The sequence below is a fragment of the Gigantopelta aegis genome, unplaced genomic scaffold (genome assembly GCF_016097555.1).
Source record: "Gigantopelta aegis isolate Gae_Host unplaced genomic scaffold, Gae_host_genome ctg3088_pilon_pilon, whole genome shotgun sequence".
Lineage (NCBI taxonomy): Eukaryota > Metazoa > Mollusca > Gastropoda > Neomphalida > Peltospiridae > Gigantopelta > Gigantopelta aegis.
This window is the reverse complement of record NW_024533171.1, coordinates 1-72,089: the sequence shown is the minus strand read 5'-3', so window position 1 is coordinate 72,089 and position 72,089 is coordinate 1. Positions and strand designations below refer to the sequence as shown.

The following is a 72,089-nucleotide window of genomic DNA, read 5'->3' as shown; positions in this document are numbered from 1 at the left end:
TTATTGGTAAAGTCATCTTTATCATCTCTCTTAAAGTCATCAGGTACATAAGTAAGCTCTGGCTATGAGATATGCATCTGGTGTCCATTTATCTGACAATAACAAGTCTTGAAGATCAGCTATTAATTAATTTAAACTAGAGGACCAAACAAAAGAAAAAAACAAACTTGAATGATTCGTATTTATATGTACAGAAATAGATGAATGAAACTTTACAAATGGATTCATAGATAAATCAATAGATGAATAAATAGACATAATATCAATGGACATAATGATCGCAGGAACTCCTGGGAGAGGTGAAGGAAATTAATTTATGACGTCATAATCGTGGAAAATTTTATAAAATGTACAATTAGGTAGGCAAATACAAAACATTATCATGAAATACTTAAATATTATATTTAGGATATTATCTGAGAGAGCTCATCACGTGCTATCATTTAGTGCAAAATCTTAAGGATATAATCTAAGAAACGGAAGTACGTCACCATGTAGATTTTGGAAGTACATGCGTGGGTGCACTATAAACACTCACTATAGCTAATATATAATTACAAAATTTGACCACGCAAATGATGTCATAATTGCAATAACTTAATTTGTTATCAATAGAATTCTTATAAAATTACTAGTATACTACTAATGTTTAGGTAATAAGTTTTGAAGGATTTCTTCTAATATGACCATTAACTTAATTAACCACTGAACTACAAATGAATAATTATCAGACCATATATGTATTGTAGTTTACATACTACATAAATGTTTTGTTTGCTCATCAGTTTGATATTAATTCTCTATTGTTCATCTGATCTTTCACTGTCAAATCTGCAGTCATCATGAGCTGGTGTCATATCTATTCAGTTATACTGTATATCTACAGTGGATATGTTACTGCTTCTGAGTATTATGTCTCTGCAGCTCCTAATGGAGTACCTTGTCCTCGTACTCACCTACCTTGTCATAACCTCTCCTACTATACTGATGATTCTACATCTTACTTCACTGATGACACAATCTTTTACTTCCTAGAGGGAACTCATATTTTACAAGATATGTTGCAGATTAGTGGTGTAATTAATATAACTTTACAGGGACTGGGTCATATAGAACAAGGCTTCCATGAGACAGTTATTCAATCTACCTCAGTAATAAGGTGTAGTGGTTACACTGATATTTATATACTATTTACTAATAGCACAGATGTTGTATTGAATTCGTTAACAATAGCAAGCTATGGGTTTAATTTAAATCCAAATATTTTTGATAGCTTATACTTTCTTGACAGCAATAATGTCACATTGGAATGGGTATCAGTCCAGAATGGTTCTGGTAATGGACTCGTTCTTTACAATACTTTTGATGTGTTAATCACTAATTCCACATTTGCTAATAATAGAAAACCTAATTATTTATTATCCAATGCATTAATTTACTTTGATGAACAGGCAAAAAGAGTCTCCAGAATTAATATTGCGAAATCAAATTTTACACTGGGGCTTAGGAATGGGCATGACTTTGTGGTATGATAGTGATAATGAAGTTGTGGTAAACATTGAAGATAGTGAGTTTTCACATAATAATTGTCAGTTTGGAGGAGGAGTTTTCATTTATTTGCAAAATGGAAATGGTAGTATTGAGTTTAGCAATAGCACTGTATACAACAATACTGCTCAGTATGGAGGAGGAGTGTACAGTTATTTATATAATGGAAGTGGTAGTATTGAATTTAGTAACTGCAAAATTTATAACAATACTGCATACTATGGATCAGGAGTGTTCATTATTACTTTACTATCTGCTTCAAAGGTTAGGGTTTTTTTTTACAAATGTTTCATTTCATTTCAATAAAGCATCAAAGATGCTTAACAAATATCAATCTGCTATGTTGCTTATGAATATTGAAAATGTTCTTTTTGACCAAATTGATATTAGTAACCATAACACAACTGGTTTAGTAAGTATCGATAGCCCAATAATGTTTGATGGACATAGTACATTTGTAAACAATTCTGGCATTTATGGTGGAGGCATTGCTTTATATGGACTCTCCCAAATATGCTAAATCAGAACACAAACATATCATTTGTCAATAATCATGCTAGTGAGTCAGGTGGTGGAATCTTTGTATCAAAAGTTGTTAATAGCATTGACTTAGCATTTTGTACCTTTAATAATCTTTCTTATTATAATAATGGTTCTAAGGCAATGTTATATTTCGTCACAATACAGCTGATATATCTGGTGATGTATTGTATGGAGGTGAAATCTTTTTTAATTGTATGAACTTTGACTTTGATCACCAATTTCATTACCCTCAACAAACAGGTCTATCAGTAGTGTCATCAAATCCTATCCAAGTGTGTTTTTGTGAATCAAACATACAAAATTGCGCTATTACAATTTTCAATATAACAGCAATACTTGGAATTAATGTCAATATATCACTAGCTACTGTTGGTAATAAAGATGGCTTAACAAAAGGGTGTGATCAAATTGATAACATCAGATAATTCATCATCTACTATACAAACTGACAATACTAGACTAAATGCAACTTGTACCAATGTAACCTTCAAGTTATTAGCAAACCCTTCATTGAACACATCGTATATCATTGTAACACTTGAAAGTTCAATCAGTGAACTTTTACATGTTGACTATGCTAAAGTCATTGAAGTTAACATTGAGTCCTGTCCAATTGGGTTTCCATTACTAAATGATGCTTGCAGTTGTAGAGCTGAACTAAATACATCTTCAATAACTTGTGATATTAACACTCAAATCATAACTAGAGATGGTGATGTGTGGATTGGTTATAAAAATGATTCAGACTGTCTTATTGTTTATCCACACTGCCCCTTTGATTACTGCAATGATGGAAATATTTATTTTAAAATGACCTTTCCTGATCCACAATGTCTTTACAATCGATCTGGCATACTCTGTGGACAATGTAGTGATGGCCTTAGTCTCATGTTAGGTTCCAATCAATGTGGACAATGTACTAATAACTACATAGCTCTTATCATTCCATTTGCTTTAGCTGGTATAGCACTTGTAGCTTTTATCATTGCTTTAAACTTAACTGTGTCTGTGGGTACAATCAATGGACTTATATTCTATGCTAATGTTGTCAAAATATATGAACCCATCTTCTTTCCCAATGGTCCTGTGAATGTTCTTAGTCAATTTATTTCCTGGATCAATCTTGATCTGGGTATTGAGACTTGTTTCTTTGATGGTATGGATTCTTGCAGTAAGACATGGCTACAGTTTATCTTTCCAGGCTACATTTGGTTTCTACTAATATTTCTTGTAATATCATCGCAATATTCCAGCAAAATGGTCCGACTTGTGGGTCACATGCAGTTCCAGTACTAGCCACTATGATCCTTCTCTCTTATACCAAACTGATACGTACTGTCTTCCAAGCCCTTTATTTTGTCAATATTCAGTGTAATGGTAATAATAATGTGACATTATTGAGGTGGTACATTGATGCTAATGTCCAATATGTAGGAGGTTATTGTCATCTACCATTGTTCCTGTTCTCACTGGCTGTACTCATTTTACTTATTATTCCATACACCTTCTACCTTCTTACTATACCATTATTTGAAGGACCTTTATCAAAATACATGTGTTACTGCCAAAAGTATATGAAACCTTTCTTTGATGCATATGGAGGTCCATATAAGGACAAGTGTCGTTTTTGGACTGGATTTTTTACTACTTGTTCGAGTTGTCTTAGCACTGGTTGTGTCTCTAGATACTGAGGTTACTATAAGTTTGGATGTGTTAAACATCTCTTTTATTTGTTATTTTATCAATGTACTTCCTTTTGAGAGGACTATATCGACATTTACCTTTGGCTTGTGTAGAGATGTCCTTTTTCTGAATCTCAAGTTCATGGCTTATTTGAATGAACAAATCTACAAAACATCAAAGTAAAGGCAAGTGTTAAGTGTTGCTTTATATTAGTAATGATAGTATTTGTAGTATTCTGTTGTATTGTTCTCTATCATGTCTGGGATAGCTTGTCTAAATCTTTTTTTAAAAGCGACCATTTGCAAAAATTATGAGAATATTCAAGAAAGTATCCACCAATTATATTTTAAAATAATACAGTAATTACCAGTTTTCTTTCAAATAACTATTCTTAAAGAAAATAATGCACATTAGTTAGTATGGGAACAAATGTTAGATGAACTTTAATTCTTATGTCTCATGAACCACTCCCTTTTTTCTTTACAAAATAATGGAGTGTCTACAGTCTCATAATTTTAACATAATATTTGTATAATGGAATATGTATATCAGTTGTCACTATCGTTTCTAATATCTGCTAATCATGTCAGGTTACTTCAGTATTGTGTAGTTAGCTCTTCCCATAACTTCTGATGACACTTTTGACATTACTACTGGTAGTGGTACTAATGTACTTCTTAAAAAATATATAAGTAAATTATATGATATATAGTGACTGACTAACACCTATTATTGTAGACTTACAAGGATAAACCCATTCACTATATAGCTAATATTATAGTTACAAAATTAGACCACACAAATGATGTCATAATTGCAGTAACTTAATTTGTGGTTACTAGAATTCTTATGAAATTATCAAAGCCACTAGTAGACTACTAATGGTTTAGTTGATATGTTTTGAAGGTTTTCTTTTAACATAACCATTTACCATAGAGTTATGATAGCAACTATTTTCTGATAGATTCTATTTCATATGACTCTAATAATGGGTATTACTTATAAACTCTCATTCTCTTTATTGTTACTAATCTATTTAGAACACTGAGATTCTATATTTCAGAAAAAAAATATTAATAATAATAATATGCTACAATAATTCAAATGGTCTTTTGTCAATATAACTAATCTAGTTCTTTCTCGTGATGGAGGTTGTTTTTATGTTGTTCTGATACTGGAAGAGGTAGTTATGGTGTGAGAGCTGGGAGGTAGACACTCTTATAAAGACGATGATATGTCTTGTCTTTGTTCATGGGGAATAACAAAACAAATCATAAAAACATGAGTTACTTTATACTTCTAAAGTTATTTATAGTTTATTAAGTACTAGTTAAATTAAGAACTGGCTAAATTTACTATTTACGGATTTTAACCAATTCTGAATGAAAATTAAGCAATGATATAAATTTTATATTTAGTAGTTTTTTGACTTTGTTTATAACAAAATTGGAATGGCTAGGACTCTCATAGAATTTTAATCAAAAGTACTTAATGTATTTAGTTACACTTTATCACTGTGTTGTACTAGTTGTGGAAGTCTAGACTTAAGAGTTAAATCAATGACACACCACATATTGACAGTCTTTTCACATGTACCTTTCATTATTAGTAAAGTCATCTTTATCATCTCTCTTAAAGTCTAGTCTTATAATTTTAACATAATATTTGTATAATGGAATATGTATATCAGTTGTCACTATCGTTTCTAATATCTGCTAATCATGTCAGGTTACTTCAGTATTGTGTAGTTAGCTCTTCCCATAACTTCTGATGACACTTTTGACTTTAATCATTACTACTGGTAGTGGTACTAATGTACTTCTTAAAAATATACAAGTAAATGATTGATATATAGTGACTGACTAGCACCATTTATTGTGGATTTACAAGGACAAACCCATTCACTATATAGCTAATATTATAGTTACAAAATTAGACCACACAAATGATGTCATAATTGCAGTAACTTAATTTGTGGTTACTAGAATTCTTATGAAATTATCGAAGCCACTAGTAGACTACTGATGGTTTTAGTTGATATGTTTTGAAGGTTTTCTTTTAACATAACCATTAACCATAGAGTTATGATAGCAACTATTTCTGATAGATTCTACAGTAATATCATGTAAGTTACAAATTGGTTACCTAGAATAGTTCACTTACATCAGTTTTTACTATATAAACTATGGTATTCACAAGTAGTGATGTCATCATACAATATTTTCAGCTTATAAAGGCTGCAGTAATACAACTTAATTATCTTGTTTGGTTATCAGTTTGATATTAATTCTCTATTGTTCATCTAATCCTTCATTATTGAAGTTGCTGTCATCATGATCATGAGCTGGTGTCATATCTATTATATAACATCAGTTATACTGTATATCTACAGTACTTGTGTTACTGCTTCTGAGTATTATGTCTCTGCAGCTCCTAATGGAGTACCTCGTGTCGTACTCACCTACTTTGTCACAAACTCTCCTACTATACATGATCTTAAGAGCTTTCTCAGTGACCCTGGCTACTAGGGTGTATCTCTTTTCACAAGTAAGGTATGTATCATTACTATTTTGATTTTATTTCCAATGTACTTACTTTTTGTTGTGTGAAACCTTAAGATCACGAATATCGCCATCATGAGCTGGTGTCATATCTATTATATAACATCAGTTATACTGTATATCTACGTACGTGTGTTACTGCTTCTGAGTATTATGTCTCTGCAGGAGCGCCTTGTCCTTCTACTAATGCACCTTGTCACAATCTTTCCTACTATACTGCTAATTATAAATCTTACTTCACTGATGATACAATCTTCTACTTTCAAGAGGGAACTCACACTCTACATAGTACATTGAAGATCAGCAATGTAAGTAATATAACACTACAGGGATTGGGTCATATAGAGCAAAGTTTTCACGAGAAAGTTCTGCAATCTACTTCAGTTATAATGTGCAGTAACAAACAACAACACAGGTATAAAATTTAGTAGTAGCAGAGATGTTGTATTAAAATCATTAACAATAGCAAATTGTGGAGTGTTTGACAGTTTATTACAAATAAATATTAGCTTGCTCTTTGTGGACATCAATATTGTCAGATTACAATTGGGTATCAGTCCAGAATGGTTCGGGTTTTGGTCTCGTTCTTGCAAATGTTTTTGATGTGTTAATTGCCAATTCCTCATTTGCAAAAAATCAACCTCTTAAGACATGTACTGATTGTTTAGGTGGTAATGCATTTATACTGTATTATGACCAACCCACTAATAAAACACAGTACAATGTTTCTATTATACAATCAAATTTCACATTTGGATTAAATCGTAAAAGTTGTACCAGAGGAAAGGCTACTATATCATTCAATTTAGTGGAGGGCTGAGTATATATTTATTGTACACACAATCATACAAGATACAGTTTATAATTGAAAGTGTTGTGTTCTACAATAACATTGCTAATGTTGGGGCAAACTTCCTATTCTTTGCTAACAACACTGGTCTCTATTCTTTAGTAATGAACAATACTATTAGTACTTATGGCAAAGCATTGATATTTAGCACTGATAACTATGAATGTACTTTTGGAGCAGGTATGACTTTGCTACAGGTATACACACCCAGCAATGAATCTGAGATTATTGTTGAAAATTGTATTTTTGCACACAATTTTGCTCAAGATTTTGGAGGAGGTGTAGCAATTGGTTTGTTAGCCACTGCTGGTAATATTGAGTTTAAAAATTGTACTATATACAACAATACAGCATACTATGGATCAGGTATGGGTCTGTATGGATTTGCTTCTAAACTGCTAAGTTTTCATTTCACAGATATTTCATTTGATTCCAATAAAGTACCCAAAAAGGTTGATACATTTCAATCAGCTTTATTATTAGTATATATTGAAAATGTTATATTTGAACAAATTGATGTTAGTAATCATGACACTACTGGTTTATTGAGTTATAATAGTCAGTTAACATTTAATAAAAATGCCAACTTTGTAAACAATTCAGGGATTTTAGGTGGTGGTATGGCTTTATATGATTCATCTCATTTAATAATAAAAGAACAAACAAACATATCATTTGTCAATAATTATGCTAGTGAATCAGGTGGAGGAATCTTTGTATCAGAAACATTCATAGCTCGTGACTTTCCCACTTTTTGTTTTTTTAGACTTTGAACATGATCACAGCACTAATGCAAAATTATATTTTCTTAATAATAAAGCCAAAATATCAGGTGATGTCCTATATGGTGGTAATGTGGATTATTGTATAAATGGACACGAATTTCTCAACATTTTTAATTACTCCCAACAGACAGGACTATCAGTAGTGTCATCAGATCCCATTGAAGTATGCTTTTGTGAACAAAATATACCTAATTGCTCTGTTACTAACATCAATATAACTGCAATGCCTGGTATTAATGTCAATATATCACTAGCTACTGTTGGCTCAAGAAATGGTTTAACCAAAGGTGTGATAAAACTGACAGGCTTGGATAGTTCATTCAAAGTACAAACTGTCAACACTAGACTAAATTCAAATTGTACTGATGTTACATTTAGTGCAACAGCAAATAGTACAACGAATACAGTACAAGTCTATGTAACACTCGAGAAGTCTTTTTTACCTTTATATGATCCTTTAGGTAAATTGATTGAAGTTACTTTTCAGTCCTGTCCAATTGCTTTTCCATTAGATATTACGAATAATGCTTGTGCTTGTATATCTGAATTAGAGAAAACACCAACAATAACATGTGATGTCAACACTCAAACTATAACTAGACATGGTGAAATGTGGATTGGTTATAATAATGACAATGATTGTGTTATTGTTCATGCAAATTGCCCCTTTGATTATTGTAGTGACAATAATCGTTAGTTTTACATTTAACATGACAGAGGAACAATGTCTTAACAATCGATCTGGACTACTTTGTGGGCAATGTGATGAAGGACTTAGTCTCATGTTAGGTTCCAATCAATGTGGACAATGTACTAATAACTACATAGCTCTTATCATTCCATTTGCTTTAGTTGGTATAGCACTGGTAGCTGTCATCATTGCTTTAAACTTAACTGTGTCTGTGGGTACAATCAATGGACTTATATTTTATGCTAATGTTGTCAAAATATATGAACACATTTTTTTTCCTAATGGTCCTGTAAATTTTTTTAGTCTTTTTATTTCCTGGGTTAATCTAGATTTGGGTATTGAGACTTGTTTTATTAATGGTATGGGTTCATGTAGTAAAGTATGGTTGCAGTTTTTCTTTCCAGGCTATGTTTGGTTTCTACTAATATTTATCATAATATTATCACGATATTCCAGTAAAGTGGTTCGACTTGTGGGAAGACAAGCAATTCCAGTATTAGCAACTATGATACTACTATCATACACCAAACTGATACGCACTGTCTTCCAGGTCATTCACCACATTAATATTCAGTGTATTGATAAAAGATTTTTCAAATTCTACTTATTAAGGTGGTATATTGATGCTACTGTAGAATATCTGAAAGGTTGTCATCTACCATTGTTCCTGTTCTCACTGGCTGTACTCATTTTACTTATTATTCCATACACTTTCTACCTTCTTACTATACCATTATTTGAAGGACCTTTATCAAACCACATGTTCTGCTGCCAAAAGTTGTCAACATATATGAAGCCTTTCTCTGATGCATATGGAGGTCCATATAAGGACAAGTGTCGTTTTTGGACTGGATTTTTACTATTAGTTCGTGTTGTCTTAGCACTTATTGTATCCCTAGATATTGATATTGCTGTTAGCTTGGATATGTTAACATCTATTTTAGTTGTGATTATCTTTATGTATTTTCCTTTGAAGGGAATATATCAAAAGCTTCCCTTGGTCTGTCTGGAGGTTTTTCTTTATTCTTAACCTTATTTTATTGTCTTCTATAAATAAACAAACCTTTACTAATTCAAAAGTAGAACTATCAACCAAAATTTTGGTATCACTAGCTTTTGTAGTTTTCTGTTGTATTTTGTTCTATCACATGTGGGATCGATTTATAAAGTCATATATTTCCAAGAGCACATCAGAAAGATTTTTAAAACACGATCTAATATTCTACCCAATGATGATAACAAAATAGATCTCCAGCCGATATCATCATCAGCTGATATGACATATTCATTAGTGCCAGAGTTACGTGAACCTCTGCTTGATGATGAAAACAACATTTCTTTTATGAAATGAACACGAAAATGTATTTTAGTAGACATATTAATTGTCTTATTAATACATGTACATTATATAGTATTAAATAGAGTTTGATTTTAGATATGATTATGTTTATACATGTAGTTTGCTGAGTGTGTATTAACATTTAATGATTATTAGTTTTCATTCACTGATTGGTAATTGCTATTTATATTTTTGTAATTAAAAGATGTTTTATCAATAAGAGTTTTATAAAAATCAACAAATATATTGTCAATGATATTTTAAAAAACATAGTAGTTAAGAATAAATTATATTGTAATCAATTATTATATATCACAATAAAATTTCTATTGATTGATTTATCAATATATGGTTATACAAGTTGCCTGAGTCAAGCTTTCTTTGATGTAAAAATATCAACATTATACTGCTTTCATTGCTAATGTAGTATGACAATATTAAGGACTGTTTATGCAACCAACATTTAGAACTAATAATGATTTTTTTTATTCATATTATGTATAGACGAATAAAAGATAACATTCAGGAATAGATCAAATTGATTTAGCAGTCATGTAATCCAAGCTGCCATCATATTTTTTAAAAGTATAAAGGTCACTTCTTATTGTACTCACCTAGTGAAGGCTTATCACAACAAGTACAAGACACATTCAATATAATGATATGATTAATAAATAACCTTTCCATTTGATTTTGAAATATAATAAACTAATGTAGATACAGTAGTTCCTTTAATGAATCCTAATGGATCCCCTACTTTAATATGTGAAACTAGTTCAGTGACTGTAGTATCAGTAGTAATGAGACGAGAATCACTACTGGATGATGAAGATGACTAATGCTTGATTTCTTACCATATAATACAATTGTTTTAATTCTAGCTCATAAAACTAATTATGTTTGATTTATATAACCTTATATCTGATATGTAGTTAGCATAGCAATAGCAGTATGTAATGTAAATTATAATATCATAGAAGTGTGTTATTATGTACTACTAAATATACTGTTACTATTGTTATATTTGTTATTTACTATTAATTATAAAGGTATATTTTATATTATAACTAACTCTTATTGTTATAAGTACTAGTACTATCTAGTGACATATCAATTGACAGTACAGTTACAACTAGTGTACTGGTCACTTCATACTATTCACTACATAATGTGTAATATCATAAAAAAGTGTGACAACGTATTAATTAGCATTGCAGTATTACTTTTATTAATGAGTACTAACAGGAACCCACAGGCTCAAAAGGAGGAATGTACAACTTTTTATTCAAGACATCTTTTGTAAGAGGTTGTTTACTTTTCCGGAAGTATACGGAAACGTTATGAAATTTGTATGGAAATAATAATGAAGAAAAATATGTGTTCCGTATACTTACAAAGCAACGTGGAAGTTGAAGCAGTTAAGTATGGGATGACTGAAGAACCAGCTGCTAAGAAATTTAAACTTGATGAAGGAAATTCTGTACTAGAACAAGACAGTAATATAATTCATGTCATGACACAGAGTATGTAATAATATTATTTTTATTTTCTCCATATTTTCATATTCTGTGACTAAATCCTTTGAAAGACTGACTGTGAAATACAGTCTTTGTTTTTCAAAGTCTAAAGTGTAAGTTAATGTCATATATTTCTAGTTGATATTCATTTCCTTTTATTTCTATTGGATCGTTGGACATCAGGATCAAGGCTAAAGATATTGATCTATTTCAAAGAGTCTGGGGTGTAAGTTAACAGCATACATTATTAGTTTATATTAACTCATAATAAGTTTAAAGATAGTATATGACAGTTACTAATTGATACTTAAATTAGCCTTGACCATTATACCAATGGATATATTGACATGTAAAAAACCAAAGTCTTAAGTAAACAAGGTTATAATTGTTCTTAACAGGAATGTTGTCCCTTGAAGAGACTACATTTTCACTACTGGAAGGTTGGCAGAAAAAATGCACACATGTGTCAGTTGTGGGTGTTGCATGCTATAACCACACCCTCTAAGGATTAAAGCCACACCCACATATGCAGACTTTGATAATCACTGATGTATAATTATTGATGTTATTGTAATGGAGTTGGATCATAATACAGAAGTGGCTAAATTCAGCAATGTTTTCATAGGAAGGGATATATTATATATTCATGACAACTTTGATCAATGAATGGGTGGAGTTAAAATTCATCCAAAATAATTACTGTCTCTGTACTCAGCCATGCTATTCCCAATATCTTTATCAGGTCTGACTTTAACTACAGAATGAGAGTAGACACCCTCTATATTAGAATACTTGTGCTAGTCCCATACTAATATTTCAGTGTATTATACAACCTCTATATTGAGGACACATGTTCTAGTCCATACTAATACTTTAGTGTATTATACAACCTCTTAATAGAGGACACTTGTTCTAGTCCCATACTAATACTTTAGCATATTTGCAACCTATTTGATGACAACCTAGTCTATATAATACTTTAGCGTATTATACAACCTCTATATTGATTGATGACACTTGTTCTAGTCCCATGCTAATGCTTTAGTGTATTATAGAACCTCTACTTTAAGAACACCTCTATACTAAGGAGTGTCCAAGGTTCTCAGTGTCCCTACAGTGTGATATATACTTTACTGTGTGTGATATCTCATATATCACATTACTTTAATTGAACACCAACACCAGTGCCACATTATTTACTGGAATCCCACACAAAAGTCAATTCATGACCAGACCTACTTTCGCTTGCGAATAGGTCTGGGAACAGACTGATCTACAGAGATAGCAAGGGAAACAGTGATGAGTATAAAATAGTGTTTGTGGTCTATTTGATATGGATATGGTTTTTAGTTATTGGACTGAGAAAAGTTTGAAGTGGTATGTGGTGGTGTAGTAGTTGAGAGTAATTGATATACTGGAAGACAATAAGGCACCAGCAACAATCTTATTTTAGAGATATCACACAGACAGTAAAGGTATATCACACTGTAGGGGACACTTGAGAACCTTGGACACTCCTTAGTATAGAGGTGTTCTTAAAGTAGAGATTCTATAATACACTAAAGCATTAGCATGGGACTAGAACAAGTATCACAAATATAGAAGGTATCCCTTTAAGGAATCTTGGCTATTAAGGGCATCAGTAAATGTATTTCCTTCAACATAATCTGGGAATGTCCCTGAGCAACAAATAAAATTTGGCTTAGAAAAAGTTTACTTAGATTTTTGGTCAAAGTAAGATGATTGGTCCACCCACTAATCATGCCCAATCTAGGTTAGTACTTGTTGACTAGAGCCCACTTTCAAGTATTTTTAACCCTTTTATGACTCTCATATTACTTGAGCTCCATTTTTGAACAATGGATTATTACATGATGTATTTAAACTAGGAACTCCACCATTAGTAATCTAAAGCTAATAAAATTGAAAGAGTAAGTACAGCTAAACCCTTTCATATAAATTTTAATTAAGTTAGTGATTATCAACATCATTGTTATTATTTAATATTACTGACTTTTCTTTTATCAGAAATTATTTGATCCTATTTTTGCCAATTGGAAATCACAGTTTCAAGGGAAACAAAGAGACAAACGAGCTGTTTTATAATAATTATTTTATTATTATATTACTTTATAATTGTAATAATGTTATTGTTATAACGTTCATTATTATTATTGATTGTTTATTAATATTATTTATTACAAAGACATTGTATTTAATTGTATTTTAAAATAAAAATGATATGACCAGTAACGTAATTAGAATGTCACACATTAGTTACCATGACAACAAGTGTCAAATAAACTTTATTATTGGGTCTCATAAATCAGTCCTTCATACTTTAAATAACAAGTGAGTATCCTGTCTTATAATTCTATGTAACATGTATATGAGTTGTCACTATTGTGTCTATTGTGTTTATTGCAGTATTGTATAGGTAGCCCCTCCCATAACTTCTGATGACACTGTTGAATTTAATCTCTACTACTGGTAGTGCTACTAATGTATCTCTTATAACAGTAAATGATTGATATATAATGACTGACTGACACCATTTATTGTGGACTTACAAGGACAAACCCATTCACTATATAGCTAATATATATTTACAAAATTAGACCACACAAATGGTGTCATAATAACAGAAATTTAATTTGTGGTTATTAGAATTCTTATGAAAAGTATCATAATTATTGTAATAGTAGACTATACATTGATATGTTTTGAAGGTATTCTTCTAATATGACCACTAACCATAAAGTTATGATAATAACACCAATTTCTTATAGATGCTATAGTAACATCTTGTAAGTTAGAAATGGTGGTCTAGAATTAGAATAGTTCACTTACATCCGTTTTATACCAAACTATATGAATTACTATGGTATTCACAAGTACTGATATCAATTAATTAACATACATTATTCCTATCTTATAAAAGGCTTCGGTTATACAACTTATTTATCTTCTTTGTTCTTCAGTTTGACATTAATTCTCTATTGTTCTTCTGATCTTTCACTGTTGAATTTGCTGTCATCATGAGCTGGTGTCATATCTATTATATAACATCAGTTATACTGTATATCTACAGTGGATATGTTACTGCTTCTGAGTATTATGTCTCTGCAGCTCCTAATGGAGTACCTTGTCCTCGTACTCACCTACCTTGTCACAAACTCTCCCACTATACTGATGACTATACATCTTACTTCACTGATGACACAATTTTTTACTTCCTAGAGGGAACTCATATTCTACAAGATACATTGGAGATCAGTGGTGTAAGTAATATAACTCTACAGGGACTGGGTCATATAGAACAAGGCTTTCATGAGACAGTTATGCAATCTACCTCAATAATAAGGTTAAATGGTTACAACAGTAGTTATATACTATTTACTTATAGCACAGATATTGTATTGAAATTGTTAACAATAGCAAACTATGGATTTAATTTAAATCCAACTTTTATTGATAGCTTAATCTTTTATGAGATCAATAATGTCGCATTGGAATGGGTATCAGTCCAGAATGGTTCTGGTAAAGGACTCGTTATTTTCAATGCTTTTGATGTGTTGATCACTAATTGCAATTTTGCTAATAATGGATATCCTAATAGTGTTGTAGCCAATGCACATATTTCCTATGATGACCAGACTAAAAGAATGTCCAGAATTAATATTGTGAAATCGAATTTTACACTGGGCTTTGGAACTGGCTTGATTTTGTTATATCATATTAATAACGAAATTGAAGTTGAGGTAAATCATTGAAAATAGTGAGTTTTCACATAATAATGGTCAGTATGCAGGAGGAGTGTACATTACACTCAATTCTGGAAGTGGTAGTATTGCATTTAGTAATTGTACTATATACAACAATTCCTATTGGAATGAAGGAGGAGGAGGAGGAGTTTACATTTATTTGCAAAATGGAAATGGTAGTATTGAGTTTAGTAATAGCACTATATACAACAATACTGCTCATAATGGAGGAGGAGTGTACAGTTATTTATATAATGGAAGTGGTAGTATTGAGTTTAGTAACTGCAATATTTATAACAATACTGCATACTATGGATCAGGAGTGTTCATTATTACTTTACTCTCTGCTTCAAAGGTTAGGGTTTTTTTTACAAAATGTTTCATTTCATTTCAATAAAGTATCAAAGATGCTTAACAAATATCAATCTGCTATGTTACTTATGAATATTGAAAATGTTCTTTTGACCAAATTGATATTAGTAACCATAACACAAGTGGTTTAGTGAGTATCAATAGCCCAATAATGTTTGATGGACATAGTACATTTGTTAACAATTCTGGCATTTATGGTGGAGGCATTGCTTTATATGGACTCTCCCAAATATTGCTAAATCAGAACACAAACATATCATTTGTCAATAATCATGCTAGTGAGTCAGGTGGTGGAATCTTTGTATCAAAAGTTGTTAATACCATTGACTATACATTTTGTACCTTTAATATTTTTTTTTATTATAATGATGGTCTTAAGCCAATGTTATATTTTGTCAACAATACAGCTGATATATCTGGTGATATATTGTATGGAGGTGAAATATCTAATTGTGTGAACTTTGACTTTGATCACCAATTTCATTACCCTCAACAAACAGGTCTATCAGTAGTGTCATCAAATCCTATCCAAGTGTGTTTTTGTGAATCAAACATACAAAATTGCTCTATTACAAACTTCAATATAACTGCAATACCTGGAATTAATGTCAATATATCACTAGCTACTGTTGGTAATAAAGATGGCTTAACAAAGGGTGTAATAAAATTGACAACATCAGATAATTCATCATCTACTGTACAAACTGACAATACTAGACTAAATGCAACTTGTACCAATGTAACCTTCAAGATAACAGCAAAACCTTCATTGAACACATCAAAAGTCTATGTAACACTTGAAGGTTTACTCAGTGGACTTTCACCTGATGACTATGCTAAAGACATTGAAGTTAGCATTGAGTCCTGTCCAATTGGGTTTCCATTACTAAATGATGCTTGCAGTTGTAGAGCTGAATTAAATACATCTTCAATAACTTGTGATATTAACACTCAAATTATAACTAGAAATGGTGATATGTGGATTGGTTATAAAAATGACTCAGACTGTCTTATTGTTTATCCTCTTTGCCCCTTTGATTACTGCAACAATGGAAAAATTTATTTTAATATCACCTCTCCTGATCCACAGTGTCTTTACAATCGATCTGGCATACTCTGTGGACAATGTAGTGATGGTCTTAGTCTCATGTTAGGTTCGAATTATTGTGGACAATGTACTAATAACTACATAGCTCTTATCATTCCATTTGCTGTGGCTGGTATAGCACTGATAGCTTTTATCATTACTTTAAACCTAACTGTGTCTGTGGGTACAATCAATGGACTTATATTCTATGCTAATGTTGTCAAAATATATGAACCCATCTCTCTTTCCCAATGGTCCTGTGAAAATTCTTAGTCAATTTATTTCCTGGCTCAATCTTGATCTGGGTATTGAGACTTGTTTCTTTGATGGTATGGATTCTTGCAGTAAGATGTGGCTACAGTTTATCTTTCCAGGCTATGTTTGGTTTCTACTAATACTCATTATAATATCATCACAATATTCCAGCAAAGTGGTTCGACTTGTGGGTTCACATGCAGTTCCAGTACTAGCCACTATGATCCTTCTCTCTTATACCAAACTGATACGTACTGTCTTCCAAGCCCTTTATTTTGTCAATATTCAGTGTAATGGTAATAATAATGTGACATTATTGAGGTGGTATATTGATGCTAATGTCCAATATGTAGGAGGTTATTGTCATCTACCATTGTTCCTGTTCTCACTGGCTGTACTCATTTTACTTATTATTCCATACACCTTCTACCTTCTTACTATACCATTATTTGAAGGACCTTTATCAAAATACATGCGTTGCTGCCAAAAGTATATGAAGGCTTTCTTTGATGCATATGGAGGTCCATATAAGGACAAGTGTCGTTTTTGGACTGGATTTTTACTACTTGTTCGTGTTGTCTTAGCACTAGTTGTGTCTCTAGATACTGAGACTACTATAAGTTTGGATGTGTTAACATCTCTCTTATTTGTTATTATATCAATGTACTTCCTTTTGACAGGAATATATCAACATTTACCTTTGGCTTGTCTAGAGATGTCTTTTTTTCTTAATCTCATGATTATAGCTTATGTGAATGCACAAACCTACAAAACATCAAATTCAAGGCAAGTGTTAAGTGTTGCTTTAGTATCAGTATCATTTATAGTATTCTGTGGTATTATCTTCTATCATGTTTGGGATCATCTGTCTAAATCTTGTTTGAAACAACCATTTGCAAAAATCAAGAGGGCATTTAAAAAACCTCCACCAAATCCTATTACTGAAGAAGCAGAAGTTCCTTTAATGTGTCCTGGATCCCCTGCTTTAATATGTGAAACTAGTTCAGTGACTGTAGTATCAGTAGTAATGAGAAGAGAGTCACTACTGGATGATGATGACTAATGCTTGATTTCTCGAAATATAATACAATTTTTTGAATTCTATCTTATAAAACTGATTTATATAACCTTACTTTTGATATGTAGTTAACAGTATTAGCTTTATGCAATGTAAATTATGTACTACTAAACTTACTGTTCATTTTTGTTACTGCTGTTGTTTTTGTTATTGAGTATTAATTAAATGTACATTTTATATTATAACTAATTTATACTGTTATAAGTAAGTACTATCTAGTGACATATCAGTTGACAGTACAGTTACAACTAGTGTACTGGTCACCTCATACTCTACACAATATGTACTATCATAGAAAGTGTGACAATGTTTATTAGCTTTGGAGTATTATTTTTATTAACGAGTATTAACAGGAGCCCACAGGCTCACAAAGGAGGAAGGAGCGTATGACTATGTATTGTAGGATTGAGGAAAAACATCTTTTGTAAATGACCATATAAATAAATGTGTAATTACATTCATAGAGCATTTGTCAGTAACATTCCAATAAAATATTTCAATTAAAATACTCCAATAATTACAATCTTGTCTTTACCTGCTTAAAAGCAACTGGACCTTTCAAAAATGAGTTTGGTTTGTTGTGTTCTGTGTTAGAATGGCTGCAACCAGTCCAGGTATGACTGAATATTTTAATCAGTTATCCAATTGCTATTGTGTGTTAGGTTATTATGTACCTAAAAAGAGGTCCAGTCACTCCACACATATAGTAGGTGACTACCTCTACATGTGGGGTGGTGATATAGATGGTCTCCCTATAGCACATGATACTGAATACAAACAGAGGATGACCTCTGTTATTGAGGTATTTCACTTAACATCTGGTATGTGGGAACAACAACCTACCAATGGGAAACCTCCATTGGGTGTTTGGGGCTATGCATCTACAGTTATTGGAAAAAGGATCTACTACTTTGGAGGGTATTGCAGTCATGACAATTGTCGTCATAATAGTCTCAACTCATTAACAACTGACTCATTTACTTGGAGTGAGCTGTTTCCTACAAATTCAAATATGGGTCCGATGATGAAATCATCTAGTGAAATGATACCTCTTAAATTCAATGATGAGGATAATCTACTGGTTTTTGGTGGCATTGGTATACGTCCTGCCTTTCCACAACATGGTGCTCAATATAGTGATAAGGGAATAATAGGTAGATATGTTCGAACCAATGAACACCACTACTATCAGTTATCCAGTGGTAAGAAGATTAATATATCATCATATTAATATATTTATACATCAAGTACTATTTTATTACCATTTGTATTTCAGGTAATTGGATTGTACCAGATATAATTGGAAAAGGGCCACCTCCTTGTTATATCTTCACTCTCACAAAACTACCTAACAATAGAGCTATGTTATTTGGTGGTTTAACTCCTAATGGTCCTGATAACACAGTGTTTATAGCAAAATGTATGAAGACTGCAGTGGTGAGTACAATATGTAATAAGTTGAAATATTTAGTAATTGTATAATATTATGGACAAATTATGTTTGTTGTTTTGAAATTGTTGAACAACATGAAGTTATATTGGAATGTCATTACAAATAACAAATTTAGGAACTATTTACTAATGACTTAATAATCTCATTGTACATTACTTTAGTCAATTTAGAGTTTATGGAGATAAAAAAAATGTTTTATCGACAAAGTTTGTTTGGTATTAGTAGTATTAGTAACAGAGATAATCATCTTTACAATTGTAGTAATAGATGTAACAATTGTTAGTTTGTCTGATCAAATGTAGTATGACCATATATGGTGAAAGTATTTGTACATTCACTGAATGTGCTAACCACATATCATGTCATGACAATCACTCTATCTACATGTATGTAAAGTACTTCCTCATTATATCTGCTAAACATTAATGGTAGCAATCATTAATGAGTTATGTCACAGTCAAGAAATTATAAATGTAAACCATTTATCTCTGTTAATGCAACAAATATTTAATCATGTTTTTCTGTATATCAATGATAGTGCTTTTTTTTTATCATTTCTGTTTATAGTTCAAATAACAACATTAGTTTATATGATATGTTATTAAAATAAGAGTTCCATATGCTAATATACTAATCAGTCACAACCCAGTCTGTTACAATTATCAAACAAAACACTTGTAATTTGAGAAATTTTCATAAATAGTTGAGGTTACCATCATGCAGGTAATACTAAAACTTACAACTGGAACTTTGCTTGAAACTCTTGTAAAACCTTGAAATATTGTTTACTAGTTAATATACTTTGTTTTTTAGCTATAGCAGAAGACTCAGAATAATTTAGAAGCTTTAATTATTCATAATTGTATATTTAAATGATGCCATTGATTATAAGACACCCTCTAATAGTAAGTGTTTCTGTTATTGATTGATAGGATACAGATATTGCAGCTATTATTCAAAAAAACTAGTTTACTAAAAGCATACAAACTAATAAAATTATTACTACATTAAATGTGAATGATGTTAACTTGAGTATTACATACTCAGCATTGGCAGATGTTTCGTCAGCCACTTCAAAAGCCAATGAATTGGCCTCAGTGTACACAATGTCATGCTGCTGTTATGATCGATGACATACATATCATTGTGGTGGGTGGACGTGACAAATACTCTAGTAATATTGCTGATAGCTGGTTATTTAACAGTGATACGACAACATGGACAAAGGTTAGTTACTATAATATAGTCATCCTGTGATCTAACTCTAACACAAAGTGGACTTAGTGTCTATGATCTACCTACAGTATTCATAATACATACATTAGGTACTTATTGTACATTAATATTTTAAAGCCTTGTAATAGGACAAGTTTATCTAGTTCATACTGTGTCTAGAATACATCTACTACTGGTATTACGTATACAATGCTAGTTATTATAATGTCATATAATACACTATATTCCATCTCATATAGCTCACTCTATCACATTCAATGACTCGGCACTGCCTCTCAGTTTGGAATGTGTCACCTACCACTGTATGGATAGTTCAATTTGGTGGATATAGATACCCAAGTAAACTCAATGATACTACAATTATAGAGCTCAGTAAGTTCTGTCTATGAGCTGTTGTATAGTAATATATGCATTATCAGTTTTATCATAGTATGATATAGAAGTAAGACACACTAGCTGTTTGTATTAGAACTTAGTCTCATGAATCATTACCATTGAAACATACTGATCTCTCACTGTAGTATATAATAATAACCAATGGTCTGTAGGAGATGTAATAACTTCTACTGAAGAATATCAAATTAAGCTACTGCAGAAGAGACATGAGATATCTGTACAATATTCTAGGAGATATGATCAACCTCAAATAAGTGTACAGTCTGGTATAGATTTTCAGCATTCTTCTTTGATACATGAACAGTTGCAACAGAAAGACAGAGATATCCAATGTTTAAAAACTACAACTTGAAGTGACAAGCAAAGAGCTACACGATACAAAACAACAGCAGATAGATGTGACAAGGCCCCTTCAGGAAGATCTCCAGACCAAAAAAAGACAAGTACAACAACTACTTCAAGAACTTGAAGAGAAACAAGAAACTGAAGCTATGCTCAAAAGTGAAAATGAAAGTAAAGAAAGATTACTTGAACAACTGCTACAAGAGCAGGAAGGGAGGGAACAACAACAGCTACAGGATAGTCAAGAAAGAGACAGGATGCTTCACCAAGAGCTCCAGCAGTTGACTGTTGCTCTTCAACAAACACAGAAAGCTAATGCCACACTTCAACAACAAGTTCAACATTTACAAGATCAGTCTCATTGGGTAGTCAGGAGGGAGAGATTATGATGACTATGGAAGTCCTTGGTAAGGGAGGTTGGGGAGAAGTCAAGGTGGCTAAATTTCGTGGCTTTAGAGTAGCTGCCAAATGTCTTCATGAAATTTTCCTGTCACCATACAATATATCAGTTTTTTCACGAGAAATGGAGATTGCTTCTCAAGTACGTCATCCAAATCTCCTTCAGTTCATTGGAGCCACTCGAGTGGGTACTCCTATCATCCTATCAGAATTAATGCCAACTAGTCTTCGTAAAGAAATTGAGAAATATCCACTAACACATCCTCAAGTTATTAGGATTGCCCAAGACATATCTGCTGCTTTAAAACTATCTTCATCTCTGGCAACCAGACCCTATACTACATCGTGATGTTAGTAGTCCTAATGTCCTCCTTGAACCATTTGGTAATGGAATATGGAAGGCTAAACTGTCTGATTATGGTTCAGCTAACCCTGTTCAAAGTATCTCAGCTAACAGTGTAGCTCCAGGTAATCCTTTCTATTCTGCACCAGAAGCACAATTTCCAGACCAACATTCTCCAGCAATGGATGTCTTTAGTTTTGGTGTCCTACTTATGGAGATGGTCCTGTGTCAACCTCCTGGTTTTAAAACAGCAGAAAAATTGGCTCAATCAGAGACTATCCAGTGGCCAGTTATGAAACATCTTGTTCAAAGGTGTATCTCCCGTGAGAGTCAAGTTCGTCCATCTATTGCTCAAGTACTCATTGACCTAGAAGACATGTAGTTTAGACAATAATTATAATACTTGTTAGTAGTTCCTTCAGAATAATCTTCCTATAATATGCTATGATTATTACATTATTAATGAATATTATTATATTCTGTTGTGCTATTACTACTGTGTGCAACTATAATTAATTCTTAAGTATTAAGTGCATTTCCATATATGGATATTATGAATATTATAAGAATCTTTTTTTGACACTTTGCAATTTATTCACTTATTTACTTTATAATAATAATATAATATAAATAAGCTGCTCTTTAATGGTTTCATCTCCTTCATAATGAAGTTGAAAAAAATGAAGGGACACTATCCTTATGTACATTTCTCAATACTATTACATCCAATAGAGACTGTTGAGAAATCCTTACTAATCTAGAGAAGTTCAAATTCTATAACAAGCTATATTATTAGTAACTAGTTAATAAGTGTAAGTGTATCATATAGTGTGTAGTTCAATAATAACCTAACTATAACATCAAATTCTAGTGTTTGTGAGTATACTTGTATATAAAAGATTGTCATGTCTATTACACAAACACATACCAAGTCTCCATGTGCTAATGTCATGATAAACAGTTGTTTTCTATTTTTATTATAACATGTTAACATGTATATGTACATGTGCTATAACATGTTATATTGTGCATGTGTATATAAGAACTAATTGTATGGCCAGTGGTTTGATTAGGGGGCTAACCTTACATATACATTACTGATAGGATGATATATGATATGTACATGTACAACTGTTCTGAATTATCCTTGCATTGAATGATACATACTGATATACGACATACATACAATATATTTGCTTTGTTCCTTAATAGTCCGTCATAAAGGACAAGCTACTATTGGTAATACTTAATAAATAAATCATCAAAAATAATTGAAAATGTATCATTGTGACATTATGGACATGGATACACTAGACTTGAAAAGAACTGTTGTTGTTCATTATTGAAATAGATGCCTCAGATGTTATTCAAGAAAATATAATAGCTAAATAAAAATCCACATAAACTATAAAATAAACAAATTTTTTTCATATTTCCCCATACACAGTATTAATTATTATATAATATGTTTATTTGAGTATTTTCTACCCACCACTGAGAGAAGATAAATAAACCACTTCCCAAATCAGTGAATTGGCCTCAGAAAAGATGGCATCATGCTGCCACTCTAATCAGTGACCTAAATGTGATGGTGGTTGGTGGATCTGTTATACCTGACAGCTGGTTATTTAACATTGATACAAAGACATGGACAAAGGTTAGTTACTTATTATTCTGTGATCTAACTTTATCATAAAGTGAATAAATGTCTATGATCCTTAGTTTGAAGTCAGTTTCATACAAAGTAATAGTTTGAACTTTGAAAGTAACCCTCATATATTAAACACTGATTAATAATATTTATTGTTTTTTATGACTGATTTTATGCTGTAATCATAACAAAATATATTCTGATTAATTTTTTAAAAGATTTTTTTTGATGTATTTGATTATTTTATAGTCATAATTCAGGTTTTAAAGACTGTACATAAGCACTTATGTTCATGTTTAAGTCAGTTTTACAATTATAGTCTATATAGAGTTATACAATGTACAAGTATAGTTAGTTTTGTTGTAATATCATAACATCATTATTATAATATCATATGTTACCTGATTTGCAAAAGAGACCACTTCTGTCAAAACATTTGTGACCTGATTCGTGAAAAATAAATTGTTCAAACATCCCCAAAAAACAGTTTTGTATACATACAGTTATTATATATGCATAACTATTCTATATATATACAAAACTGTTTTTAGTATTTTTTATCACCAATCAGGTCACAAATGTTTTGACAGAAATGGTATACCTTTTTGCAAATCAGGTCACATACATATTAACAATATAAAATATAATGTTATTTATATACTATATGGTGGATATCTTAATGTACAGATATATTAGGATGATAGTGACCTGGTCCTGGAGTAGATTCTGTTGTTAAAGATAATGCTGACTTGATCTTTTGTTGTGAGATGGTAAATGTGATATAATGTAAGAAGGACAAGATGTCAGTGTAATATTAGTGACCTCTAGTGTGTTATAACTGTTAGGAGCTGGTTGAATAGTTGAGCCTATTAGAAGATACAAGATCATATTTAAATGGAACATCTCTATAATGAACACTATGGAAGTCTAGTGTGGCAGTCTGAACCTTAAGCCACATGCTTAATGTTTAAGGTTTAGGGATAGGATCAGTATTCAAATATGGTGGTCTCAGACTGTCACACTGTACTTTTTTAGGACAATGTCATTAGTAGAAGTGTGTCCTCAATATAAAGGTCACTAAAGTATTACTAGTATGGGCCTAGAACAAGAGTCCTAAACTTCAGACTTATAATTTATTCCAATTTTTATTACCAAGAGGTGGAGTTGTTTTAATTCTCATAGAATAAGATAGAGAAAGAGCTCTTCAAGAGTACCTTCAAACAAAAGAAAGACAACTACATCGAGAGCTTCAAGAGAAACACAAACACAATGTGAGAAATTAAACACAGTCCTCAATATAATATTACTATTATAAACACTAAATCAAATAGGTTACTAGTATGTTATAGGTTGTATGTATTGCTTCATTTTATAAGTGACAAGATCAAATGAATTCATAAAATATTAATTATTGCAGGAATCTTATTTTTTCTAAAGAGTACAACAACATGTTAGTTGATTTTAAATTTTATTTTATTTTATTTTAAAAATGCTTGTACTATGTAAGATGTTATAAGTTTCAGACAGTTAGTAGTTTATTCTTATAATTATGAAGTTATATTTAACTATTTGTCTTTTGATCATAATAACATCTTAACAAGTGATTTTTCTAGTCATTGGTAGTATTTGTTTAAAACTTTGCTGAAATATTAACATTTCTTTCATTACTTAGAATTGTATTATGTTTTTATATTATTCAGATTCAGAACATTCTAAAAATGAAAGCAAAGAACTAAAGAGAGCTCAGTAAATTTACACCTGGATTTGGGTATTGATGAAAGTGGTCTATAATAATGGTATATGATTGTTGAATTGGATTATATCTTGTAATGATTATTTACTATCATATGCAGCATGCAACCTCCCTCTAATATTAAATACTACAATATTTTAAACATTATAGCATTTATATATATGTGTGTGTTGTAAACTCTACAAATTATTATGGTATTTTTTCTATTATAGTGCCAAATAAATTTATTTTTCCCATTTTAATTTGTCATGTCCCTTGTAGCAATAAGTATGTAAATGGTAAGTTATCTATAAATCTAATACTATGATACATAATATATACTACATATTGTAAGTTATCAGGATCATTCATAATAATATATTATGTGCAAAATGTCTCTTTTAACTTTTAAATGAGTTATGCATTCACCTCTAAAAGTTAATGTTTTCTGTGATCTGTATGTTCCTAAAAAATAACCATATTATATCATCCATATATATTGTACCAGTAAGGATATTATCTTTTACATAAAACATGTATTACACTATAATTTTTTATCACACACACATTTCTTGATAGCATTGGCATTAATATAAGTGTGTTTGTTGAAGTCACATTTTTCTGTCTTCCAGGGACTATAAATAATAACAAAAGAAGTGAGTGTGAAAGAAGTTAAAAAAAGTTAGTTAAGCATTAATTATGTTAAACGTAAATTTATTAGATGTGATGATTTTGACATCATACATTTTGTGTTCACTGTATTGCTTAGTGAAAGTGTTTTTCAGTATAATTATTGTCCTATTATCTGATGTTGTGCAAAAATCAGACCCTTCTAGTGAAGTTGTGTAACATAATCCTTATCTAAATGAATACCATATAATTTATTAGGAAGTTTTTTTTGAAGGCCTATAACAATAGGCGCCAATTGTAATTTAAAATCAACATTCTTTTTACAATTTGTTTTCACACACTTCTATAAAGGAATAATATTTTCAATGGATAAAATAGACAATCCATCAGAGCACGCTTCTTGTCATCAAATAAAGAGCCATAATGAAGTTGTTCTGGTGCTTAAAGATAAGATATCAAGCCCAAAGATATTTGCATCATGTCTGAACATGTCTAAGGTTGAAGCTGATATTGCTCACAAAGACAACCATCGTGTAAATGAAGTTCTAATAGACATTCTAAAATCATGGTATGAAAGTCATGTTTGAAGATCCTTGTTGGGAATACATAGTTAAAGCATTAAAATGTGTAGGTGAAAATCATTTGGCTAATGATGTTTATAAAATATGTTGTCTAGACTAGTTTTTTACTTCTTATTTTGTTTGTGATTTATTTTGTTATAGGACACATGATAATAATTTTTGTTTTTTTTGTTATTATAGTTATTATAATATTGTTGGATTCATACTATTTTGTATGACATAATGTGTAATGGTATCATTTGTATAAAAGACAATTTTTTGAAATGCACCAATCTGATTTCATTACACAAATTGTAGACTGTAATTTAAACACTTACATGTGCTTGAAAAATTGCAGACAAAAATAATGTTAATACAAAAATTAACATTAGAAGTAATTGTTTTGTTATGTATGTCATAATAAAATGTAGATATTAGTTTACTAAATATAATATATTCTTTCTTAGTGAATTAGGTCGTATAAAAACATTAGATACTGAACAATTATAGATTTTGATATTGAAGGGAGTTCAACATCCTAATATTGTGATGTAAGTGAGAGGGAGTGTGTGAGTATTGTGAGTGAACGGAATGTGGTTTAATTACACTAATAAAATGTCTAGAAATATCATATCAACTCTCTCTCTCTTCTCTCTCTCTCTCTCTCTCTCCTCTCTCTCTCTCTCTCTCTCTCTTTCTCTCTCTCTCTCATACAGACTTGAGGAGATAATTCATCAAGATTCCCAGTCCTATCTTGTTTTTTGAATTCATGAGTATGGATTTAAAGAAATATCTTGATACTATTCCATCTGGACAGTATATTGATCCAGTATTATTAAAGGTAACGATCACAGTAATAATGGATACATGGTTTGATAAATGGATACATAGATTGACAAAAATGGATACATGGATCAATAGATAAATAGATTAATGGACAAACATATGAATGATTATATGGATGTATAGATAGGGACCAATCTACAATGACCATACATTATAGTAGTTTATATTTATTGTTCTATTGTTAATATTATTATTAACTTCATTATTTCTTATATTAATAGAGTTATACTTACCAAATTCTCAAAGGTACAGTTTTCTGTAATTGTCGACGTATTATTCATCATGACTTCTGTTAATTAATGCTAAGGAGCTATTAAACTGACCGATTTTGGACTTGGATGAGCCTTTGTATACCAGTTTGTGTGCATATACCCATGAGGTATCACTCTCTCTTTCTCTCTGCCTTTCTCTCTTTCTGTCTGTCTGTGTGTTTCTTCTCTCTCTCTCTCTCTCTTTCTTTCACATACTGACCCATTTTTAAATTCCACAGGTAGTAACACTGTGGTACAAGGCCCCTGAAGTCTTACTTGGTTCAGCACGATATTCTTGTCCCATTGATGTATGGAGTATAGCTTGTGTATTTGCTGAAATGTCTAATAAAAAACCTCTGTTTCAAGGAGACTCTGAAATTGATCAACTCTTCCGAATTTTCAGGTTTATTAAACAGGTTTTATAAACTGGTTTAACTAGTTCCACTGTAGGGTTTTGGGTACACCTAATGATACAACATAGCCTAATGTAACTGAACTACCAAATTTTAAACCAAATTTCCCTAAATGGATTGGAAAGACAATTAAACAAGTTTCTCCTCGCTTGATGCAGCAGGTTGTGACCTGTTAATGGTAAGTTATTGTTCAATGATCCTTTTAATTCTAGTGTCTTTAATATCAGCAAATGTTTGGTTTATAATCCTGGGAGAGAATGGCAGCAAAGACCTCCTATACAACATCCTTATTTCAGTGATTTAGACAAGTCAGGTCTACCTGATACAGTACAGTCTTAAGAACATATTATAACATTAATATTTTATGTATCATTAACTGTATACTGTATTAACACACACTAATACATCTGAATGGAATAACTTATAATAAATAAAATAACTTGTATAGTCTAAGATTACTTGTTTTATGATGAAACTTTGTAAGTATTCAATTTAAATAACTATTATTAAGGGCGGGTCTATTTGAAGGAAAAGCTGGCTACATCTAGATCAGGTTTGACTACATTATTATAATAATTATCTATTGTTATGTGTGTGTTTGTCATGTTCTACAGATTATTATGTACTTACAAAAGAGGTCTCATCACTCCATACATATGGTGGGTGACTACCTCTACATGTGGGGTGGTAGTATAGATGGTCTCCCTAAGGTACATGATAATGAAGTCAAACAGAGGATGACCTCTGTTATTGAGGTATTTCACTTACCAACTGGTAGATGGGAACAACGACCTACTAATGGAAAACCTCCACTTGGTCTCTATAATTATGCCTCAACTGTTATCACTAACAGGATCTACTATTTTGGAGGCTATTGTTGTCATGATGACTGTTGTCACAATAGTGTCAACTCATTAATAACAGATTCACTTAGATGGAATGAACTGTTCCCAACTAATCCAAGTATGGGTCCAATGATGAAGTCATACTGTGGGATGATATCACTCACATTCAATAAAGTGGATTATCTACTTGTAGTTGTGGATATGGTCTACATCCTACCTCTCTACAACCTGGTGCTCAGTATAGTGATAAGGGAACATTTCGTGGTAATGTTCGTACTAATGAACACCACTATTATCAGTTATCCAGTGGTAAGAAGATCAATATATCATGTTATCAATACATTATATATCAAGTACAATTTTATAAATGTTTGTATTTCAGTCAGTGGATAATACCAGAAATTACTGGAGAACACCCACCTCCTTGTAATAGCTTCACTCTTACATCACTACCTAATAACAGAGCTCTGTTATTTGGTGGTGATACTCCTAATGGTTATGGTAACACTGTGTATATTGCTCAGTGTACAAAGACTGCAGTGGTGAGTACAATATGTATTAAGTTAAAGTATTTAGTTACTGTATAATATTTGTGGAGTAATCAAGTTTAAAGTTTGATATTATTAAATGAACTAAATTTATAGTATATAATGTCTTTATATTATTATTAAGAACTGTTTTGTTAACAAGTGATTCATTGTTTTGTTAATATTTCTTTAATCAACTTAGAGGTTATATTGATAACTGAAACATTCCTTTAGTCAACTATATAGTGATACCATATTTCATTGACTAAATGTCACTCTTGAATAGTAGCCTCCCTTTTTGCATATCAGTGAAATTGATGATGAACAAAATTGTCTATTGATAATTTATAATTGATTATTAATATTAATATTATATATATAATAATAATATGTATAATATTATATTAATTAATATTAAGTTGTTTTCTGTTAAGTGAAAAACACACAAAAAAGATAATTTTTATTTTTAAAAAAATGTTTATTCAGTCAGGAAATAACAGTAGTTTGATAAGTCCTTAAACAAATGACTTCACAATGAGGTAATATTTGTTTAAAATTTCTGTCAATGTCATTTACTAACTGATAGACAAAGTTTAAAGCTATTGTTTATCAGGAATGTTCAGAATCACTTCTAACTCTAGAAACTTTAATAATTCACAATTATATTTTAAATAATGTCCTCAAATAGTAAATTTCCTATTGTTGTTCAATATTAAAATAGATGTCCCAGGTCTTATTAAAGGAAATATTGTAACTAAATTAAAATCCACATAAACCATAAAATGAACAATATTCTTAAACATTTCCCAGTATACAGTATTAATTACTGCTATGTTAATTGTATAATATGTTAACTTGAATATTATCTACCCAGCACTGGGAGAAGATAAGTGAAACCACTTCATAAATCAGTGAATTGGCCTCAGAGTAGATTGGGTCATGCTACCATTATTATTACAGTGACCTACATGTGATGATGGTGGGTGGATATCCTACTAGTATTGGTGACAGCTGGTTATTTAACATTGATACAAAGACACTGGACAAAAGGTTAGTTATTAGTTATCATGTGACCTAACACTAACACGAAGTGAGTTAATGTCTATGATCTACAATATGAGGAGATATAATAAAGTGTGACTATTTGAACTTTGAGCTCTGAAAATAACCCTCATCTATAGAAAATTTATAATTAATAATAGTATTGTTTTTATGACCTGGTTTTATACCTGTAGTCCTGACACTATAGTATATTAACATTTATGATAGTATAGTCTATTGATATATCTGATTTGTTTATAGTTATAATTCAGTTATTGAAGACTGTACATAAGTACTTATGTTCATGTTTTAAAGTATTGTAACATGTCAACTCTACCAGTTCATACAAAGTTATAGTCTGTTACTAGAGTACATGTATCCACTGATGTTACATGTATAATGACTAGTTTTGTAATAATATCATAACATCATTATTATAATGTCATATAATACACTATATTCCATATTATAGCTCAATATACCAGAGTCAGTGACTAAGAGATGGACCCACTCCCTCTCATTATGTATTGTGTCACCTGCCACTGTATGGGTAATACAATTTGGAGGATATTGTAGTTGTAAACTCAATGATACTACAGTGATAGAACTTAGTAAGTACTGTCTATTAATGATATAGACACACTAACTGTTTTTATTACAAACTAGTCTCATAACTCAATACTATTGTAACATATTATATCTCTCACTGTAGTATATAATGGTGACCAGTGGACTGTAGGAGATGTAATAACTAACCTGACATCTACTGAAGAATATATAACTTAAGCTACAACAGAAGAGACATGGACAACCTCAACTTACTGTCCAATCTTCTACACGTCTTCAACCTTCATCTTCATCACGTCAAGAATTACAAGAGAAAGATAGAGAAATTCAACGTTTAACACGACAACTTGAAGTTACCAACGAAGAGCTACAAGATACCAAACAACAGCAGATAGATATGACAAGAGCTCTTCAAGAGGACCTTGAACAAAAGAAAGACAACTACATCAACTACATCAAGAACTTCAAGAGAAACAACAAACTCAAGCTACACTTCAACATGAACAAAGATTACTTCAACAACAGCTACAAGATAGTCAAGAGAGAGAAAGACAACAGTTACAGGATAGTGAAGAGAGAGAAAGAGTACTACGTCAAGAGTGTGATGACCTTCACCAAGAACATGATGATTATCGTCAACAACATGATAATATGAACAGGTCTTCGTCAACAACTCCAAGAGTCAACTACTGCTCTTCAACAAACACGTCAAGCTAATGCCACTCTACAACAACAAGTTCAACAGTTACAACAACAGTCTCACTGGGTAGTGAGGAAGGAGGAGATTGGATGACTGATGAAGTTCTTGGGAAAGGAGGTTGGGGAGAAGTCAAGGTGGCCAAATTTCGTGGCCTTAGAGTAGCTGCCAAATGTCTTTATGAAGTTATCTTGTCACCATATAACATATCAGTTTTTACAAGAGAAATGGTGATTGCTGCTCGAGTACGTCATCCTAATCTCCTTCAGTTCATAGGAGCCACTAAAGTGGGTAGTCCTATCATCCTATCAGACTAATGCCAACTAGTCTTCGCAAAGAGCTAGAAGCTGGTCCTCTACCCTATCATGCTGTTTTAGCTATCAGTCAAGATATAGCCTGTGGTCTCAACTATCTCCACCTCTTTAAACCCAGACCCAATACTACATAGAGATGTCAGCACTGCTAATGTCCTTCTTCAGCCAATTAGTGTGGGTGGAGAGCCAAGGTATCAGACTATGGTTCGGCTAATCTTCAACCAATGATTGGTCGTACAGTCAATCCAGGTAATCCAGTTTATTCTGCTCCAGAAGCTGGTGTACCAAAAGACCATTCTCCTGCAATGGATGTTTACAGTTATGGTGTTGTCTTAATTGAAATGATGATCTGTCGTATTCCTGAGGTAGCTCAGAGACAACTTCATATTAACAGTATTAGACGACCAACGTTTAAAGCTCTTATTGAGCGATGTTTGAAGGAGAATCGTAGAGAACGTCCGACAATGTCAGAGATCATAACAGACTTCAATGAAACCATTTTAATTGTATACAATAATATAGTGTGTGTTATAATTTTTAGTAGTAAGGTTATTATAATAGTTATTGTACTATGTGTGATTATTATATAATATTACCATATATGGACATTTTGCAGAGAAGTGAATGTATGAATTATAACTGGCATTTCTGCCCTTTCACTTAGAGAAGGCAATGCTAGACTATATATATAGAGAGAGTGTTCATAGAGAAAGTTTTATCTCAAATATTGACTGACATACAGTTATATTAACAATATAAGATATAATGTTATTTATATAGTATATACTGGACTTGCGAATTGTTGTTATTTAAAGATTGCTAGCAGACAAATAGTCGAATCTGATTGGTCGAGGGCTTGAAGTATATAAAGAACTGCGCTGGAATTTTTATCATTTCTTGTCCAAGTTAGTTTGTAATAAAGATGTTGTCCTTGTTGCTGTGAAACTAACTATGGTCTACACTACAATGACTACCTCATCTCTACAGAAACTTTCTTGCTCACTTACTGAGTCAGTTTTAAGACAATCCTTTGAGGTCTCTTAGCTGGTCGTCCCATTAGGAGTCAGTGAACACAATCTATCTTTAAAGAACTGACGCTCTTCCATTTCAGCCCCACCTAACTAAGACCACACCCTAGATATTTTTAACCTGTTTGTGTACTGTGTTGTGTGGTAGCCTACTCCTGGCTATTGTGAACTGGTAAGTACATTGTTTATACAATAATATAATTGGTAATGTATTTAATAAAATATTAATAAATTGTGTCTAATAATGAACTGTATACAAATCTATTCTATAAAATTTAAATATTCTTTTCTAGTTAATAAAAGTTCCAGTTGTAGTCATTACTCATGGACAAGACCACCTCACCTCTGTCTGTGACATATCTCTCACCTCCAGTAGGTCCTGTTACTAGAGGTGTTGTCCCAATACAGTCTAGTCCACGAATTACTAGTTCATTTGTGAGTGATGATGTCATTGTCATGTGACCTTTATTCTCTCCTGTATAGCTCTACCTACCTCTAACATAGTACAGGATAAGATGACAATTTGAGAGAAGAGAACACAAAAGTTAGTATCACAAGGACAGCGTCTTGTCTCTGAACTAGAAAGCACTTCACATCAACTAGAATTAGCTAATGCTAATGTATTTAATTAACTCTTAATCATAGGGGTTAGTGTTATTATCCTTGTCGTTAGATACACAGTTTTAGAGGTTGACTTAAGAAGTATTACATCAGTGAGCAGAAATTCAAAGAAGAAGCGCCAGTACTTACCTGAGCAGGGCCAAGTCTTAGAGAAGAAACTATTTTAAAAAGAGCAGTCATTATATAGATGATTATACAAAGATTGAAAAGATTGAAGAATGGACTTATGGCGTTGTTTACAAGGTAAGTCTTCTTTCACGCTATATTTCTTACTTGTTTTAAAGGCTAGACATAAAGCTAGCGGTAAGTTTGTGACCTTGAAGAAAATACGTCTTGAGAGCAAGGAAGAAGGTGTACCCAGTACAGCTATTAGAGAGATTTCGATATTGAAGGAAGTTCAAAATCCTAATGTTGTGACGTAAGGGAGAGTGTGTGAGTATTGTGAAGTGAACAAAATATGATTATATTCACTAATAAAATGGCTCGAAATAATATCAACTCTCTGTCTCTGTCTCTGTCCCTCTCTGTCTGTCTCTCTCTCTCTCTCTGTCTCTCTCTCGGTCTCTCTCTCTGTCTCTCTCTCTCTCTCTCTCTCTCCACACACACACACACACACACACACACTGACCCATTTTTAATTTACACAGGTAGTGACACTGTGGTACAGGGCCCCTGAACTCTTACTTGGTTCAGCACGATATTCTTGTCCCATTGATGTATGGAGTATGGCTTGTATATTTGCTGAAATGTCTAATAAAAAACCTTTGTTTTATGATGAAACCATTTTTAATTTACACAGGTAGTGACACTGTGGTACAGGGCCCCTGAACTCTTACTTGGTTCAGCACGATTTATTGTTCAATGATCCTTTAATTCTAGTGTCTTTAATATCAGCAAATGTTGGTTTATAATCCTGGGAAGAGAATGGCAGCAAAGACTCCTATACAACATCCTTATTTCAGTGATTTAGACAAGTCAGGTCTACCTGATACAGTACAGTCTTAAGAACATATTATAACATTAATATTTTATGTATCATTAACTGTATACTGTATTAACACACACTAATACATCTGAATGGAATAACTTATAATAAATAAAATAACTTGTATAGTCTAAGATTACTTGTTTTATGATGAAACTTGTAAGTTAATGCATATGGAGGTCCATATAAGGACAAGTGTCGTTTTTGGACTGGATTTTTACTACTTGTTTGTGTTGTCTTAGCACTAGTTGTGTCTCTAGATACTGAGGCTACTATAAGTTTGGATGTGTTAACATCTCTCTTATTTGTTATTATATCAATGTACTTCCTTTTGACAGGAATATATCGACATTTACTTTTGGCTTGTCTAGAGATGTCTTTTTTTCTTAATCTCATGATTATAGCTTATGTGAATGCACAAACCTACAAAACATCAAATTCAAGGCAAGTGTTAAGTGTTGTTTTAGTATCAGTATCATTTATAGTATTCTGTGGTATTATTCTCTATCATGTTTGGGATCATCTGTCTAAATCTTGTTTGAAACAACCATTTACAAAAATCATGAGGGTATTTAAGAAGCCTCCACCAGATCCTATTACTGAAGAAGCAGAAGTTCCTTTAATGTGTCCTGGATCCCCTGCTTTAATATGTGAAACTAGTTCAGTGACTGTGGTATCAGTAGTAATTAGACAAGAATCACTACTGGATGATGAAGATGACTAATGCTTGATTTCTTGATATATAATACAATTGTTTGAATTCTACTCATAAAACTGATTTTGTTTGATTATGTAACCTTATTTTTGATATGTAGCTAACAGTATTAGCAGTTTGTAATGTAACTTATAACATCATGGAAGTGTGTTATTACATACTACTAAACATAATATTGCTATTGTTATTATTGTTATTTAGTATTAATTATAAAGGTATATTTTAAATTGTAACTAACTCTTATACTGTTATAAGTGCTAATACTGCTCTCAAATGTTGCAATTACATTACATTTTTAAAATGCTCTAATAATGCCCTTTGTTTTATTGGTACATGTACATGTAAATTAATGAGGCTTTTTAATTTTTTGCACCCTTTAACAACATTGCTGAGCACAATCAATTACTCAAGGACCTATATAGTTGACTCCAAAAAAATTCAAGCAATATTGTTAATGATTTAGAGCTTTTTTTTTTAATTTGGACCTTGGACTATGTATAGTCTGCAGTCTTAAGTTAAAAAAAAGAAAATTGTTTTTCATAGTCTAAAATGTAAGTTAACAACATATATTAGTAGTTTACATTAATTCATAATACACCATTACTCTTAATTTCCTTTTATTTCTATTTCACTAATTATCAGCATCATTGTTATTATTTTAATATTATCGCCATTATTCCTTTTATTAGAATTTTTTAACACTGCATTTGCTCACAGTCTTGAGGAAAACAAAAGAAACAAATGAGCTGTTTTATAACAATTATTATTATATTATTTTATAATTGTAATAATTTATTGTTATAAAGTTCATTATATTATTATTGATTGTTTATTAATAGTATTTATTACAAAATTTATTAGTTACACTTTATCACTGTGTCGTACTAGTTGTGGAAGTCTAGACTTAAGAGTTAAATAAATGACACACACCCACATATTGACAGTCTTCTCACATGTACCTTTCATTATTGGTAAAGTCATCTTTATCATCTCTCTTAAAGTCATCAGGTACATAAGTAAGCTCTGGCTATGAGATATGCATCTGGTGTCCATTTATCTGACAATAACAAGTCTTGAAGATCAGCTATTAATTCATTTTAACTAGAAATAAAAGAAAAAACAAACTTGAATGAGTCATATTTACATGTACAGAAATAGATGAATGAAACTTTACAAATGGATTCATGGATAAATCAATGGATGAATAAATAGACATAATATCAATGGACATAAGAATGTCCAAAACATTTTTTCCCTACTATACCTCATGAGTCTAGCACTATTTTTAACCCTTAAATCTTGTATAATTGTTTCATACTCGTCTAAAATGAGACTGTCCTCTTTGTCATCTTAAGAAAAACGTCACTCTCCATATCTGAGTGATCATAATTTAACAAGAAAAAGTAAGTTATTCTACAAAAAGTATTATCATACATGATGAATAATTGTAGTACTTGAAGATGCTGTATTATCAAATAATTTACTGCAATATTTAACATGTGAAGTTGTTAGTGATCTATATCACTAGTACCTTTGTTACATTCTTGTTCAATGACTTTCATCAGTTGACTATTTCAACTTCTTCATTTTGTAATACATTCTGTAACTCTTTCATTTCCTTCTCCAAGATGAATGGTCTTAGTTTATCCTCTTTTTCTGAGCTCTTGGTTTTCTATAATCTCTCTATTCTTTGTAACTATAGAAAAGACTCAGTCTGAAAAGTCTATAATAGTTATAGGACTCAGTCTGAAGTATGTATATGCAAATGTGGGTAGTCACAGTCTACATTGACCCAGTTACATGTAAAATACATTCACTAACTAGTAATCTCATTTGATAGTGTTTGACCACATCTGCACATGACTAGTTTAAAATTTAACTCTAAACAAAGACATCAGTATCACATACATAATGAAATACAGTGACATTACCTCTGTTCTCTATTTTAAGTCTCTCAATTTCACAGTGTAGCTGCTTGATAACATCACTATGTTGAGTTTCTATGATCATGAAACAAGAACAGAGTAAAAATCAATGTTATATTTATAATGACATATAATTATGGCAGTGTCTAGAGTGCTGGTAATAGAACATCATACTTTAATGTGAAATTAATATTACACTCCAGACCCTAAACCTTAAACATTGGAACTAAAAATGTATTAATTTCACATTAAAGTATGGTATTCCATTACTGGCACTTTTAAACACACCATGTAACTATTAGTACTGTATAGGACCTATACTATAGCCAGTAATAATTATTATATATAAACAATTCACTCATTAATGGCTACAGTTGGTTACATGTAATGATATACATGTACATGTACATACAGTAGTCTTCTATTAACAGCTTCATTCTCTGTTACTGGAGCAGATATTGTAGATGTAAAGGACTATGGTACAGCTCCTATTGAATAATGAGCCTAGACATAGTGTTACTATAGCAACAGTTGTCATAGTAAAAAGGTGGTTAATTAATAATAACTTACAACATTCTGTACAAGTGAATCATTTGAATAAAAGAGAGGGAAATGGAATTTAAAATATGAACATATTCTAGCCACTTTCAGACCTGTTCATCTTTGTATTAAAGTTATAAATTGTCCTTTAACGCTGCTCGTACTGACACTAGGACAATTAAAAAGGGTTAAAAAGTAAAGACCTGCCTACTTTAATGAACATGACCAAACCCACAGGGTATTACTGGATTTATGTCAGCTCACTGCAATGCCAGAGGACCAACATTAGGCAAATGGTTGATCTTCAAACATATCTCCTATATTGATCAGGTCTGGGAGACAATAAGTCAGACTGTGGGTATCTGGTGAACTGGGAGTTACTCCCGCTAAAGTGCCGACAAAGAAAGTCAACCCAAATTCTTCAGGTGCAAACATTAAAGTGATATGTGTGTATACTACAACAGAAGATAGTGATAAGGTCGGAATGAAGTTAATTCCTTATGTATGTGAGACAATACGATATAAAACAGATGCAGAGACTCGTGCTTAGAGGTATGCTTGTCATGGTGATCATAGAGTAACATTGAGGACACTGAAATGGAATAAAGGTAATCCAAAAATTAAGGAGTAATTATATTATCATCTGAAGACCAAAGCTTTGTGTATTTTCAATATTTCATGTAGACTGGTCCCATCGATTTTGTTTTTAAAAAAATTATTAATGTAGAGATGACTATTGGATGAAACTAATAGTGACATTATAAACACATGTTATGACTACAAAGTCAATAAAATTGTTGTGACAAAATGTACTATCAGGACTCTCCATTGATCCAGTATCTATTCATTGTCCCAAATTATATAACTATTAATAATACTCATAAATAGTAGGTGGAGTTCTAGTTAATTATTATGCTATACGCCACATGTGGTCGATGGTCCTTACTGAATATGTCATCTAACAGAAAACTCTTGTTATCTTGTAAGTGGCTGTAATAAGACATGTATTAAACTCAACTATATTAACTGATCATCTCAACAGTTGTCCCTAAAACAAGATATTTTCCAGTGTCCACTATGTCATCATGTGACTATAGAACTGATTGTAACATTATGACTTGTTGTATTTATTCTCATCACATTGGTGATAAAATTCTACCACTGTTCAGACAGTACTAGTACATTTTGTCTAGAAGACATGTTGTGTGTAGCATCAAGTCGAGACATTTGTCTTATCACCAATATCAACCAGTCGAGTACAACATCATTTGGCCACACCCAATTCCATTGACCATAAACTGCACTCTTGTACCACAAATGCCCAAGACTGTCTGTACTTTAAAATGTAATACATTTGTCTTATCACCAATATCAACCAGTCGAGTACAACATCATTTGGCCACACCCAATTCCATTGACCTTATATAAACTGCACTCTTGTACCACAAATGCCCAAGACTGTCTGTACTTTAAAATGTAATACATTTGTCTTATCACCAATATCAACCAGTCGAGTACAACATCATTTGGCCACACCCAATTCCATTGACCATAAACTGCACTCTTGTACCACAAATGCCCAAGACTGTCTGTACTTTAAAATGTAATACATTTGTCTTATCACCAATATCAACCAGTCGAGTACAACATCATTTGGCCACACCCCAATTCCATTGACCTTATATAAACTGCACTCTTGTACCACAAATGCCCAAGACTGTCTGTACTTTAAAATGTATCATTTAATATAATTCCAATTAAAACTGTTTTATTGCCAAACTTTACATTTTTATATTTACCATAAATAAATTGTATATTTGTTATTTAGAGATGTTACTGCATTACATGTTAATCTATTGCTACTAGTATATATCATCAAGTAGTAACACTTAATATACAGAGAGGAAGATCTTAGAGTTGGAAGGTGACAGTGATTATGCAGTCTCTCTGATCTATATGGATCTCATCCAGTTTATTGATATCTTGTGAGAGTACTGAGATTTGTAAACATACAATAAACAATTAAATAGCAAATAAACATTTATTTTAATGAATAAAAGCAAGAATTAAAAAATTGCCTGAAAAAACTTAATTAAAAATAACACTGAAACAGAAATAAAAATTTCAATTTGTGAAAAGTTCAATCAAAGGTCTCCAGAGAATCTATCATCAGCACACGACCATCAAGGAACAGCAAACGCGTGACCTATCCTTCGGGCGGGAAAAGATGACATTATGGCGGGAAAACATAACAGCAGCTCACGCATTCAGCAAAAAGCTTACAAGAACACCAAAATACTTTTAATAGGTTTTTAATTTAATTCTTAAAATAATTAATTAAATAATTTAGCTTTTGATTTAAAAATATTAATGATAATATCATCTAAAGAATTAGTAATATAATGATACAACAGTTGTAAAAAATTCATAAGAATTCATTCAGTATGATTGTAGTTGTTTAGTTAATATAAAAATTAAATTCTAAACTGATTCAGTTTTCAAAGTTATATTAAATTTCTAAGTTGGTGATTAGAGAATCAAGTTAAAATATAACTAAAATTAAGATAATTGCTTTTTGGCAAATTTTAGTGAGAAATATTTTTTTGAGAAGTTCAATATAATAAATTAAAAACAATATAATAACAAAACTATAAAAAAACATGAAAAAAACTACAATAAAAAAGAAAATAAAAAAATTAAAATAAGACAGTTTCAGTAGTTGAAAGTCCCCAAGAGTCCAGTCACTCCACAAGTAGAGAACATAGAGAAAGAAAGAGAGAGAGTTAGTTGTAACAACTGGATTGCTAAAGAATGAATGAAATGGATGGAGAGATAGCTCACCTTCTTCAACAGTGCTGCTCCTGCAAGGAAAGAAAAGAAGTAGTTATTAACTGAACTGGAGAAGATAGAATGGATAGAGAGAGAAGAGAGACAGAGGAAGTGAAAAGAAGCTACCAACACACACACATACAGCACACACACACACGCACCCTAGAAGATCAGAGCTCCTCCCCGCCACCTGGCGGCCTAGGATATTAAAAAAAAATTTTTTTTAGGCCGCCAGGCGGCAGGGAGGAGATAATTAATAGGGATTGTATGAGTGTGTGTATAGTGTATGGGCTGAATAGCCCAAAATAAAAATAAAAATAAAATAAAAAAGAAGAGGAAAGAAGGCTTGAAGGAAGACAGAAGAGACCAGGCAGGAGAGCGACTCATCTTTTACATCCAGAGAACGTCAGAGAGGAACAGTCAAGAGCATCAGAGAAGAACCGTCATGAGAACATCAGAGAAGAACAGTCAAGAACATCAGAAGATACAGCGAAGAACAGTCAAGAACATCATCAGAAGACATCAACAAAGAACAGTCAAGATCAACAGAGAACACCAGAGAAGAACAGTTGAGTCCTGTAGGAACGAAGAGAGAGGAAAAATTTATTTAAAAATTCAAAAAATCAATGACAAAAATTATAAAAAATTAACAAAAGAAAAACAGATAATAAAAAAAAAAAAAAAAGAAACAGATAAAGATGACATAACTAAAATAAAAAAGATGATCCAGCGACGAGAGGTTATCCAACGATGAGATGACTTGATCCAAACGAAGTACGAGATGATCCAACGATGAGGTGAATCGTAGAGAACATAGAGGAAGAAAGACAGAGTTATTTGTAACAACTGCTGAATAGATGTGAGATAGATGGATGGAGAGATAACTCACCTTATAATAAAGTATGGAAAATGGAGTACTTTTATAATATCAAGAAATCTCGTCATGCTTAAAATTGACAACTAGTCAACACAAGCTTGTGCCAAAATTGGCGGGAAACAACTGCACGCGTGATCAACATTAATTGATTTTTAATTGATTTGATTAACAAACTAATTGAAATCTTCAAAATATACAAGTATTTGTTAGTAGAAAGAAATATAGTTTTAATGCAATGTCTATATACAATAAAAGGTATAATATATTTCTATCAGAAACTTCCAAACTAAACAGTTTAGCAGTATCAGCTTTTTTCTATAACAATATGTGTGTGTATATTATGAATTAGTGAAAGTAGTATAAATATGAAGGAGACAGCTATTGATGTTCAGATAGCTGAAAAGATAAACTAGACACAATATTATCACACCAATTGTATTATTTGTACTTACCTACAACAATAAAATTGAAGTCGTTTGAATTCTGATTTTTCCACCCTTAGCAGAAGCTGCTGCCTTCATTCTGCCATATATTATGAACCATTCTGTACAAGTGAGGTTATCACAATGAAAGAGAGGGAAATGTAATTTAAAAACCAGAACATAATTAGCTACTTTTAAACCTGCTCATCTTTATATTAAAATTAGAATTTGTCTTTCTTTCTTTATAAGCAAATTACATGTACATGTACGTCTACCTAGGTACATGTATATATATGGTAATATTGATATACAAGGTACCTTCAATAAGTACATGTATATGTAATATGGTATGAAAACTACCCTCAATAGCTATTGAGGATAGCCCCATACCATTATTACCATATTAAATGTATATGTGCACCTACTGAGGCTAGTTTCCATACTGTATGGCATATACATGTACATGTATACCTATTGAGGATAGCTTGTATACTATCATTACAAGATTACATATATATGTATATCTATTGAGGATAGCCCCACCATTATTACCATATTACATGTACAAGTATATCTACTTACTGAGGGTAGCTTCCATGCCTTTATTACCATATTATATGTATATGTATATATACCTATTGAGGTTTGTTTCAAATGTAGATACTTTCTCTTGAAATTCTTTTTTATTTTTTAGAGAACTCTACAGCATTTTGATATAATTTTTGTATTTTAGTATAGTGATGTATGTGAGATAGAAAAATAACCTGAAAAGATTAGAATGATAGTTCTGAACCATGAGAATCAAATAATGAAATTTATAGAGCCAGAATGAAACATGGGAATGAATCTATTACTAGAAACACACTTACCATACCTTGTGTTGGTCATTTTTCATGGTAGCATATTTCACTAACTGGTTCTCTAATGCTGTGATATAATCTTTACATTCTACGAGTTCTTGGTGCCCAGGACTGAGTCTTTAGCTTCTAGAACAGAATATAATTTTTCCATTGTCTCTTTTAGTTCTGTTAGTCTCTTGTCATAGGCTGGGTCTGATGACAGCTAAATGGACAAGTGTAATGTTCAATGGATGTATAGTATGTTAATGGATGTATGGTATGTTAAATGGATGTAAAATATGATAAATGGATTCATAGTAGAACATAAAAAACTGATGAAATGGATTAAGATTTTAACCACACCCACCAAACTTACGACTTCTAATGTCTCTTTTTCACTTTCATATTGTTTTAATTTTCCTTCTAATAATTTGACGTGCCCCTCCCATTGTGCAGAGACTCATTATAAATTAGTTTGAAAACATTTGTACTCCCCTTACAAAGCAATAACATCAACTTTTGATGATCCCTACAGAAATGAACACAGCCGGATCATCTGACCAGATCTTGACAAACTATAACTACCCACTCACATAATGAGAGAAGTACAAGGCATTTATATTAACTACATGTATTGTGTACATGTACATATATAGTTGATAAGAATATTAAAATAGCGACAAAGACACCAATATAACTATACCTGTATATCAGTTTCTGAAAACCACCAGCATTACCAGTAGTTGCTACAGATGTATTCTGCTTTGCAGAACTAGTCTTGTGGGGTCATCCCCTTGAGAGACTAAGATAGAACTACATGTGATAGCAATAATTTCCTGCCACTCATGGTTACTATACCGTTTTATTTTTGAATGGACAAGATCTAGGTCAGTGAATAAATTAAATAAACTTGAACATATTCAATAAAGTTTTAACCTATTTATTAGAACAAGCTACATCAATAATTAGCTCCACCCACCAGACATTACTAATTAATTATTCATAATACTGTTAACAGGCAAGGACTCATTACTTGTTTACATCTGCCTATATCATTCTTTTTTTTAAAACTGTTTGAAAAGTGCATTTATGTATATTGATTAAGGTTTTTTCCTCTTTATTAGATATAACTGCTCGGCAATGGAGCACAGAAGTTTGAGGTTCTTATTATAACTTTGTTAACACATATATGATTGTATTTCCTAAAACAAAAATGATGATATACCAAATATAATAAAATTCCTTACTCAGCATGACTATAGTTATGTTTTTGTGTGTGACAATTCCTATCCCAATGACAATTTGATTTGTTAGTAACTTCATCTAAAAATTATAAGAGAGTAAAATGTCATACTTGTACATGCTACCAAGTTAATAAATAGTTAATAAATAGTTAATAAATAGTTAATACAATTATAGTTAATAAATAGTTAATATAATGTATATGTACATTCTACAATTACCCATTTACCAGGTAAGTCATCACTTGAAATGTCCTGTCTAAATTGGTAAGCTAACTCTTTAAAGTTTTTAAAAGCACACTCATAACAAGTACGAGTTGAGGAAGATATTCTAATAGTCCTTGTGTCTAGGAGAAAAGAACAATCATTATGAACTACATATACTATAATAATACTACTGTAAGCAAACTTCACACATATAATAAAAAATGTAATTTTTACTTACCAGGTGCTTGATATGTTCCATCATCTAATTTCTCCAAACAAGATTCTAACAAATCCTTCAATGATATACTCTTTAGTCTCATATAATCCTAACAATATGTCTAAATACAATACATAAAAAAAAAACATTATATGTACTTTTAAAACTCTTGATTCATAAACATTGTCGCAAATTAAATTACCTAATATAGTTTCATCAAAATCAATATCTAATGTAGACATTAATTAATAATTATAATGTATCCTCTTTAATTAAGCAATCAAACTATACCTTTAAATAAATTAAGACAATCTCTACATCCTAGTTTTCTACAACCTCAGTACATGTGACAATAAGCTTTATTATATACATCACTTACAAAGTGAAAAAGGAAGTGAAGAAGGAAGGTACTACAATATTCATTAAAATTGTAACAATGAAACAATGCCACTATTATATATGTACTTGTATATTTTAAAGTAAAAATTAAGACATCAAACTTCACATTAATTAAAGGGGTTAATTCCTCCAGTTACGTGTACTTATGAATACTAACTGTCTTCTAAAAGTTATAAGCTTATTATTTTTTTTAAAGAAGCTTCACATTTAAGGTACATGTATATAGACATTCCCAATATCTTCATCAGGTCTGACTTTAACTACAGAATGAGAGTAGACACCCTCTATATTAGAATACTTGTGCTAGTCCCATACTATTATTTAAGTGTATTATACAACCTCTATATTGAGGACACGTGTTCTAGTCCCATACTAATACTTTAGTGTATTATACAACCTCTATATTGAGGACACTTGTTCTAGTCCCATGCTAATACTTTAGCATATTATACAACCTCTATATTGATGACACTTGTTCTAACTACCTTTTACAAGTTATCAACAATAATAATTTCAACTGCTTAAGGTAGTTCTATATATGTTATGGTCATATATACATTTTTGAGGTGGTATAGTGACGTCACTATCAGATCGTCTATCAGGCATTGGTTGTAGACAACATAAACACAATATATGATTACTGGTAATAGTACAGGAATAAGGAGGTTGAGTTGGATGAGTGGAATGACTAGTAAAGACATCAACATAACTGGGACATTGACAACATCGTGGGGGTGGAGCAGGAATTGAACTAAAAAAAAGAAAAGATTGAAATAAAAATAACAAACTATTGTACTTAGTTTTATTGGATAATACACCTCAATAGAAACTATATAATATAAAATGAGAATATAATTATTGGAGTAATATAGTACTATATTGTAGTTAACCAAATCAAAGTGTTCAAATATATCAGAGTAGCCATTGTTACTGGATCGATAGTGTTAATTCTGTAAACATTTCTGACTTGTTGATGTGCATTACTTACAATGGGTGTGATGTAATATGGATTAGACCAGGATAAGATGGTGAAGATCTGGAAAAAAAAATATGAGAAGATGAAAGGAGAGTAGAAGAGGCACTTGTACTCAGATACTGAGAGAGAGAGAGAGAGAGTCATTTACCTTGAATCACTAGAACTAGTATCATGTGGTGATGGTAACCAAAAATCAGAACCTGTCATTGAGCAGTTACAACAAGTCTGTGTAAAGCAACAACTATCCTGCCAAAAATAACTAATAGTCTATCACTTTTTAACTATTATTAATAAACTGGCTGTACCATAGAATATGGCTGGAAAAAACAAGGGAGAAAAACCTGTTATGAGTGATTGCATTTATTGCAATCATTGCAAAAATCTCTTGTCTTCTAAGACATTTAAAGAGCATTACCACATATACTTTCATCAAGGAAGATGGCTTAAAGCAAAAGATTCTCATACCAGTTCCTCTAGTCCACTTGATGTGTCACCACAACCATTATCACTGGCTGTTTAACTGAATTCTACTGAAAGGAATATCATTAATGAAGAGATTGTTACTTTTTTGCCAGATGATGAAGTTCCAAAAAAGGTGCCCAAAAACTCAAAAACTCATTAAAAACACCTAACTTAATTACATAAACAATAATCAACACGTACAGATGTACTTATTACACAACTGCCAAATTACATATATAGAGAGTCATCTAAAAGTTAAAAATATAAATTATTACATTACAATAACATACATACTGGACTTTAAAACATTTGAGGAATATCGAGAGAGACTATTATTGCAAACAAGGTCACACTATTTCAGTGAAGCATTCTTCACATAATAGCAATTACTCACATCCACAGTCAAGTCTATACAGTCAATCTCAATCTCATCCATTACAGCTTTGACTTTGCTCAACTTGTTTTATAAAATACTTTGGTTTCAATACGTACTAACATTGAATGATTATTACTTTTCATTCAATTATTTTATCAATAAAAGTGTTTTATTATTAAGAGTTTGACTAAAATAGAAACAGATCTAGATATATTGCTTTTATCAATTCATTGTTACTTAGATTGCATACATATCTAGCTACTGTAGTATAAACAATTACTGCATACTATTATACTTACCGAATCAACAGCTCATACACTTCAATCAATGACCTCAGAAATAATAGTACTGCATACAGTGGAACACATTGACCACATTGAAAAGATGACTACCCTATAGTCTGTATCCTAAGAGATACTATATTTGAAGTGATAGTTATGACAATGACATCATTAATACTAGTTACTTCAACATGTATCATCATTGGCTAATATATATAGTTGTTCTTGCATAATGTGTTTGATATGTTCTATAGAGTTAAATATGGCAAAGTGCCTGTTAGTTAAGAAATCACTATCATGTAGTGAGACGATAACAGTCTTCATTGTTATTAAGAGGTAAACCTGTACATTTTGGATAATTCTATGAAACAACTACTGAGTTTTGTAAGTAGCTATATCCAATGAAAATTAGTTTGGAGTCATTAAGAGTTATTCTTAGCAGATGTTGACTAAAGTACTCATTTCCATTATAAATGGCTACTTCAGTATATTATTACGAGTTAATGACTTAGTCAGCGAGCTTTCATTTTTACTGACACATATTTTAAACATTTTAAACACGCAATTCATATTGCGCTAAGCGAGTGGGCGTTATGCATGAGGCTAACAAATAGAAATTACTTATCGTGGTACATAGATTATTATTATTATATAATGTACTATCATAACTATCACATGAACTTGTATGATTTACTGTTTGTGCGCTTGTATCTTAAGAGCTTCTCAGTGACCCTGGCTACTAGTGTCTATCTCTTATCACAAGTAAGGTATGTATCATTACTATTTTGATTTTATTTCCAAAGTACTTACTTTTCGTTGTATGCACCTTAAGATCACAAAAATATCGCCATCATGAACTGGTGTCATATCTATTATATAACATCAGTTATACTGTATATCTACAGTACGTGTGTTACTGCTTCTGAGTATTATGTCTCTGCAGGAGCGCCTTGTCCTTCTACTAATGCACCGTGTCACAATCTTTCCTACTATACTACTAATTATAAATCTTACTTCACTGATGATACAATCTTCTACTTTCAAGAGGGAACTCACACTCTACATGGTACATTGAAGATCAGCAATGTAAGTAATATAACACTACTGGGATTGGGTCATATAGAGCAAAGTTTTCACGAGAAAGTTCTGCAATCTACTTCAGTTATAATGTGCAGTAACAACAACAACACAGGTTAAAATTTAGTAGTAGCAGAGATGTTGTATTAAAATCATTAACAATAGCAAACTGTGGAGTGTTTGACAGTTTATTACAAATAAATATTAGCTTGCTCTTTGTGGACATCAATATTGTCAGACTAGAACAGGTATCAGTCCAGAATGGTTCGGGTTTTGGCCTTGTTCTTGCAAATGTTTTTTGATGTATTAATTGCCAATTCCTCATTTGCAAAAAATCAACCCTCTTAAGACATGTACTGATTGTTTAGGTGGTAATGCATTTATACTGTATTATAACCAACCCACTAATAAAACACAGTACAATGTTTCTATTATACAATCAAATTTCACATTTGGATTAAATCGTAAAAGTTGTACCAGGAGGAAAGGCTACTATATCATTCAATGTAGTGGAGGGCTGAGTATATATTTATTGTCTACACGATCGTACAAGATACAGTTTATAATTGAAAGTGTTGTGTTCTACAATAACATTGCTAACGTTGGGGCAAAACTTCTTATTCTTTGCTAACAACACTGGTCTCTATTCTTTAGTAATGAACAACACTATTAGTACTTATGGCAAAGCATTGATATTTAGCACAGATAACTATGAATGTACTTCTGGAGCAGGTATGACTTTGCTACAGGTATACACACCCAGCAATGAATCTGAGATTATTGTTGAAAATTGTATTTTTGCACACAATTTTGCTCAAGATTTTGGAGGAGGTGTAGCAATTGCTTTGTTAGCCACTGCTGGTAATATTGAATTTAAAAATTGTACTATATACAACAATACAGCATACTATGGATCAGGTATGGTACTGTATGGATTTCCTTCTGTACTGCTAACTTTTAAGTTTGCAGACATTTCATTTAATTCCAATAAAGTACCCAAAAAGGTTGATACATTACAATCAGCTTTATTATTAGTATATATTGAAAATGTTATATTTGAACAAATTGATGTTAGTAATCATGACACTACTGGTTTATTGAGTTATAATAGTCAGTTAACATTTCATAAAAATGCAAAGTTTGTAAACAATTCAGGGACTTTAGGTGGTGGTATGGCTTTATATGATTCATCTCATTTAATACTAAAAGAACAAACAAAACATATCATTTGTCAATAATTATGCTAGTGAATCAGGTGGAGGAATCTTTGTATCAGAAACATTCATAGCTCGTGATTTTCCCACTTTTTGTTTTTTTTCAACTTGAACATGAGTACGACACTACTGCAAAAATTATATTTTCTTAATAATAAAGCCAAAAATATCAGGTGATGTCCTATATGGTGGTAATGTGGATTATTGTATAAATGGACACGAATTTCTCAACATTTTAGTTACTCCCAACAGACAGGACTATCAGTAGTGTCATCAGATCCCATTGAAGTATGCTTTTGTGAACAAAAATATACCTAATTGCTCTGTTACTAACATCAATATAACTGCAATGCCTGGTATTAATGTCAATATATCACTAGCTACTGTTGGCTCAAAGAGTGGTTTAACCAAGGTGTGATAAAACTGACAGGCTTGGATAGTTCATTCAAAGTACAAACTCTCAACACTAGACTAAATTCAAATTGTACTGATGTTACCTTTAGTGCAACAGCAAATAGTTCAACGAATATTGCACAAGTCTATGTAACACTCGAGAAGTCATTTTTACCTTTATATGATCCTTTAGTAAAAGTTATTGAAGTTACTTTTCAGTCCTGTCCAATTGCTTTTCCATTAGATATTACAAATAATGCTTGTGCTTGTATATCTGAATTAGAGAAAACACCAACAATAACATGTGATGTCAATACTCAAACTATAACTAGACATGGTGAAATGTGGATTGGTTATAATAATGACAATGATTGTCTTATTGTTCATGCAAGTTGCCCCTTTGATTATTGTAGTGACAATAAACGTTAGTTTTACATTTAACATGACAGAGGAACAATGTCTTAACAATCGATCTGGACTACTTTGTGGGTAATGTCTTGAAGGACTTAGTCTCATGTTAGGTTCCAATCAATGTGGAAAATGTACTAATAACTACATAGCTCTTATCATTCCATTTGTTTTAGCTGGTATAGCACTGGTAGCTGTCATCATAGCTTTAAACTTAACTGTGTCTGTGGGTACAATCAATGGACTTATATTCTATGCTAATGTTGTCAAAATATATGAGCACATTTTTTTTCCTAATGGACCTGTAAATTTTTTTAGTCTTTTTATTTCCTGGGTTAATCTAGATTTGGGTATTGAGACTTGTTTTATTAATGGTATGGGTTCATGTAGTAAAGTATGGTTGCAGTTTTTCTTTCCAGGCTATGTTTGGTTTTCTACTAATATTTATCATAATATTATCACGATATTCCAGTAAAGTGGTTCGACTTGTAGGAAGACAAGCAATTCCAGTTTTAGCAACTATGATACTACTCTCATACACAAAAACTGATACGCACTGTCTTCCACAGGTCATTCATCACATTAATATTCAGTGTATTGATAAAAGATTTTTCAAATTCTACTTACTAAGGTGGTATATTGATGCTACAGTAGAATATCTGAAAGGTTGTCATCTACCATTGTTCCTGTTCTCACTGGCTGTACTCATTTTACTAATTGTTCCATACACTTTCTACCTTCTTACTATACCATTATTTGAAGGACCTTTATCAAACCACATGTTCTGCTGCCAAAAGTTGTCAACATATATGAAGCCTTTCTCTGATGCATATGGAGGTCCATATAAGGACAAGTGTCGTTTTTGGACTGGATTTTTACTATTAGTTCGTGTTGTCTTAGCACTGGTTGTATCCCTAGATATTGATATTGCTGTTAGCTTGGATATGTTAACATCTATTTTAGTTGTTATTATCTTTATGTATTTTCCTTTGAGGGGAATATATCAAAAGCTTCCCTTGGTCTGTCTGGAGATTTTCTTTATTCTTAACCTTATTTTATAGTCTTCTATAAATAAACAAACCTTTACTAATTCAAAAGTAGAACTATCAACCAAAATTTTGGTATCACTAGCTTTTGTAGTTTTCTGTTGTATTTTGTTCTATCACATGTGGGATCGATTTATAAAGTCATATTTACAAGACCACATCAGAAAGATGTTTAAAAGACAATCTAGTATTCTAACCAATGAAGATAACAAAATAGATCTCCAGCCGATATCATCATCAGCTGATATGACATATTCATTAGTACCAGAGTTACGTGAACCTCTGCTTGATGATGAAAACAACATTTCTTTTACCAATATATGGTTATACAAGTTGCCTGAGTCAAGCTTTCTTTGATGTAAAAAATATCAACATTACACAGCTTTCATTGCTAATGTAATATGACAATATTAAGGACCGTTTATGGAATCAACATTTAGAACTAATAATGATTTTGTTATTCATATTATGTATAGACGAATAAAAAATAACATTCGGGAATAGATCAAATTGATTTAGCAGTCATGTAATCCAAGCTACCATCATATTTTTTAAAGTGTAAAAGGTGACTTCTTATGTACTCACCTAGTGAAGGCTTATCACAACAAGTACAAGACACATTCAATATAATGATATGATTAATAAATAAACTTTCCATTTGATTTTGAAATATAATATTAATGTAGATGCAGAAGTTCCTTTAATGAATCCTAGATCCCCTACTTTAATATGTGAAACTAGTTCAGTGACTGTAGTATCAGTAGTAATGAGACAAGAATCACTACTGGATGATGAAGATGACTAATGCTAATATATAATACAATTGTTTGAATTCTACTCATAAAACTGATTTTGTTTGATTTATGCAACCTTATTTTTGATATGTAGTTAACAGTATTAGCAGTTTGTAATGTAAATTATAACATCATGGAAGTGTGTTGTTACATACTACTAAACATGATATTGCTATTGTTATTTTTGTTATTTAGTATTAATTATAAAGGTACATTTTACATTATAACTAACTCTTATACTGTTATAAGTACAAGTACTATCTAGTGACATATCAGTTGACATTACAGTTACAAAACTAGTGTACTGGTCACCTTATACTCTACTCTACATAATATATATGTTATCATAAAAAGTGTGGCTATGTATTAATTAGCATTGCAGTATTACTTTCATTAATGAATATTAACAGGAGCCTACAGACTCAAAAGGAGGAATGAGTGTACAACTTTTTATTGCAGATATCACCTTTGTAAATTGCCACAACCGTTTGGTTTTCCGGAAGTATACGGAAACATTATGAAATTATGAAAATAATAACGAAGAAAAAAATGTGTTCCGTATACATACTAAGGAACGTGAAAGTTATAAAACAGTTTGGATGATTGAAGAACCAGATTTGCTAAGAAACTTAAACTAACTAAACATCAGCTGCATCGACTATTGCCAAATTACGAGACATCTTTGCTACATTTGGTCTCCCGGAGCAAATTGTGTCAGATAATGGTTCCGGCTTTACTAGTGTAGAGTTCCAGCAATTTTTAGCGGCCATGGAATAAAACAAGTCCTCACATCGCCATACCACCCATCGTCCAATGGACTAGCTGAGAGAGCAGTACAGACATTCAAGAATGCAGTAACAAAGTTAGATGGCCCAATGGAAGTGAGACTCAGTAAGTTTTATTTAAATATCGTATTACCCCTCAGACAACAACAGGACTCTCTCCAGCTCAACTTTTGATGGGGAGGAGGTTGAGGACTCATTTGGATCTACTTCACCCGGATACAGCTGTGAGAATGAATGACAAGCAGGAGAAAAGTATTCCAGGAAGAGCACCAAGACAATTTGAAGTTGGAGAAAAGGTATATGCCAAGAATTTCCATGGACCGAAATGGATTACAGGGAGGATAGTTAAAGTTACAGGACCTGTGCCATACCAGATTGAAACAGATGAAGGATTACTCTTACGAAGACATGTAGACCAAACTGAGAAGACAATATGCAAATGAAACAAGTCAGACACCCAATTACCCTCATACGTGGATGATGAGTGGGTTGGATAAGATGGTTTTCTCCGGTAATTTCCAAAACGCCTGTAATCCTCGGATGTCCTATTCCCTCACTGATGGAACAGCTCCTATCCGACATTCCACCCGGTCTCGTCCACCAGTTGACAGATATTCACCCTCACGTTACACTTAAAGGGGGAGGAGTGTGGTATCTCTTGATAATCTTAACTTAATATTCTTTTCATGCTAATATAATTATGCTAATATGTTATGGTTTTGTGGGTGTGAAACCACATGTAGAACTTCTAGAATATTCTATGGATTTCCACATATAAACGTGTGTACATGTGTTTCTGTAACTTATTATTGTGTCGTCAGTACTTTCATTTATCAATCAGTTGTTTATATTTGAAGGTGTACTAGATCACTACAACCAGTTCATTTCAAACACATCTGTTCTTAAAGAAAATATATGACATGTTAGTTACCATGGCAACAGTGTTACATGAACTTTAATTCTTAGGTCTCATAAACCAGTAACTTTTCTTTTTACAAAAATAAGTGAGCGTCCTGTCTTATAATTCTAACATAATATGTATGTATGCAATGTAAAAATATATGACCTATTGTTATTGTATTTAATATCTACTGATCACATCAGGTTACTTCTGTATTGTGTAGTTAACCTTTCCCATAACTTCTGATGACACTAATCTCTACTACTGGTAGTGCTACTAATGTATCTCTTAAAAATATAATAGTAAATGATTGAGATATAGTGACTGACTAACACCATTTTATTGTGGACTTTTGAAGATAAGCACCTTTCACTATATAACTAATATAAGTATAAAGTCAAAATTACTAGATCACACAAATAACGTCATAGTTGCAGTAGCTTAATTTGTGGTTACTAGAATTCTTATAAAAATTATCACAACTACTAATAGATAAGCTTTGAAGGTTTTCTTCAAACATAACCAATAACCACAGAGTTATGATTACTAACACCTTGTAAGTTATATTCTCCAGTTTATACCAAAGGATATGAATTACTATGATATTTACAAGTATGGTGATGTGAGCTTACAGTATTTCTTATCTTATAAAAGGCCGCAGTATACAAATTATTTATCTTGCTTGTTCATCATTTTGACATTAACTCTCTATTGTTCATCTAATCTTTCACTGTCAAGTCTGCAGTCATCATGAGCTGGTGTCATATCTATTATATAACATCAGTTATACTGTATATCTACAGTGGATATGTTACTGCTTCTGAGTATTATGTCTCTGCAGCTCCTAATGGAGAATCTGTCCTCATACTCACCTACTTGTCACAACCTCTCCTACTATACTGATAATTATTCATCATACTTCACTGATGATGCAATCTTTTACTTCCTAGAGGGAACTCATATTCTACAAGATACATTGGAGATCAGTGGTGTAAGTAATAAACTCTACAGGGACTGGGTCATATAGAACAAGGCTTCCATGAGACAGTTATGCAATCTACCTCAATAATAAGGTTAAATGGTTACAACAGTAGTTATATACAATTTACTTTTAGCACAGATGTTGTATTGAAATCGTTAACAATAGCAAACTAGTGATTTAATTTAAATTCAAGTGATATTGATAGCTTAGTCTTTGCTGACACCAATAATGTCACATTGGAATGGTTATCAGTCCAGAATGGTTTCTGGTAATGGACTTATTCTTGACAATGCTTTTGATGTGTTAATCACTAATTCCACATTTGCTAATAATAGAAATCCCTTAATTTATTAATAATGTAGCCAATGTGGTAATTGGTATTATAGTGAGCAGGGCTAAAAGACTCTCCAGAATTAATATTGTGAAATCAAATTTTACATTGGCATTAGGAAGTGGCATGACGTTGGTGTATCATGTTGATAATGAAATTAATGTTGAGGTAATTATGGAAAAAGTTGTTTTTCAAATAATAATGGTCAACTGTAGGAGGAATCCTCATTTTTCAATAGGAAGTGGTAGTATTAAGTTTACCAATTGCACTATATACAACAATATTGCTGCTAATTGGGGAGGAGGAGTGTCTATTTTTTTAGAAAATGGAAAATGGAATTATTGAGTTTTAGTTTGCATTATATACAACAATACTGCTCCATATGGAGGAGGAGTTTACATTTCTTTCCAAAATGGAAATGGTAGTATTGAGTTTAGCAATACCACAGTATACAACAATATTGCTCAGTATGGAGGAGGAGTGTACAGTTATTTATATAATGGAAGTGGTAATATTGAATTTAGTACCTGCAATATTTATAACATACTGCATACTATGGATCAGGACTGTTCATTATTGCCTTGCAATCTACTTCAAAGTTTAGGATTTTTTTTACAAAATGCTTCATTTCGTTTCAATAAAGTATCAAAGAAGCTTAATAAATATCAATCTAGTGTGTCGATTATGAACATTGAAAATGTTATTTTTGATCAAATTGATATTAGTAATCATAACACAACTGGTTTAGTGAGTATCAATAGTCCAATAATGTTTGATGGACATAGTACATTTGTAAACAATTCTGGCATTTATGGTGGAGGTATTGCTTTATATGGATTCTCCCAATTATTACTAAAGGAGAAGACAAACATATCATTTGTCAATAATCTGCTAGTGAGTCAGGTGGAGGAATCTTTGTGTCACAAGTTGTTAATAGCTTTGACGTAAAATTTTGTACCTTTATTAATCTTTCTTATTATAATAATGGTTCTAAGGCAATGTTATATTTTGTCAATAATACAGCTAATATATCTGGTGATGTATTGTACGGAGGTGAAATCATTAAATGCATGAACTTTGACTTTGATCACCAATTTCATTACCCTCAACAAACAGGTCTATCAAAAGTGTCATCAAATCCTATCCAAGTGTGTTTTTGTGAATCAAACATACAAAATTGCTCTATTGCAAAACTTCAATATAACTGCAATACCTGGAATTAATGTCAATATATCACTAGCTACTGTTGGTAATAAAGATGGCTTAACAAAAGGTATGATCAAATTGACAACATTTGATAATTCATCATCTACTGTACAAACAGAGAATACTAGACTAAATGCAACTTGTACAAATGTAACCTTCAAGATAACAGCAAACCCTTCATTGAACACATCGTATATCATTGTAACACTTGAAGACTTACTCAGTGGACTTTCACCTGATGAGTATGCTAAAGTTATTGAAGTTAGCATTGAGTCCTGTCCAATTGGGTTTCCATTACTAAATGATGCTTGCAGTTGTAGAGCTGAATTAAATACATCTTCAATAACTTGTGATATTAACACTCAAATTATAACTAGAGATGGTGATGTGTGGATTGGTTATAAAAATGATTCAGACTGTCTTATTGTTTATCACACTGCCCCTTTGATTACTGCAATGATGGAAATATTTATTTTAAAATGAACTTTCCTGATCCACAATGTCTTTACAATCGATCTGGCATACTCTGTGGACAATGTAGTGATGGCCTTAGTCTCATGTTAGGTTCCAATCGATGTGGACAATGTACTAATAACTACATAGCTCTTATCATTCCATTTGCTTTAGCTGGTTATAGCACTGGTAGCTTTTATCATTACTTTGAACTTAACTGTGTCTGTGGGTACAATCAATGGACTTATATTCTATGCTAATGTTGTCAAAATATATGAACCCATCTTCTTTCCCAATGGTTCTGTGAATGTTCTTAGTCAATTTATTTCCTGGCTCAATCTTGATCTGGGTATTGAGACTTGTTTCTTTGATGGTATGGATTCTTGCAGTAAGGCATGGCTACAGTTTATCTTTCCAGGCTATGTTTGGTTTTTACTAATATTTCTTGTAATATCATCACAATATTCCAGCAAAATTGTTCGACTTGTGGGTTTCACATGCAGTTCCAGTACTAGCCACTATGATCCTTCTCTCTTATACCAAACTGATACGTACTGTCTTCCAAGCCCTTTATTTCATCAATATTCAGTGTAATGGTAATAATAATGTGACATTATTGAGGTGGTATATTGATGCTAATGTCCAATATGTAGGAGGTTATTGTCATCTACCATTGTTCCTGTTCTCACTAGCTGTACTCATTTTACTTATTATTCCATACACCTTCTACCTTCTTACTATACCATTATTTGAAGGACCTTTATCAAAATACATGTGTTACTGCCAAAAGTATATGAAGGCTTTCTTTGATGCATATGGAGGTCCATATAAGGACAAGTGTCGTTTTTGGACTGGATTTTTACTACTAGTTCGTGTTGTCTTAGCACTAGTTGTGTCTCTAGATACTGAGACTACTATAAGTTGGATGTGTTAACATCTCTCTTATTTGTTATTATATCAATGTACTTCCTTTTGACAGGAATATATCGACATTTACTATTGGCTTGTCTAGAGATGTCTTTTTTCTTAATCTCATGATTATAGCTTATGTGAATGCACAAACCTACAAAACATCAAATTCAAGGCAAGTGTTAAGTGTTGCTTTAGTATCAGTATCATTTATAGTATTCTGTGGTATTATCTTCTATCATGTTTGGATCATCTGTCTAAATCTTGTTTTAAACGACCATTTGCAAAAATTAGGAGTGTATTTAAGAAGCCTCCACCAGATCCTATAATAACTGAAGATGCAGAAGTTCCTTTAATGTGTCCTGGATCCCCTGCTTTAATATGTGAAACTAGTTCAGTGACTGTGGTATCAGTAGTAATGAGACGAGAATCACTACTGGATGATGAAGATGACTAATGCTAACATATAATACAATTGTTTGAATTCTACTCATAAAACTGATTTTGTTTGATTTATGCAACTTATTTTTGATATGTAGTTAACAGCATTAGCAGTTTGCAATGTAAATTATAACATCATGGAAGCGTGTTGTTACATACTACTAAACATAATATTGCTATTGTTATTTTTGTTATTTAGTATTAATTATAAAGGTACATTTTACATTATAACTAACTCTTATACTGTTATAAGTACAAATACTATCTAGTGACATATCAGTTGACATTACAGTTACAAACTAGTGTACTGGTCACCTCATACTCTACTCTACATAATATATATGTTATCATAAAAAAGTGTGGCTATGTATTAATTAGCATTGCAGTATTACATTCATTAGTGAATATTAACAGGAGCCTACAGACTCAAAAGGAGGAATGGGTGTACAACGTTTTATTGCAGATATCATCTTTTGTAAATTGCCACAACCGTTTGCTTTTCCGAAAGTATACGGAAACATTATGAAATTATGAAAATAATAACGAAGAAAAAAATGTGTTCCGTATACATGCTAAGGAACGCGAAAGTTATAAACAGTTTGGGATGATTGAAGAACCAGATGCTAAGAAACTTAAACTTGATAAAGCAAATTCTGAGCTAGAAGAAGACAGTAATATAATTCATGGTCACGACAAACAAAGTATGTAAAAAAAATCTTATTTTATTTTTATTTTTATTCTGTGACTAAATCTTTAAAAGACTGTCTTGACGACAGTTGTTTGAAAGAAGCCGTTGTTTTCAAAGTCTAAAGTGTAAGTTATCAGCAAACATTACTATTTACATTAATTTACATCATATCTTAATCCTTCCATTTTTATTCTTTCCTTTTTATTTCTATAACAAAAACAAAAAAAACATTGGATGTCAGGAATGTTCTTCCTTAAAAAGACCAAATTTTCACTAATGGAAGGTTGGAAAAAATGCACACATGGCAACTGTAGGGTTGCATGCTATAACCACACCTGTAAGGATTAAAGCCACGCCCAATATGCAGGCAAAACTTAAAAATTGGTTTACATTACAAAATCACTTGAATTTTTTTAAGGAGTTAAGTACATAGTCATTGTTAAGTGACAGTAGTACTACTGCTCTCAAAATGTTGCATTACATTTTATAAAATGCTCTAATAATTCCTTTTCTTTTACTGATACATGTATATATAAATTAATGATGAGCCTTTTTAATTTTTGTCACGCTTTGAAAACCTTTCAAAACACAATAAATTACTCTACTTAACAGGGAGCTATATAGCTGACTTCCAAAATTCAAGTAATTTCGTTATTAATGATGTTGGGTCATTTCTTTAATTAATTTAATTTTATTTAATTTAATTATTTAATTCATGGCTTGGGTCACTGAATTAGTTTCACATGCAGTTCCAGTACTAGCCACTATGATCTTTCTCTCTTATACCAAACTGATACTTACTGTCTTCCAAGCCCTTTATTTGTCAATATTCAGTGTAATGGTAATAATAATTTGACATTATTGAGGTGGTACATTGATGCTAACGTCCAATATGTAGGAAGTTATTGTTATTTACGATTGTTCCTGTTCTCACTGGTTGTACTCATTTTACTGATTGTTCCATACACCTTCTACCTCCTTACTATATCATTATTTGAAAGACATGTGTTGCTTCCAAAAGTATATGAGACCCTTCTTTGATACATATGGAGTTTATATAAGACCACAGTCAATTTTTGGTTGGTTTTTACTACTTGTTCATGTTGTGTTAGCACTGGTTATGTCTCTAGATACCGAGGTTACTATAAGTTTGGATGTGTTAACATCTCCTTTATTTCTTATTTTATCAATGTACTTCCTTTTGAGAGGACTATATCGACATTTACCTTTGGCTTGTATAGAGATGTCCTTTTATCTGAATCTCAAGTTCATGGCTTATTTGAATGCACAAATCTACAAAACATCAAAGTAAAGGCAAGTGTTAAGTATTGTTTTATATTAGTGATGATAGTATTTGTAGTATTCTGTTGTATTGTTCTCTATCATGTCTGGGATAGCTTGTCTAAATCTTTTTTGAAGAAAGCAATTTTGCAAAAATTATGAGAATATTCAAGAAAAGTATCCACCAATTATATTTAAAAATAATACAGTAATTACCAGTTCATTTCAAATAACTATTCTTAATGAAAATAATGCACATTAGTTAGTATGGGAACAAATGTTAGATGAACTTTAATTATTATGTCTCATGAACCACTCCCTTTTTTTCTTTACAAATAATGGAGTGTCTAGTCTTATAATTTTAACATAATATTTGTATAATAGAATATGTATATCAGTTGTCACTATCGTTTCTAATATCTGCTAATCATACTTCAGTATTGTGTAGTTAGCTCTTCCCATAACTTCTGATGACACTTTTGACATTACTACTGTAGTGGTACTAATGTACTTCTTAAAAAATATACAAGTAAATGATTGATATATAGTGACTGACTAACACCATTTATTGTGGACTTACAAGGACAAACCCATTCACTATATATCTAATATTATAGTTACAAAATTAGACCACACAAATGATGTCATAATTGCAGTAACTTAATTTGTGGTTACTAGAATTCTTATGAAATTATCAAAGCCACTAGTAGACTACTGATGGTTTAGTTGATATGTTTTGAAGGTTTTCTTTTAACATAACCATTAACCATAGAGTTATGATAGCAACAATTTCTGACAAATTCTATTTCATATGATTCTAATAATAGGTATTACTTATAAACTCTAATTCTCTTTATTTTACTAATGTATTTAGAACACTGAGATTCTATATTTCAGAAAAAAATATTATGCTACAATAATTCAAATGGTCTTTGTCAATATAACTAATCTAGTTCTTTCTCGTGATGGAGACTGTTTATGTTGTTCTGATACTGGAGAGGTAGTTATGGTGTGAGAGCTAGGAGGTAGACACTCTTATAAAGACGATGATATATCTTGTCTTTGTTCATGGGGAATAACAAAACAAATCGTAAAAACATGAGTTACTTTATACTTCTAAAGTTATTTATTGTTTATTAAGTACTAGTTAAATTAAGAACTGGCTAAATTTACTATTTACGGATTTTTAACCAATTCTGAATAAAAATTAAGCAATGATATAAGTTTTATATTTAGTAGTTTTTTGACTTTGTTTATAACAAAATTGGAATGGCTAGGACTCTCATAATAACTGAGAGCTCATTATTAAGGGCGTGTCTATTTTGAAAGAAAAGCTGGCTACGTCTAGATCAGGTTTGACTACATTATTATAATAGTTATCTATTGTTATGTGTGTGTGTGTCATGTTCTACAGATTATTATGTACCTACTAAGAGGTATGGTAACTCCACACATATAGTGGGTGACTACCTCTACATGTGGGGTGGTGATATGAATGGTCTCCCTATAGTACATGATAATGAAGTCAACGTAAGATGACCTCTGTTATTGAGGTATTTCACTTACCAACTGGTAGATGGGAACAACGATCTACTAATGGAAAACCTCCACTGGATGTCTTGGACTATGCCTCCACTGTTATCAGTAACAGGATCTACTATTTTGGAGGCTATTGTAATCATGACCAGTGTCATTACAATAGTGTCAACTCATTAATAACAGATTCACTTACATGGAATGAACTGTTCCCAACTAATCCAAGTATGGGTCCAATGATGAAGTCACACTGTGGGATGATATCACTTACATTTAATAAAGTGGATTATCTACTGATAGTTGGTGGTATTGGTCCACATCCTACCTCTCCACAACCTGGTGCTCAGTATAGTGATAAGGGAACAGTTGGTGGTAATGTTCGTACTAATGAACACCACTATTATCAGTTATCCAGTGGTAAAAGATCAATATATCATGTTATTAATACAAAATATATATCAAGTACAATTTTATAACTGTTTGTATTTCAGGTCAGTGGATAATACCAGAAATTACTGGAGAATATCCACCTCCTTGTAGTAACTTCACACTTACATCACTACCTAATAACAGAGCTCTGTTATTTGGTGGTGATACCTCTAATGGTGATATTAACACTGTGTATATTGCTCAGTGTACAAATACTGCAGTGGTGAGTACAATATGTATTAAGTTAAAGTATTTAGTTACTGTATAATATTGTGGATTAATCAAGTTTAAAGTTTGATATTATTAAATGAACAAAATTTATAGTATATAATGTCTTTATATTATTATTAGGAACTTTTTTATTAATAAACAAGTGATTTATTGTTTGTTAATATTTCTTTTAATCAACTTAGAGGTTATATTGATAACTGAAACATTCCTTTAGTCAACTATATAGTGATATCATATTTCATTGACTAAATGTCACTCTTGAATAGTAGCCTCCCTTTTTGTATATCAGTGAAATTGATAATGAGCTTGAATAAATGATACAATGACTTCTTAACAAAATTGTCTATTGATAATTTATAGTTGATTATTAATATTAATATTATATATATAATAATAATATGTATAATATTATATTAATTAATATTAAGTTGTTCTGTTAAGTAAAAAACACAAAAAAAGATAATTTTATTTTTTAAAAATGTTTATTCAGTCAGGAAATACTGTATTTTTGATAAAGTCCTTAAACAAATGAGTTCACAATGAGGTAATATTTGTTTAAAATTTCTGTTAATGCTTGATCTATCATTTACTAACTGATACACAAGTTTAAAGCTATTTTTACAGGAATATTCAGAATCACTTCTAATTCTAGAAACTTTAATAATTCACAATTATATTTTAAATAGTGACCTCAAATAGTAAATTCCCTATTGTTGTTCAATATTAAAATAGATGTCCCAGGTTTATTAAAGGAAATATTGTAACTAAATTAAAATCCACATAAACTATAAAATGAAGAATATTCTTAAACATTTCCCAGTATACAGTATTAATTACTGCTATGTTAATTGTATAATATGTTAACTTGATTATTATCTACCCAGCACTGGGAGAAGATAAGTAAACCACTTCACAAATCAGTGAATTGGCCTCAGAGTAGACGTTATCATGCTACCATTATTATCAGTGACCTACATGTGATGATAGTAGGTGGAATTGGTAGATATGACAGCTGGTTATTTAACATTGATACAAAGACATGGACAAAGGTTAGTTGCTAGTTATCATGTGACCTAACACTAACACAAAGTGAGTTAATGTCTATGATCTACAATATGAGGAGATATAATAAAGTGTGACTATTTGAACTTTGACCTCTGAAAATAACCCTCATCTATAGAAAATTTCTAATTAATAATATTTATTGTTTTTATGACCTGGTTTTATACCTGTAGTTCTGACACTATAGTATGTTAACATTTATGATAGTATAGTCTATTGATATATCTGATTTGTTTATAGTTATAATTCAGTTATTAAAGACTGTACATAAGTACTTATGTTCATGTTTTAAAGTATTGTAACATGTCAACTCTACCAGTTCATACAAAGTTATAGTCTGTTACTAGAGTACATGTATCCACTGATATTACATGTATAATGACTAGTTTTGTAGTAATATCATAACATCATTATTATAATGTCATATAGTACACTATATTCCATCTTATAGCTCAATATACTAGAGTCAGTGACTAAGAGATGGAGCCACTCCCTCTCATTATGGAATGTGTCAACTACCACTGTATGGGTAATACAATTTGGAGGACTTAGATACCCTGATGGTGAACTCAATGATACTACAGTGATAGAACTTAGTAAGTATTGTCTATTGATGATAGTATTTGTTATATAGTACACACACACATTATCAGTATTATCACAGTATGATATAGGAGTATTGACACATTAACTGTTTATATTACAAACTAGTCTCATAACTCAATACTATTGTAACATACTATATCTCTCACTGTAGCTTGTAACGATGACCAGTGGACTGTAGGAGATGTAATAACTAACCTGACATCTACTGAAAAATATCAACTTAAGCTACAACAGAGAAGAGACATGGACAACCTCAACTTACTGTCCAATCTCCTACACATCTTCAACCTTCATCTTCATCACGTCAAGAATTACAAGAGAAAGATAGAGAAATTCAACATTTAACGCAACAACTTGAAGTTACCAACAAAGAGCTACAAGATACCAAACAACAGCAGATACATATGACAAGAGCTTATCAAGAGGACCTTCAAACAAAAGAAAGACAACTACATCAACTACGTCAAGAACTTCAAGAGAAACAACAAACTCAAGCTAATCTTGAACTTGAGTACAGAAATAGAGAAAGGTTACTTCAACAACAGCTACAAGATAGTCAAGAGAGTGAAAGAGTACTACGTCAAGAGTGTGATGACCTTCACCAAGAACATGATGATTATCGTCAACAACATGATAATATTGAACAACGTCTTCGTCAACAACTCCAAGAGTCAACTACTGCTCTTCAACAAACACATCAAGCTAATGCCACTCTACAACAACAAGTTCAACAGTTACAAGAACAGTCTCACTGGGTGAGGAGGAAGGAAGAGATTGAGATGACTGATGAAGTTTTTGGGAAAGGAGGTTGGGGAAGTCAAGGTGGCCAAATTTCGTGGCCTTAGAGTAGCTGCCAAATGTATTTCATGAAGTTATCCTATCACCATATAACATATCAGTTTTTACAAGAGAAATGGAGATTGCTGCTCGAGTACGTCATCCTAATCTCCTTCAGTTCATAGGAGCCACTCAAGTGGGTACTCCTATCATCCTCTCAGAACTAATGCCAACTAGTCTTCGCAAAGAGCTAGAAGCTGGTCCTCTACCCTATCATGCTGTTTTAGCTATCAGTCAAGATATAGCCTGTGGTCTCAACTATCTCCACCTCTTTAAACCAGACCCAATACTACATAGAGATGTCAGCACTGCTAACGTTCTGTTACTGCCAATTGGTGGTGGGTGGAGGGCCAAGGTATCAGACTATGGTTCAGCTAATCTTCAACCAATGATTGGGCATACAGTCTATCCAGGTAATCCAGTTTATTCTGCTCCAGAAGCTGGTATACCAAAAGACCATTCTCCTGCAATGGATGTTTATAGTTATGGTGTTGTCTTGATTGAAATGATGATCTGTCGTATTCCTGAGGTAGCTCAGAGACAACTTCATATTAACAGTATTAGACAACCAATGTTTAAAGCTCTTATTGAGCGATGTTTGAAAGAGAATCGTAGAGAACGTCCGACAATGTCAGAGATCATAACAGACTTCCAATGAAACCATTTAATAGTATACTAGTGTGTGTTTATAATTTTAGTAGTAAGGTTATTATAATAGTTTAGCTATTGTCATTATAATAATATTACCATATATGGACATTTTGCAGAGAAGTGAATGTTTAAATTATTAACTAACACTTCTGCCCTTTCACTTAGAGAAGGGAATACCAGACTATTATATAGAGAGAGAGTGTTCATAGAGAAAGTTTTATCTCAAAAGATAGTATTATTGACTGACATACAGTTATATTAACAATATAAAGTATAATGTTATTTATATAGTATATGCTGGACTTCTTAATGTACAGATGTCTATATTAGGATGATAGTGAGCTGGTCCTGGAGTAGATTCTCTTAAATAGAACATTAATATTATAGTGTTAAAGATAATGCTGACTTGATCTTTGTTGTGAGATGGTAAATGTGATATAGTGTAAGAAGGATAAGATGTCAGTGTAATATTAGTGGCCTCTAGTGTGTTATAACTGTTAGGAGCTGGTTGAATAGTTGAACCTATTAGAAGATATAAGATCATACTTAAATGGAACATCTCTATAATGGACACTATGGAAGTCTAGTGTGACAGTCTGAACATTAAGCCACATACTTAATGTTTAAGGTTTAGTGATAGGATCAGTATTAAAATATGGTGATCTCAGACTGTCACACTGTACTTCTTTAGGACAATGTCATTAATAGAAGTGTGTCCTCAATATAAAGGTCACTAAAGTATTACTAGTATGGGCCTAGAACAAGAGTCCTAAACTTCAGACTTATAATTTATTCCAATTTTTATTACCAAGAGGTAGAGTTGTTTTAATTCTCATAGAATATAAGATAGAGAAAGAGCTCTTCAAGAGTACCTTCAAACAAAAGAAAGACAACTACATCGAGAGCTTCAAGAGAAACAACAAACACAATGTGAGAAATTAAACACAGTCCTCAATATAATATTACTATTATAAACACTAAATCAAATATGTTACAAGTAGGTTATAGGTTGTATGGATTGCTTCATTTTGTAAGTGACAAGATCAAATGAATTCATAGAATATTAATTATTTGCAGGAATCTTATATTTTTCTATAGAGTACAACTACATGTTAGCTGATTTTAAATTTTTATTTTATTTTTTTTAAAAATGCTTGGACTATGTAAGATGTTATAATGTTTCAGACAGTTAGTAGTTTATTGCTATAATTATGAAGTTATATTTTAACTATTTGCCTTTTAACCATAATAACATCTTAACAAGTGATTTTCTAGTCATCGGTAGTATTTCTTTAAAACTTTAAAATGAAAGCAAAGAACAAAGAGCTCAGTAAATTTACACCTGGATTTGGGATTGATAAAAGTGGTCTATAATAATAGTATATAATTGTTGAATTGGATTATATCCTGTAATGATTATTTACTATCATATGCAGCATGCAACCTCCCTCTAATATTAAATACTACAATATTTTAACATTATAGCATTTATATATATGTGTGTGTTGTAAACTCTACAAATTATTATGGTTATTTTTTTCTATTATAGTGCCAACTAATTTAAAATTTATTTTTTCCCATTTTTAAATTGTCATGTTCCTTGTAGCAATAAGTATGTATAATGGTAAGTTATCTATAAATCTAATACTATGATACATAACGTATACTTCATATTGTAAGTTATCCATTCATAATAATTTATTATGTGCAAAATGTCTCTTTTAACTTTTAACATGAAGTTATACATTCATGTCTAAAAGTTAATATTTTCTGTGATCTGTATGTTCCTAAACAATAACCATATTATATCATCCATATATATTGTACCAGTAAGGATATTATTTTTACATTAAAACATGTATTATACTATAATGTTTATTACACACACATTTCTTGATAACATTGACATTAATATAAGTGTTTTTGTTGAAGTCACATTTTTCTGTCTTCCAGGGACTATAAATGATAAGAATGTTAAAGAAGTTGAAAAAAGTGAGTTCATGATAAATGTATTATTTAAATTGTTGTTTTAAGTTAAGCATTAATTATGTTTAATGTAAATTTATTAGATGTGATAATTTTGACATTATACATTTGGTGTTCACTGTATTGCTTAGTGAAAGTGTTTTTCAGTACAATTATTGTCCTATTATCTGATCTGTTGTGCAAAAAATCAGACCCTTCTAGTGAAGTTGTGTAACATAATCGTTATCTAAATGAATACCATATAAGGTATTAGGAAGTTTTTTGAAGGCCTATAACAATAGGTGCCAATTGTAATTTAAAGTAACATTCTTTTTATAATTTGTTTTCACACACTTATATAAAGAAATAATATTTTCAATGGACAAAATGGACAATCCATCAGAGCACTCTTCTTGTCATCAAATAAAGAGCCATAATGAAGTTGTTCTGGTACTTAAAGATAAGATATCAAGCCCAAAGATATTTGCGTCATGTCTGAACATGTCTAAGGTTGAAGCTGATATTGCTCACAAAGACAACCATCGTGTAAAATGAAGTTCTAATAGACATTCTAAAATCATGGTATGAAAGTCATGTTGAAGATCCTTGTTGGGAATACATAGTTAAAGCATTAAAATGTGTAGGTAAAAATCATTTAGCTAATGATGTTTATAAATATGTTGCCTAGACTAGTTTTTTTTTTCTTATTTTGTTTGTGATTTATTTTGTTATAGGACACATGATAATAATTTTTGTTTTTATTATTATAGTTATTATAATATTGTTGGATTCATACTATTTTGTATGACAAAATGTGTAATTGTATCATTTGTATAAAAGACAATTTTTTGAAACGCATCAATCTGATTTCATTACACAGTTTAGTTAAATTGTAAACTATAATTTAAACACTTGTATGTGCTTGAGAAATTCACTTAAGATATAGTAATAATCATTAAACCAAATTTTCCTAAATGGATTGGAAAGACAATAAAACAAATTTGTCCTCGACTTGATGCAGCAGGTTGTGACTTGTTAATGGTGAGTTATTGTTCAGTGATCCTTTTTAATTCTAGTGTCTTTAATATCAGCAAATGTTGGTTTATAATCCTGGAAGAGAGTGTCAGCAAAGACTGCTATGCAACATCCTTATTTCAGTGATTTAGACAAGTCAGGTCTACCTGATACAGTACAGTCTTAAGAACATATTATAACATTAATATTTTATGTATCATTAACTGTATACTGTATTAACACACACTAATACATCTGAATGGAATAAATTATAATAAATAAAAAATAACTTGTATAGTCTAAGATTACTTGTTTTATGATGGAACTTGTAAGTAGAGAGTTGTCATCAATTATAATAACTGAGAGCTCATTATTAAGGGCGTGTCTATTTTGAAAGAAAAGCTGGCTACGTCTATATCAGGTTTGACTACATTATAATAATAGTTATCTATTTTTATGTGTGTGTGTGTGTCATGTTCTACAGATTATTATGTACCTACAAAGAGGGTTGGTCACTCCACACATATAGTGGGTGACTACCTCTACATGTGGGGTGGTGATATAGATAGTCTCCCCATAGTACATGATAATGAAGTAAAACAGAGGATGACGTCTGTTATTGAGGTATTTCACTTTACCAACTGGTAGATGGGAACAACGACCTACTAATGGAAAACTTCCACTGGGTGTCTTTGCTATGCCTCAACTATTATCAGTAACAGGATCTACTATTTTGGAGGCTATTGTAATCATGACCAGTGTCGTCACAATAGAGTCAACTCATTAATAACAGATTCACTTAGATGGAATGAACTGTTCCCAACTAATCCAAGTATGGGTCCAATGATGAAGTCAAGCTGTAGGATGATATCACTTACATTCAATAAAGTGGATTATCTACTGGTAGTTGTGGATAAGGTCTACGTCCCACCTCTCCACAATCTGGTGCTGAGTATGGTGATGTTCATGATGGTAATATTCGTACTAATGAACACCACTATTATCAGTTATCCAGTGGTAAGAAGATCAATATATCATGTTATCAATACATTATATATCAAGTACAATTTTATAACTGTTTGTATTTCAGGTCAATGGATAATACCAGAAATTACTGGAGAATCTCCACCTCCTTGTAATAGGTTCACTTTACATCACTACCTAATAACAGAGCTCTGTTATTTGGTGGTAATACTCCTAATGGTACTATTAACACTGTGTATATTGCTCAGTGTACAAAGACTGCAGTGGTGAGTACAATATGTATTAAGTTAAAGTATTTAGTTACTGTATAATATTGTGGAGTAATCAAGTTTAAAGTTTTGATATTATTAAATGAACTAAATTTATAGTATATAATGTCTTTATATTATTATTAAGAACTGTTTTATTAATAAACAAGTGATTTATTGTTTGTTAATATTTCTTTAATCAACTTAGAGGTTATATTGATAACTGAAACATTCCTTTAGTCAACTATATAGTGATACCATATTTCATTGACTAAATGTCACTCTTGAATAGTAGCCTCCCTTTTTTGTATATCAATAAAATTGATGATGAGCTTGAATAAATGATACAATGACTGCTTAACAAAATTATCTATTAATAATTTATAATTAATTATTAATATTAAATTATATATATAATAATAATATGTATAATATTATATTAATTAATATTAAGCTGTTCTGTTAAGTGAAAAACACAAAAAAAGATAATTTTTATTTTTTAAAAATGTTTATTCAGTAACTGGAAATAACTGTAGTTTCATAAAGTCCTTAAACAAATGAGTTCACAATGAGGTAATACCAGTTCATACAAAGTTATAGTCTGTTACTAGAGTACACAGCAAAAAACACAAGGTTAAAACTACCCACAATGGTTGTATCAACTACAATACAAATTGGTTATATTAACTTACATGTAATTGAAGTGACACTCCTGGTAACTTTAACTAAAATGGGTTGATGTAACTAAGTTTGTTGAAGCTACCATGTTGACTGACTGTTACTATAACTAGATTAATACCAGAACAACAATGTAATCTAGTTATTAAACAAATTGGTAAAAGGGAGAAAAAGCAATATTAGTTTACATAACATAGTGTTTTAGATAAATATAAGTCAAACCATCTGTTAGTTTATATAAATATGACCATGACAAACATTGTAATTAAATAAATCAGATATTAATGACTGGTGTGAAGAAACAGAAATGACATAGGTATAATAATGTACTTAAAATAGAATTTTGTCATTTCAACCCTTAATTGTCCTCGTTACCAGAATCTCATCAAGTTGATGTAAGCCCAATATTGAGTTCCCATAAAGCCAAAAACTGGTCTAACTTAATATGTGAAAAGCCAACTAGAAGCCAAAAGTAGTCTACTATAGCAAAGTGGGTGTAAAAGTAATGTGGTTGTAGGTGCAGCTAGTTCGCTTCATGCTTATTGAGTTACACTTGTATTGGCCTTGTATGAACTTTGAATTGGGCTTACATCATATTTATGTAACTGCAGTTAAAATGACAACATGCTTTTTTTTTCAGTGTGGCTATCAAAATAAAGTACATTACATGATGAAACCAAACAAAGAAGCACACTGTAAAATTAATATGTCATTTTAACAATTGCTTTGTACGTTACATTGGTGGATTACTATGGAATGTAGAATTTATGAGAATTACTCATTGTATAATTTGTTGGTATGTACCAGTACAACATACCAACAAATTACGTAGTGAGCAATTCTCAAGAATTCTATATTCCATAGTAATCCATCTATGTAAACTACAAATTAGTTGTTAAATTGATATATTAATTTTTTTAAAAGTTAAAGTAACAGCAATTGTTACATCAACTACTTATGTCAGATGTTACTTTAACTATAGGTGTGGGTTATAATCACCATTACATTTGACAGTTGCTTTCACTATAATTTTCATTGGGTTACTTTAAACCAAAGACATGGATTATCTGAGTTGCAGGTGTTTTGACCCAAAAGTTTGGGTACTTTCTACCCATCACTTTTTACTGTGTACATGTATCCACTGATGTTACATGTATAATGACTAGTTTTTGTAGTAATATCATAACATCAATATTATAATGTCATATAGTACACTGTATTCCATCTTATAGCTCAATATACCAGAGTCAGTGACTATGAGATGGAACCACTCCCTCTCATTATGGAATGTGCTACCTACCACTGTATGGGCAATACAATTTGGAGGATTATATTGTGATACTACAGTGATAGAACTTAGTACGTACTGTCTATTGATGATAGTATTTGTTATATAGTACACACACACACACATTATCAGTATTATCACAGTATGATATAGGAGTATTGACACATTAACTGTTTATATTACAAACTAGTCTCATAACTCAATAGTATTGTAACATACTATATCGTTTTATTATTACATCAGTCAGCAGAAATTCAAAGAAGAAGCACCAGTACTTACCTGAGCAGGGCCTAGTCTTAGAGAAGAACTATTTAAAAAGAGTAGTCATGTATATAGATGATTATACAAAGATTGAAAAGATTGGAGAAAGGACTTATGGCGTTGTTTACAAGGTA

General features: G+C 31.5%; 2 protein-coding genes across 2 annotated transcripts; both read left to right on the top strand.

Moving 5' to 3' along the window:
• The first annotated feature begins 20,743 nt into the window (after positions 1 to 20,743).
• LOC121391911 (cell division control protein 2 homolog) lies at positions 20,744 to 64,374 on the top strand. Its single transcript, XM_041523373.1, is given in 11 exon segments — positions 20,744 to 20,753; positions 21,513 to 21,865; positions 27,326 to 27,366; positions 27,532 to 27,574; positions 27,576 to 27,656; positions 28,152 to 28,315; positions 28,363 to 28,454; positions 28,457 to 28,503; positions 34,860 to 34,958; positions 41,294 to 41,537; positions 64,181 to 64,374. Coding segments are annotated over 11 exon segments (1,368 nt in total).
• Positions 64,375 to 64,433: 59 nt separating this feature from the next.
• Positions 64,434 to 66,491, top strand: LOC121391914 (dual specificity protein kinase shkE-like). The gene is made up of 3 exons (XM_041523376.1): positions 64,434 to 64,836; positions 64,929 to 65,496; positions 66,368 to 66,491. Exons 1-3 carry the CDS (start codon positions 64,434 to 64,436, stop codon positions 66,489 to 66,491), a joined length of 1,095 nt encoding a protein of 364 aa, XP_041379310.1.
• The last annotated feature ends 5,598 nt before the right edge of the window (positions 66,492 to 72,089 follow it).

Coding starts and splice junctions, on each gene's coding strand:
- LOC121391914 (XM_041523376.1), top strand. CDS start 64,434: ATGACAAGAGCTTATCAAGAGGACCTTCAAACAAAAGAAAGACAACTA. Junction 64,837..64,928: donor TGAAGTTTTTGGGAAAGGAG/GTTGGGGAAGTC, acceptor ATAACATATCAG/TTTTTACAAGAGAAATGGAG. Junction 65,497..66,367: donor CGTAGAGAACGTCCGACAAT/GTCAGAGATCAT, acceptor AATATAAGATAG/AGAAAGAGCTCTTCAAGAGT.